This window comes from Cryptomeria japonica, chromosome 4 (assembly GCF_030272615.1).
Source record: "Cryptomeria japonica chromosome 4, Sugi_1.0, whole genome shotgun sequence".
Classification (NCBI taxonomy): domain Eukaryota; kingdom Viridiplantae; phylum Streptophyta; class Pinopsida; order Cupressales; family Cupressaceae; genus Cryptomeria; species Cryptomeria japonica.
The window spans coordinates 779,288,475-779,360,563 of record NC_081408.1 but is presented as its reverse complement, the minus strand read 5'-3'; the positions used below and the strand labels follow the sequence as shown (position 1 = coordinate 779,360,563).

At 37.7% G+C, this 72,089-nt stretch overlaps 1 protein-coding gene across 4 annotated transcripts; it reads right to left on the bottom strand.

Annotated features, from left to right (window-relative positions):
• Positions 1-17,198: 17,198 nt before the first annotated feature.
• On the bottom strand, positions 17,199-60,469 carry LOC131031989 (deoxyhypusine hydroxylase). 4 transcript variants are annotated; one of them, XM_057962866.2, is made up of 8 exons: positions 60,066-60,468; positions 59,578-59,711; positions 55,056-55,291; positions 54,931-54,956; positions 54,818-54,852; positions 20,648-20,774; positions 17,730-17,848; positions 17,282-17,615 (listed from the first exon to the last, which is right to left on the bottom strand). In XM_057962866.2, exons 1-8 carry the CDS (start codon positions 60,232-60,234, stop codon positions 17,583-17,585), a joined length of 879 nt encoding a protein of 292 aa, XP_057818849.1. In that variant the 5' UTR covers positions 60,235-60,468; the 3' UTR covers positions 17,282-17,582. The 4 variants fall into 4 exon arrangements, with proteins under 4 accessions (XP_057818851.1, XP_057818850.1, XP_057818849.1 ...); XM_057962868.2 differs by lacking the exon at positions 20,648-20,774 and having other exon boundaries at positions 17,199-17,615; positions 60,066-60,469; XM_057962865.2 differs by having other exon boundaries at positions 54,818-54,956; positions 60,066-60,466.
• Between the last annotated feature and the right edge of the window lie 11,620 nt (positions 60,470-72,089).

Here is a 72,089-nt window from a genome sequence, read left to right as displayed (position 1 = left end):
AAATCCCTCCTTGCTTTGAAATATAGTATTGATCCTTCTTTTACTCCTTGAAGTCTTCAATTCCTCACATCACCACGATGCAATAAAAACTTTGAATGTATTGTGCTCCTCTTGTGTTGGATGTGAAACCTAAATCCTCCCCATGAACACATGAGTATATCTTCCTTTCATCTCTTGTAATATGACGCTCATCTTCTATGTTGTGTAGACTTGATTGTTGTAGATCTTATTTCCATGTAGTAGTTGCAATGCTCTATCCTGATGCTCAGTTTGACATTTGTGGTGTCCCCCATCATTCATGTGAAACATGTATCCTGATTTACCGCCTACATATAGTCGAATCTTGATGATAACCTCACTTGAAATATGTATGTGAAGTCCTTTATCCAAGGCATGCCTTCATACATCCTAAATGTGTGAATCTTTACTTTATATGAAAACCCTGGAAAGAACACACTCTAAATTAAGAGAAATTAGGTGTTGACAACAACATCAATAGTTTACGAAACAAAATTACAACACCCCCCCCCCTTTAAATCTAGAAATGAATATCAAAGATTTAAATTTCATTTAGGCCCTTCCAAGTTCTGCCTTCTACGGCCTAGTCTCAACTCTACAAGTCTAACCTTTATGTTTCTTGAGGTCTGATGTAATTTTACATCTCATGTTTGCAACAAGGTGGGATTTAGACTTAGATCTAGACAACATTTTGAGTGCATCCCTAGTGTTGTCTTGTACAAACATTTGAGAAGAGCATAATTCAAGTGGTAAGGAGCACAAACTCAGTCATGAGCCCATAGAAAGGGAGGTCTTGCATAATAAGGTCGGATTTTGAAGGTCTTGATGCACAAAATATTCCAAGTTGTATTTGTTTACATCACCCTTGCCCTTGAGTGCATCCTAGGTATCTAGGTGCACAAGAATGCATGGGCGCAATTAAGTGACGTGTTTGCACAAGTTCAATGAATGTAGTGGATTTTGAAGGGTGGCATTCACAACTTCGTGCATATAATCAAGTACTTACGTAAATTTACTAGCTTCTCCCTTGATTTTTTATCTGAAATTCACACTTAAAGGATAGAAATTACCTTGCTCGGGTCTACAAATGATACTTTAGGTCTGCAAATGATGTTGATATCTACTCCTTAGGTCTAGGTTTTATTTGCCTCTGATTGAATTGAATTGTTTGTTGTCAAATCATGACTTATCTCCTTTATTATATAGGTATCCTAGGCTAGGGTCACACCTACTTGTAGTACCCCTCCTTGATCAAACTCTTTTTGTATGTTTTGATTGACTTCAGTGGAACATTATTTTATATTAATTCAGATTTTATGCGATGTTATTTCATGCTTTATCTGGATTTGTGGTGTATGATTTTATGCAATATCTCAGTGCTTATGATTAATGTTATTTTATGGATCATTACCATGGACTGACACTCTTACCTTATATGTGTGATGCGTTATTTGTGTGTTGCGTGTTTGCGTGTGTATGGGATGCGAGGAGATGATCTTCCTTCACTCACTCCGGTTCCGGTGAGACAGGGAACGTCATGATTCTCCTTCATTAGTGTGTGTGTCATGTCTGTATATATATATATATATATGCACGTGTGGTTCTTTGGTGCGGGACATTGCAGGTACAAGTACCGGGTAGGTATGGGGTATCGACTCCACCTGGTTTCACAGGTCTGAGTGTGCTTTATATGTCCGATGGGAGTGGAGGAGATAGTTGTTGGACCCTAACTTGACCCGCAGTTACACTCATGTTAGTGTTGTCAATCGGTTGTCTTTTCCGTCTCACTGGTATGCGAGTCATAGTGCTTTGGTTTGATCATTTGTGAGTCGTCATTTGATCATTCTTCATTTTGTGTGCTTTCGTTCATCTGAATGGTTATTTAATTGAATGGATGATGTTATCTTATGTTGGCTTGATTAGTTAATTATTATGCTCTGAGATTATTGATTTAATTAAATTAATGATTTGGTAGATTAAATGGTTAAATGGCTTATTTCATTGTGTAGAGTTGCATTAATATATGTTGTGGAAGGAAATAAATAATTGCCTAGCCATTTAAATGATAAATGATTATGTTGAAAGAAAGTATTTTGGAAAATAGAAAATAAAATAAAAAGCTTTTCTTTTTATCTTTCCATTTGACTTTTTCATTTTAATTGTTGGAAAAGAATTGTTTTTGGAAAAGAAGAAAATCTAATTGCTTTTTACTTTTTAAATAAATTAATCTGATTGGTGGAGAACACTTTTTCAACCTAGAAAGTTTAGGTTGAAATTATTTTCCCATATATTCTTGGAAATTCACGGGAATGAGGGAGGGCAGAAATTTTGGAGAGAAATTTGGTAAATCATTCTGGAAGGAGGAGCTGGAATTCGATTTGGTTTGCAAGGATTGAGATTCGCCATCATTTTGCTTGCTAGTTTGCTTCAAGGTTGGATGATCTCTTCTTGTTCTAAATTTAATTTTGATTTTTTTCAGTTGCTTCCTGTGTGTTGAAAAGATGCAAATCGCCTTGTAAATTCTTGTGGAATGATTGGAATGGAAGAAGAAATGTTTGTTATTGTTGATTTTGTGAAGCTTATATCATATGTTTGCTTATAGGAAAGAAATGGATCATTTCTCTATTTGCTGGTTGTTATTTGTTCTGGAAATCAACTTCTTGGTTTACCTCTTCTATTTGGAATACAATGAATTGGATTTAGTTTGTTGTGTGCTTCCTATTATCTTATTGCCCAAGATTTGGGGTTCTTGTGTGATTGTATTTCACCATTTACCGTATTGGTAAATATCCATTTGGAATTTGGATCTTGGCATTGTGTGTGTGTGTGTCCGTGAAATGATCAGAGAATGAATCGTTTTCATGTTGAAACATTTTTGTGGCATATTGGTTTTTGAATGCTTTAGAAGCATGTATTTATTTGTGCGTAGACCTTACCTTACCCCGTGGCAGGCTAGTCCCACCATGTGGGTCGGTAGTGTCTGCTACCCGCAAGTAGCAGTACCGTTACTGATTGGTAGCAATGCTACCGGTCGGTAGCGGTTACTACCAACAGTAGTAGTACTATCGGTCGGCAGTACCGCTACCGGTTGGTAGCAGTGCTACTGATCGATAGCATTGCTACCGGCAGGTAGTGTTTGTTGCCTCGACAGCAGCACTACCGCGGGTTGGCCTTGACCCCCGCTTGATCTTGTACCCTTACCGGTACAAACCAATATGTGTTATGAATTTAATTTTCTATTAAATGGAATATTTTTAAGGTGGTTTTTATCTTAAATAAAATAGTGATTTTTATTATGTGGTTTAATAAAGTTATCTATGGAAATCAAGGGATGAATTAGTAATTCAAATTGGTTAATTTGGATATATTATGGAAATGAATTAAATGTCTATTAGGAATTCATGTTTTATTCGGTTGAATATTTGACGTGAATTTTATCCTTGATGGAATATTGATTTTGAAATTGAATAGATGTGAATGGTAAAAGAGTGTTTTATTTAATTTTCAATCAATGATGTTGCAAGTGCTTATGATGCTGATATTCTCAAATATTGTCTGAGTGTGGACTTAGTGAAATTAGCTTTCTTTGCATGAGTTATATTGTGTTATTTCTGGTCTGTGGGTCAGTCGTCCTGTGGTGGCATAATTGGCACCTTTGACCAAGTGATATATGATGGCTTCATTGTCTTAACCATGTAGTGTCTTGCCTTATGGTTAACCAAGAGTCAGTATGTCCTTGTTTTGACCACTTGTTTTTGGATAGTGGTGTTATGATTGTCTGCTTCGTCATAGGGTCCTCGTGGAGTGACCATGTTTGTTTAGTGTCCTTGGAGAGAGTGGCTTTCGAAAGAGGGTTGCACCCAAAGAGGTTGGCAGGATGACCCTTCGAAAGTAAGATAATAAGTGATAATCTATTTAATTGATTAGGTTGGTAGTTCTCAAACATTAATAAAGATATTGTACCTCGTGCATAAGTGAGTGCTTGTACTGAGGCTGATAATGTAGTGAGAAGGCCTGGAATGGCAAACCGACCACCTTGTCTTCACAAATGGCTGGTAGGGTCTGCATGAGGCTTAGTTGGAGTCGGAGGTTCAGGAAAGGTTACTAGGACAGTGAGTCAGGACCTATGGAGGTCGACCATGGTAACCATCGTAAGCTATGTGATGACACTCTCTCTTTAGGTTCACTTGTGTTTTGTGAGGTCGATTCACTTGTGTTTTGTGAGATCGATTCACTTGTGTTTGTGATGTCGGTCCACTTGTGTTTTGTGATGTTGAGTCACCTGAATTATTGTGGAGTCATTTTGGTGTTGTCATGGAGTTGTATTGTTTTGTCGACCATGTCATGCTTTTGCTTGCTTGAGGGTCCTCAACTATCTCCTAGCACAGTGGGGTGATTCCATTTTGGGAATTACATGGTCGGGTGGTAGTGCCACTTCCCATTGGATGTTATTGTTCGTACCTTCATGCGAGGATTGGCTTCGCAGGTGTTTCTGTGGTTCGTGGCTCATGCTTATCTCATGTTTGGAGATTATTGTTATTTGGAGACCTATGTGGTCACTGTATCATGATCTTTTGTAACCTGGTTATTGGTTAAGTTGTATCTTTATATGTATATTGAGAAGCCATGTATTGGAAAAGCAATGTAATCCTAAGATTGGGATGTTATTTATCAGTTTCCTTTATGTTGTGTGTACATGCTTATTGAAGAGAAATTATATTGTATCATTTCAATCTTTCAATGGTGTAATCTGATATTGCATATGGCTTCTTGTGATCATTGAGTTAATGATGGATTATTGGATTAACCTTAATTGTGGAATTTATCTTTTGGTTTTTATTCTTCGTTGGTAACCCTTAAGGAATTCTGGTGTAAGTCTTCCGCTTGTGTGATCGTGCATGTTGTGTTTTATGCACCTTTTATGTTTTTACTTTTAAAAAAATGAGTTTCACTCTTCTTGTGGGTATTCCTTCAGGATTCCTGGTGGGGCATTACATACTCACCACTTAGCTGACATTGCATCATATTAAAAACATTTTCAAATTTTGGATTGGATGTCTACTAAGCCAACTTAGGATTTGCTTACCTCTAGGTGGGTTTTAAGTGGTTCAATGCACAAATTTTGGATGAGCTCATTCAATAGGTGGTTGTGCACAAGCTTGAATTCATAATCCCTTATTAAGCCAGCTAGCATCAATAATACTTGTTTTGCCCTTTCACTTTCCAATTATCCCCTAAATTATGGTTGACCTAGACCTGAGCTAGATTTTTAAGTTAATATGCACAAAGGAGAGTGGGTTTAGAGCCCTCCCATGCACAAAATATGGAGCTCATTTCATGTACAGGTTTGTACAAATTCAAGGTTGGCCAGAAATGGATTTACCCCATGAATAGGTATAAATACAAGTCAATCATCCCCTTTTCAACGCCACTTCAAACCAGATTTGTGATCACTCTACTCTGCATTTAGGTCTAGTGCGAATTAGGATTAGGTCAAATCTAAGTTTGCATGTTTGCAAGTCTAATCATCATATTTATAGGTCTAATATTCTCATTGAAGTCCAATTTCTGAGTTTTAGGACTAACCTTTCCATGTTTTAGGTTTGATTTTTTTTTTTTGCAAGTCTAATTAGGTTTGACCTTATTTGGGCACATTTCAACCCTGGCCTTGCACAACGAGTTCTAAGGGCAACCATGCACAAATTGATACCTTAGAGCACATTCAAGGGTCCTATTTGCAACGGATTTCAAGTGGAGCCTTGCACGTGTTGGTTTTGAGTAAGTTTAGGTAGCTTGAAAGTACAAATTAGGGGACGACATTTAAGGCCTATCTTGCACAAAGTCTGAGCTGAGCACATTTAAAAGATAACTTTGCACAAAAATAAACTCACTAGAGCGCACTTTAGGATGAGCCTTACACTAAAAGACCTTGATGTTTCATTAAGCTCTATTGATGCCCTATCTCCCATGGGCGAAAATCAACCTCCTACATGCACAACGAAATTGGAGTATGCTTGTGCATAACTTTATGCATGCTCCAAGGGGGTTACTTTTTGCATAACAAATTTTGTGATCTTTACCGCTTGAGCGCATCTAAGGTGGAGACCTGCATTTATATCCACTTAGGAGCGGATTTGAACATGCGGTTTGCACAAATCCTTGAGCACATATCCTGAGGTTGATTGTACAATGTCAAAGTCAGCTAGGGTTTGATTCTTAAATGTATACAAATACAAGGTTGCTCAAGCCCCTTCCAACTCAATTAAGACCTCAGTTTGTTATGTTCTGATTCCAACCATCAATCAAACCTAATTTGATTGCTTGAGGTCTAACTCCTCATCCTTGCTGAGCATAAATGAGGTCAAGGCTTGCATAGCGCATATAAGGGAGGCCTTTGCACAAAATCAAACATAAATATGCCCCCTTAACCAAACACTTGACCAACTTCAAACCTGGGCACATATGAAAGAGAGGCTTGAAGAGCGCATTTCAAGCTCATCTTTGTATAATATGAGGAGCCAATATTAACGCTATGCAAGCAATGGCAGGATTCAAGGGGTGTTTTTCAAACCTTTGCTTTGAGCACATTCAACATCCTACTTTGCACAACTTGATGGAGCAGATTTTAGCATGCCTTTGTACAACTACAAGGAGAGTGCACATCAAGTAGGTGCTTGCATTAACTTTGCAGGATTGAAGGGGTTGAGTCTTCACTTAGCCAAATTTTGTATTTTTTAACCCCTTAGATCTTGCATGAAGTAGACTTGAAATTCAAGACCCTAAGGTGGTAGGCTTGCAATTCCTAACGAAATTACAAGCAGATTCACTAATGGGATGGGGTTTGGGATAGACTAGCCTAGTCTATGCTCCCGGATCCTTCCCTGGGATCTCCCGATGTTCTCTCCACACCCTAGGGTCTCTAGGACTTCCCTTGCTTGAGAAATCCCCTGACCTTGCCCAATCCACCCACCAATGAGTTGCTATGCTGCTCCTAAGGTCTCATCTACTCATGAGACTCAAAATCCCTTACTATGGCTAATAAGGGCTAAGGCTTGTTCCACACCTTCCAAGGTCTTAGCAAGGTTAAATCAGGTCTTAAACCATGTTTTACATCCCTCCATGTGCCCCCAAGAAGTTGCTACCTTCATCCTTTCTACCGATTTCACTGTTTTGTGTTTTTGCTTACAAAACAAGGCTATAAGGATTAGGACCAATTAGGCCTCCTACCCGGTCCTTTAGGGCTTTCTCTCACAAACGATGCATACACAAACCAAACTCCAAAAATAGACTACCATTCAATTGATAAGGGCTCAAGGATTTTCTAGGTTTTGGGCCTCCAAGTGGCCGTACAGTGCCTTGGGCGAATTTTGGGGTTTTTAAGGGTTTTGTGAGGGTTTTGTGGTCTGCCTGGGTCACAGTGAGTGTTTTGTGTTTTAGCCACCTTGTCTGGATTGGTGGAGGCTCCTCCTTCACACCAATGATGCTTCAAACACTCCTCTACACCTCCTCCAAAGGGTGTACTTTCCTCTATCCAACCTTGCTCTCCAAGACCTCTACAACTTAACCTCTCCTAGTCGGGCACTGTTCAGTCTCGCCTAGGATTGGGTCTTTGCTTGGCCTTCCTGCATTTTTAAGGGCCCTGCTTGTTTTGCAGTATGGTACGAGGTCTGCACTCTCATTCCCCATGGTTTCATGGTGGTTCCACAACGGGGAATGGAGTTATGCAGCCATTTACACAATCCTGTCCAAAACTGGACAGTAAGAAGACAATTTACAAACTATTTACAAACACACTCAATCTGCAAATAAACACCTAAACTAATTTCTTGAAATGAAATTATTTACACCATGAAAGAAATTCCACATAGTTTTGGACATATCTCAATCCATTAACTTGCTTGGTTGCTTCATTCAAACTGACTGGTAACAGTTTTGCAGTCTCAGTCTGGTCTTTTTGCTAGGGTCGTACAATGTCTGACATCCAACCCATTAATTTAGGGTTTGCAAATACTTATACTACCCATACCTCGGTCGGTGTGCCAAATTTAGGGTTGTCCACGCCAAACTAAGGATTTTGACCTCCTAGTGAAAAAGTTGCTTAACAACTTTTAAAAGTTGTCATGCAACTTTTGCAACTTTTGAGCAACTTTCTCAATGTTGTTTTTCATGATTCCTGAACCCACATTGGGCCAACCTAAGGACACCACCATGTTATAAAGGACCCCTAAACACCACAAAGAGACACATACCCTCCATTTTCAAGAAAATCACAATCTTGACTTATGACCCCTAAGATCTCCACTAGGACCCTACCTAGGACCTATGAGCACATGGCTAATTATTTTATGTACAATGGCTTCATAAGAAGCATGACACCAACAAAACAAGGAGGGAGAGCTTGAAAGGGTGCTCCTGCACCATACTCCCCCTCTGCACATAACTAAGAAAAAGAAGAAGAAATGAGAGTCGGGTCTATTCCAAGTGTCTTGAACTTGCTCTCCTCCACCCATGTAGCTTCAGATACTGGTTGATCTGCCCATTTTACTAAGTGCTCCATGTAGACCTGGTGTCTAGTAGACTTCTTCACCCTTGATTCCAAGATCTCCTCTGCTTTAGGCTTCTTCACTTGAGGTAAGGTATTTACATCCAAGTCTTGTAATACCTTAGCTTGGTTCTCAGTCTGCCCTGCTATCTCTCCCTTGTACATTACCAGATCAGCAACATTAAAGACTGGTGAAATGGCTAAGTCTGAAGGTAAATCAACCTTATAGGCATTCTCACCATATTTTGCCAGAATTTGACAAGGTCCTACTCTCTTCATCTGCAGTTTGGTAGGCTTACCACTTTGCATCCTAGCTTTGCTCAAATGTACCATCACATAGTCACCCACCTTGAACTGAACTTCTCTCCTTCTCTCATCCACTTTGGCCTTCAGTTTTTGAGTGGATTCAAGGATGGCCTTCTTAACTTGCTCTTGAACTTCCTTGATGGTTGAGTGAAGTCCTCTGCTTGCCCGCTCTTCATCTCCAAAGTACTAAGGTCTCTCAACTCACATACTCCCCTTGGGTGTCTGCCATACACAACCTCAAAAGGGCTTCTACCAGTGGTCCTATTCACATTGTCATTATATGCATACTCTGCTTGAGGAATGATTAGGTCCCATGTCTGACCATATTCCTTAGTTAGACACCTCAACAAATTGCCTAACACCATGTTGATGACTTCAGTTTGACCATCTGTTTGTGGATGGTAAGCTGAGCTAAATGACAAGTTAGTTCCTAGTCTCCTCCATAATGTTTGCCAAAAATGACCCATGAACTTGTTGTCCCTGTCCGAAACAATGCTTAAAGGGAGTCCATGAATCCTAACAATCTCTTTGAAGAAGAGATGTGCAACATAGCTAGCATCATGTGTAGTCTTACATGGTATGAAATGACTCATCTTGGAAAACCTATCTACTACTACATAGATGCTATCCATACCTATTTTAGTCTTGGGAAGTCCTACTACAAAGTCCATGCTTATACATTCCCAAGGTCTGTTAGGGATTGGTAATGGTTGATAAAGACCAGCATTGCTTGATCCTCCTTTTTCTCTTTGACACGCTCCACATTGCTCTACATACCTCTTTACATCTCTTGGCAACTTTGGCCAATAGTAGTACCTCTGTACTAAATCCAAGGTTTTGTTGACTCCAAAGTGTCCACTTAAACTGCCATTATGTTTTTCTTGGATGAGGTTCTCGCTCATGGATCCTCTAGGTACACACAACTGGTTACCCTTGAACAAGAGACCATTTTGGAGAGTGTAATTTGCATACTCACCATGGAAATGGTTCTCAAACTCTTTGCAAACCTTGTAAGCTAATGAGAAGTCTTCATCTCCTTCATAGAGGTCTTTGAAACCTTCTATGCCTATGCTCTGCAACTGTAACTCTTGAACTGTCAACAACTTCCTGCTTAAGGCATCTGCCACCTTATTAAGTTGCCCCTTCTTATGCTTGATGGTGAAGGTGAAGGATTGGAGGTATTACATCCATTTCAGATGTCTATTGCTGAGCTTCTCTTGAGTGTTAATGTAACTCAATGCCTGGTTGTCTGTGAACACTACAAATTCCTTTGGGAGTAGGTAATGCCTCCATTTCTTTAGTGACTGCACTAATGCATACAACTCTAGGTCATAGGTTGAGTACTTCTTCTTTGCTTCATTAAGCTTCTCACTGAAAAATGCCACAGGTCTTCCCTCTTGACTCAACACACCACCTACTGCAATTCCACTTGCATCACACTCCAAAGTGAATAGCTTATCAAACGTAGGTAGGAGAAGGATAGGTTTTGTGGCTACTTTCTGTTTCAACAATTGAAATGCTTTGTCAGCCTGCTCAGTCCATTTAAACTTAGTTTTAAGGCCTCCTTTGATGGTTTCAAGGATTGGTGCACATATGCCACTGAAGTTCCTCACAAACTTCCTATAAAATTGAGCTAATCCATGGAAACTTCTAACCTCAGTCCCTGTTTTAGGTGCAGGCCAATTCAAGATTGCTTCCACCTTGCTTGGATCCATCTTCAAGGTTCCCTTAGACACCACAAATCCTAAGTAGACCAGCTCTTGCTTCATGACGTCACACTTCTCTAGGTTGATGGATAGCTTCTCCTCATGCAAGCTCTCTAAGACTAACCTCAAATGCTCAAGGTGCTCCTCTTTGGTTTTGCTATAGATGAGAATGTCATCTAGGTACACCACCACAAATTTGCCTGTGAAATCTTTGAACACTTCATTCATCAACCTCATGAAGGTGCTTGGAGCATTGGTGAGTCCAAATGGCATCACAAGCCATTCATACAATCCTTCTGTGGTTTTAAAAGTAGTCTTCCACTCATTACCCTCCTTAATTCTTATCTGGTGATAACCACTTTTAAGGTCTAGCTTGGTGAAATACACAGCCCCTCCTAAACAGTCCATTAGATCATCTATCCTAGGAATAGGAAACCTATACCTTATGGTAATCCTATTGATTGCTCTTGAGTCAGTGCAAAGTCTCCACTTACCTCCTTTTTTTTATGCTAGCACTACCGGGACTGCACATGGGCTGATGCTCTTCTTAATCAGTCCTTGGTCCAATAACTCCTGCACTTGCCTTGCTACCTCCTTATTCTAATCAGGCGTAAGCTTATATGCAGCCTTGTTAGGTAAGGATGCACCGGGAACAAAGTCTATTTGATGGCTTATTGACCTTCTTGGTGGGAGTGTTGCAGGTGCTCCATCACTCACTATGTCCTTATACTCTTGTAACATGTGCTTCACCTCCTTGGGTATCTCTCCCTGCAACTTGTCTTCTCCCTCCTTTGGCTTCACAAAGATGGCACACTTCACTATCTCCTCCTCATGTAGCAAGTTTAAAAAATCTTTACCAGTAGCCAATAAAACACTATGTGTTCTTGAAGTTCCCTCTTCACTCTCTGTCAAAGACTGAATCTTGAAAGTCTTGTTGTCCTTCTTAAAGGAAATGGAGTTCTCCTCTCCATCATAGATCAACTTCCTATCAAATTGCTAGGGTCTTCCTAGCAATAAGTGACATGCATCCATAGGCAACACATCACAAAGGATCTTATCCTTGTATCCTCCAATAGAAAACTCTACCCAAGTCTGCTCATTGACTAGCACACTCTACTCATGATTCAACCATGTCACCTTGTATGGGTTAGTGTGGGGTATCCTTGTGAGGTTCAACTTCTCGATTGCCTCTTCTGATATGATATTGTCAGTTGAGCGTGAATCAACTATCACCTTGCAAACTTTACCAAGAATCTTGCACCTCACCCTAAACAATGCTCTCCTATGCTTGGGTTCATTCTTCTCTAGTTGTCTTATCAAGACCCTATTGAACATCAGATTTTCTCCAATCTCTGATTCAATATGGTCCACCTCAAGTGTCTTGCTGCTTGAAGAGTCTTCATGTGCATATGCAACCCTCTTTCCACTATTTGATGATGTAGGCTTGTCAGGGCATCTATATGTTGGGTGTCCCAATTGTCCACAATCGTAACACTTCATTGTTGCAAAATACGAGTTACCTCTGCCGGTACCTCTACCCCTATTTGGACCACCTTGTGCACCTCTTCCTCTAGAATGTCCTCCTCTGAGATTGGCTTCACTGCCATGCTCAATCAACTTGGTTTCTCCTTGGTTCCTTGGCTCATTTGCCTTGCTTTGGTAACCACCTCGGTGATTCACTTGATCTCTACCTCTGCCTCTACCCCTGTTACTGGAGTCTCCTTTCCTTTTGTTCCTCTCTTCTACCTTGGTAGCAAGCTGATGACATTTTTGGACAGTAGTAGGAGTCCATAGGCTTATCTCCTCTTGAATGTTCCACTTTAGGCCGCTTAGATGCCTAGCCACCTTAATAGATTCATCTTCTTGGACTTTGGATCTAAGACATAGCTTTTGAAACTCCTCTATGTAGGAGGTCACATCAAGATCCTTCTGCTTCAATCCTTGTCTCTTTTTATGAAGTTGGACTTCATAATCCTCTGGTAAGTAGTTCTCCTTAATCTTACTCACCATAGTTTTCCAATTTGTAATAGGTAGCTTTCCCATACTAACTCTTTCTTCTTGCAGGTACTTCCACCATGTCAAAGCTGCTCCCCTTAATCTTGATTTGGCAACTTTAACCTTTTGAGCCTCTGTCACTCCCTCACACTCAAAGTGGTTTTCCATGCCCTCAATCCATTCCATAACAATGTCTATGTCCATTCGTCCACTGAAATGTGGCAATCCTTCAAAGGCTTTGGTGTTCAAGGCCTTAATAGCCTTCACAAAAGGTTCTTCATTGAACAAGGGATCCGGTTCAGGGATAATGTCATCTATGTCTATAGTCTTCTTGCCTTTACCCTTGGTGTCTTCATCCCAAGGTCCTTGTGTCCTCTGATCCACCACTTCCTACAGTTTATCCCTTATCTCGCTCATAGCTTCTTTAAGGAGTCTATTCTTCTCCTTTTGTTCTTCCACCTCTCTAGCCAGCTCTGCATTAGTAACCATTCTGCTCTCCCCTACTGATTCACCAGTATATAGAGACATACACAGTCCTCCAAGTCTTTTTCTTGGCTCTGATACCAATCTGATGGGATGGGGTTTGGGATAGACTAGCCTAGTCTATGCTCCTGGATCCTTCCCTGGGATCTCCCGGTGTTCTCTCCACACCCTGGGGTCTCTAGGACTTCCCTTGCTTGAGAAATCCCCTGACCTTGTCCAATCCACCCACCAATGAGTTGCTATGTTGCTCCTAAGGTATCATCTACTCATGAGACTCAAAATCCCTTACTATGGCTAATAAGGGCTAAGGCTTGTTCCACACCTTCCAAGGTCTTAGCAAGGTTAAATCAGGTCTTAAACCATGTTTTACATCCCTCCATGTGCCCCCAAGAAGTTGCTACCTTCATCCTTTCTACCGATTTCACTGTTTTGTGTTTTTGCTTACAAAACAAGGCTACAAGGATTAGGACCAATTAGGCCTCCTACCCGGTCCTTTAGGGCTTTCTCTCACAAACGATGCATACACAACCCAAACTCCAAAAATAGACTACCATTCAATTGGCAAGGGCTCAAGGATTTTCTAGGTTTTGGGCCTCCAAATGGCCGTACAGTGCCTTGGGCGAATTTTGGGGTTTTTAAGGGTTTTGTGAGGGTTTTGTGGTCTGCCTGGGTCACAGTGAGTGTTTTGTGTTTTAGCCACCTTGTCTGGATTGGTGGAGGCTCCTCCTTCACACCAATGATGCTTCAAACACTCCTCTACACCTCCTCCAAAGGGTGTACTTTCCTCTATCCAACCTTGCTCTCCAAGACCTCTAGCCAGGCACTATTCAGTCTCGCCTAGGATTGGGTCTTTGCTTGGCCTTCCTCCATTTTTAAGGGCCCTACTTGTTTTGCAGTATGGTACGAGGTCTGCACTCTCATTCCCCATGGTTTCATGGTGGTTCCACAAGGGGGAATGGAGTTATGCAGCCATTTACACAATCTTGTCCAAAACTGGACAATAAGAAGACAATTTACAAACTATTTACAAACACACTCAATCTACAAATAAACACCTAAACTAATTGCTTGAAATGAAAGTATTTACACCATGAAAGACATTCCACACAGTTTTTGACGTATCTCAATCCATTAACTTGCTTGGTTGCTTCATTCAAACTGACTGGTAATAGTTTTACAATCTCAGTCTGGTCTTTTTGCTAGGGTCGTACAATGTCTGATATCCAACCCATTAATTTAGGGTTTGCAAATACTTATACTACCCATACCTCGATCGATGTGCCAAATTTAGGGTTGTCCATGCCAAACTAAGGATTTTGACCTCCTGGTGAAAAAGTTGTCATGCAACTTTTGAGCAACTTTCTCGATGTTGCTTTTCATGACTCCTGAACCCACATTGGGCCAACCTAAGGACACCACCATGTTATAAAGGACCCCTAAACACTACAAAGACACACATACCCTCCATTTTCAAGAAAATCACAATCTTGACTTATGACCCCTAAGATCTCCACTAGGACCCTACCTAGGACCTATGAGCACATGGCTCATTATTTTATGTACAATGGCTTCATAAGAAGCATGACACCAAGAAAACAAGATGGAGGGAGAGCTTGAAAGGGTGCTCCTACACCATTCACCATTATATAATCATAGACTCCCAATGACATCTTTCTCTCCAAGCCACCTAACAACACTCGACAACATTAGCAACTTGACTACCTTGGCAAGGTTGACAACACAACCTCAACCTTGACTTGACAAAACCTATCTCATCTCACAATCAAAAGCTAACAACCCATAGACTTACCTGCAAGCTAAGACATCCTAAAAAACACCAAAGCTTAAGAAAAAAGTGGGGGTCCCCATTTGCAATAGGGTGATGTGTGAAAACCTCACAACAAGTTCCACAAATTTTGAGAAACATCTCATCAAAGTTTGGCTGAGTTGGAGTTCAAAAAAGGACCATGCCTAGTGTAAATTTGCCAACCTAGACATGTTTGCACTAATAATTTAGGCCCACAACATACAAAAGGAAAATTATGCAGCGTTGCAACTGTTCATTGAACAAAATTGAGACGTATTGCAACTTTTGACATAGAGATCAAAAAAAATCAAGTACAAAGAAAACTTTGGTTAAATCAATATATTGTTGTCACTAAGTTTTCTTTAGATATGTGTCCCAAATCAGATGGTGCTTTTGAGAAGTTATCTAACGTGGATTATGCTAGTGTTGTCAATAGTCTAATGTATGCTTGTACTAGACCAAATATTACTCAAGCAATGGAAATTTTAAGCATGTTTATGTCTGAACTTGGTAATGAACATTGTACTTGTGTTAAGAGAACTTTTAGATATTTGTGAAGGGCTTACAATCACTATTTGTCTTATCATGGTATTGATAATATAGATAAGGTATTGAACATATAAGGCTTTGTGGATGTAGATTAAGCAAATGACAAATAGTCAAAGGCCTGCTAGTTGCGTTTTCTCTGTTTAGCAAGGCAATGACTCGAATCAATAAGAGAACCCATCATTGCTTTTTCCACTACTAAATTATGATATATGATTGCTACACATATCTCGGAAGAAGCAACTTGGTTACAAGGACCTTATACTAGTATTAGTTCTAAGTTAAGGATGGTAAAAATTGGTTGTGATAGTCAATGTTATTTGTTTGACCAAGATTCTCATTTATTTTGCTTGTACTAAGCATGTTGATGTTCAATATCACTGTGTGAGATGATAGAGATTGGGAAGATTTTTTTATAAGGCTAACACTATGAAAAATGATACAAATTACCTCATGAAACCAACAACAATTGATAAATTCTCTTGATGCAGTCTTGTACTTAATTCAATTTATGTTTCCTATGAATGTGTTTACAATGTATAATATCAAATGAGAAAATATTAAGATCGAGTTGTTATTAACCTTGCAAAATCTATTTATATTTTATGTCCAACACTCTTGGTATGCATACACAAGCACTTAAAATGTGACTAAAGAAATAATTTGTAATTTAGATTCCCTTTAAATGTTGATATCGGTTGCCATTTGCATTCATAAGGAGTTGAAGCACTGTGTTGGTAGTTACTTTGACTTCAGACTTAATAATATCTCTCAAATCTAGGTGCTAGGATTGGGAACTGGAAAATCTTGTCATATCAAATAGGACCCACATGAGTATCAACTCCAAAATGAAGTGTTCCACTTGAAGACGAGTCATCAAGAAGTTGTAAGTCTAAGATACCATTATGATTGTATTTTATATTTGAAGATTCAGTGATCAAGCTCATGTGAAGTCATTGATCATTATTACTATTCTCAAAAAATGGTCTCCAAAGTGGGCACAAGATTTTGCGTAATGCAATAGTTTTGGTTAAATCATTTATGTTTTGCTTCTCTTTGTATATATTGAAGTGAAAATAGTAGTTTGCTATCATATTTTGCATGTACACGAGTGGTGTATCTTGTTCGTTGTTGAATAATACATAATTGCTTGCTTTCTTTGGTTGAAATTTATCAAAAATATCCATCCACGTAAAATTCATGTTGTGTTTCAGCCACATGATTCACTGATTTTATTATTGGTTTTATGTTTCCAAACATAATATTTTATGACAATCCAATGTTAAAAAATAATTTTCAATTCTACACACTTTGAAAAGATTTTTTTTAAATAATTCCACCTTATTTCTCAAAAATCATGATAACCTTACCCATTACTACCATCCACACAATACATTTTCACAATAGATAAAATTCACAAAAAAATATTAATATTTTTCTATTATGCAACATCTTCTCATACAATCTCAAGCTTATGACACTTAGTCACTAGCTCTCACAAGCTCTCTTATTACAACATCCATGTTATTATATTTGTCACAAAGTTGAGAAATGGCCCTGCCACTATGATTAAAAAATTGAAAAAGAGCCAATATTAAAGGGACCTCATCGATAAGCTAGCCATGTGAGAATCACGTGAATCAACATATAAAGTGAAGGATTGGCCACTTTATAAGCATATTAAACCTTATCCAAAAAATATCTGTTTGTTATACCTCATTAATAAGTGAAGGATGTACAAAACTCTCTCTAGGTAAATGTGGAATTCAACAATGAAAGCATTGCCAACCCAAGATACTCCAAATTAATAGTCAACCATTTGGTATAAGCTTCGATTACAAGCCAAAGACACAAATATTAACTTATGTACCTTGAGAGTAAATCAAATACTTGCAATTTGATGGTTTCTGACCAGTAACAATGTTATATAATACAATAGTTTTTATTTATCATCTAAGAAAAGCATTTCAAACCCACATTAGTTATATAATCGATTATAAATACTCATAGAAAATTGCTGCAATTCAGTCTTAACAACTTTTTCTAAAGGATAATTGCTAAGCGAACAGCTCAATTTTAAGCATGCTGAAAATTAGCAATAACAGCTAAAGACCAAATATTGAATTAGTTTATACTTTATTAAATAAAGAAAATAAGTTAGTGATAGTCTGCTATGATGTTAATGCACCTGTGGTGACTCCAGGAACAAGAACTGCAAAAAGAAATCATCATTAGTCATTACAGATTTCAACTTGTGGCCCAACGGAAATAATGGAGGATAAAATATAACTGCATAATTAGCAGGCACATGAATCTAAAGATTTACCTCAAATGATTTGCCAGATTGCTCAAACTCGAGCATGCTAAGTGCCACTTCACAGCTTTGTGACACGATAGGTTCGGGATCTTTTTCATACTCTTTAAGTAACATAATGCTTTCGTTATCTGCATGTTAAGTACCAGAGATACAAAGACCAGTAAGAAAGAAATTATCTCACGAGAAGACTTCTGCAAGTTGAGTATCAATGCTTCAGAGTCCAGACTACTACGCTTGAATTTAACTTATAATGTAGTTATCTAAATTATTGAAAGAATTATCTATATAATGATTAGAACAGGCATAGTTACACGAACGAAAAAGTAACATACATGAAGACAATAACTGACATGAAAAATTAATGATAATAAAAGACAGTTCTGCTACAATTTTTACCTAAGTTGGTCGTGAGTGTGATTCAAGCAAGAGAAATGAATTTTCAATCCAGGAATACACCTTTCAGCACACTAATTCTTTACACGATATGATAGGTAACTAAGAAAAACGATGACGGATTATATGTCCCGAAAAAACTAGAAAACCAATGCAATGAATTTTTACACCATTCTGCAATAGTAGCAATACCATTGACAGAGATAAAGTACCACCAATCTGGAAATGTGCTTCATATCAAACACTGGGATAGCAGAAATATTTCTATAGATTTTCTGCTTTGCCCCCCTCATGTCAGAAATCAAGCTGCTTTCGAGCATAAATCAATATTGTGAAAAGCTACTGATAAATTATGAAGGCCCATAAAGGCGCCAAGTAAATATTTGGAGTACTTAAGAAGCAATCTAATAAGGTATTTTTCCATTTAAAGAATGTACATGGATTTAAGCATAGGTCTATGATATTTTCCAAGACATGTTCAGAATTAGTCAAAAGACCTTAATAGTATATATATGGAAGAAATTCATGCAAGCATATATGCTGGTCACGAATGCCCCTTTGTGTGGAATTAACCAGGTATGACAACACCTTACAACCTTAGGCGGATATGTGTCATGATTCTGTGTTGATAAATGTAACATACACCCCTGATTTGTTTTAAAAATATATTCAACTGAAAGTAAATGCAATGCAGATTCTTTTCCACTTTCTGATCACCTACATCCTATTATGAGCAAGGTGAGAGCATGCGGTGTTCTAGATTACAAACCTAAAATGCTGATTCTGGTACGGATCCTAGTTTGTGTTCATGGATCTGATGCATGGATTCGGCTAAAAAAAATTGGGATTAGATTTGTTTTGGGTATATGAACATGAAATAAAATTAGATAGCATCATATAAACAACAAAACCTCCATAAACTTGAATGTCATCATGATAAATACTCATTATTCAAACTTCAATCATTCTAACAAATTCTCCCTATATGTATATTTGCACTTACAAGGACAAATTTAAGACATGAGGACTGTTCTTCTGCACTTTTGCATAAGTATAATTTAATCAGTCAAAATGCTATTGAAATAGATAAGCCTCGTGTTGGTGAGTTAAATATATCCACACTAATTATGGATCTCTTATTCAACGGTTGTCCAGCAAATTTTTAAAGTTGTAATAATTTTATTTTATTTGTTATGTAAGGATTTATTAAGGGCTTGTTCATCTATAATGAGTAAGGTCCAGATTCTTGTTTACAATTTGTTGTTAAAACCAAAGATGAAAAACTCTTACTTGGCAATAACTCTTTTGGCCCAAAAATTTTGAAAACTTGGAACTCGACAAAAAATCAAGTAAAATTCAGCAAAAACTCAAAAAAATTTATCAAACATTTCAAAATATATAATTCTTAAAATATTTTTGAAAAACACACATATATACTGAATTTGTAGAACATATCACTGATTCCCATCATATATAAATCAAAGTTTGAGTTAAATACATATCATATACCAAAAAATAAGTGCAACCTCTAAATGAATTTGAGTTCAATACATATCATAGAGGATTTGCATTCCTTGAATCTCCTTTCTGTAGAATTAAAGTTCTCCACTTCACATCTTCCATAAAATAAATACTTTGTTCAGTAGCTGGCATTGGCATGTGCACACAAAGCCTTTCAAATTTTCAGCTCATCTCATACACATTGATGAACTTTGTTAGCCTTCACAACATACCTTCAGCTTCAAGAACATGGTTCAGGAAGCATGAGCCTTCCACATGAAACTAACACGTCATGCAAAAACATCATACTGAATTTTTCCTCCCACATACACCCAAAGGATTCACATTCTTCCCACAAAGATGCCACGTCCCTTGAAGGCACCTATTTTTAACTTGTTGCAGATAGGTACACAATTACACTGATTGATTTGCAACTGGCGATGTGCAAGGTTATGTAATCAATTGCATGATAGTATTCAGTATAAGAATACCCAGCAAATCATTAGTACAGATTTATTTGATTTTTCTTCTGATTTTTTGCAATTTTTTTCAATAAATGCGCCCCGATTTTTTCAAAAATAATTGCCCAAGAGATTTTTGCAGAATAAATTATGGCCCTAAATGACTCGCAATAAATTAGGAGTTAAAATGATTTTTTGTAGATTTTTTCATCTATGGTTAAAACTTTAAGATGTGCCCTCAAGGTATGCAAAAGTACTAAAACACAGTCTCGATATGCAAGTACGAAATTAGTGTTATTACAACAATGTTAAACTGTGTCCATGAAAATATTGGCCACTTTCCCAAGAAAGCTATACGAGTCAGCTTTACCTTATAAAACAAAACATACATACACACCGTTCATTTGAATGGGATTAAAAATACAGCTATTCTCTTGCTTTAATGTGTTCAAATACCATATGCCATATTTTAGAAACAATAGATCCTTGCAGGGACATTTGATCATGTGATTGAACCAGATAACACAAAACTAAAAGCAATCAGAACCAGTAGATGGATATGAAAGAACAAACCAGCTATGGAACCAAGTGCTTCAGCAGCTTCGTGCCGAACCATGGGATGCTCATTAAGATCTTTTAAGATTTCTGTGAGTGCAGTAGAAGCAACTTTATCTTGTAATTGTCCTAATACATAGGCTACCTGGAAAATGAATATCACACAGCTAGTGTCAAAGAAAGCTCTTTATTGTCCCACTGTTTGCACATATTACCAAGAAAATACTACATTTTGTAGGCATAAAAAGAGAGACCCTTTCTACCAATACTGGACCACTACTATATTGGAAAGATATACCCAAGAAAAAGACAGACCCTTGGTATATCAGTAACATGACATGATCATCATATTCCAGCAAATACTGTTGAATCTTATAAGGATTCCATTTATTTAATAATGCCATGTAACTTTTATACCATACGATATGAAAGATTAAAAATACCAACATGAAATAGTAAATGTAAGTTCTTCATTTATTTATATAGAACAGACAAAATATTTAACACTTTAACAAGTCGGTGGGAATCAAACATATATTCAGTCGCATAGGGAAAGAGTAAAGAAAAGAAATCGGTTTTTAAAAGTAGGGCCTCTACTTGGCTTATTCCTGGTTCTAGTTTGTGTTCTTCTACCTCTTCCTCTTGTCTTTTTCTTCTGCCTATTTGCATTGGAAGAGAGTAAATAAAAAGGAAATAAGTTATTAAATATAGCCCCTCTACGTGCCTTTATCCTAGTTCTATTTTATGTGTTCTTCTATCTCTGCTTCTTGTCTTGGTCCTCTCCAGGAAGCTAATGATGGGAAAATACAAAGAGAGAAGTGAAAATGGATTATTAAAAAAAAATTTAAAAATAAAAAATAGATAAAAACAATTAAGAAAACCTCATAACTTTACCACTTGCTGCACTTATGATAACATTTCACCACATGCTAGAAGGATGTTGGTAAAGACTACTAAATTTGGCTTCGCTCCTGTCAAGGTGTTTGCTTAAATCTTCAAGCTTCTATAGCACACAACCCTATTAAAGTAATTTTTGTTATATTTAATGGTCATATTGTAATATTAGAAACTTTCCATTTTTCACTTCATGATTGTTTCTAGTTTAGAAACATCGTTTTGTAAATTCTTATTTATGGAGTCTTTTATCTCCATTGTAAATATATTCAATTAACATTCTTGGTATCAGAGAAGAAAAAAGATCTTTTGATGAATTTTTAAAATTTGTGCCTTTCACCTGGGAATTTTTCCAAAAAAAAATTTAATCATTTTTTTAATTAAAAAAGCGTGGTTTTCTCTCTGCAAGTTCGTGATTTTTTGGAAAATCGATGGATCTTTTGGCAGATCGCAAAGGATTCTTGCTGCAAGGTCGAGCGTTGGTGGGTAATGGTTTGTCAGATATTCTAAGAATTGCACAAAGGTTTTTCTATATTTTCCGCGCGTGGATGGTAGTTTATCTCTAAAAATCATGCGTTTTTTCTGCAGCATTCATGGCAAATTTCAGAGATCACGTCGTTTTTTCTCTGATCGCAGTGTTTTTCCTGATGTTTTGACTATAGAAAAGGTTATTTTAGATGCGCAATGGCTCCCTGTACTCTACGCACGCAGGTGTTTTTCTTCTGCAACAAGGGTTTATGCTCACGTTGGGACTCCATTTCCTACAACAAGATTTGTTCAGGTCTGCGTTTGATTTATTTGCCGCAACGGGACGTGTGTGGCAGCCGTTTTTCTGATTGTGTGTTTTCCTGCAAATCTAGTTTTTTATTCTGTGTGGGAGGGGCTTTTGTTTGCACAAATTCTACATTCCTGCAGCTAGGGTTTTGTTGTTTGTGAGTTTTGACTGTTCCTTTTCAAGGCTTCTCTTGTTTCTGAGTCCCTTATCTAGGGTGTATTCCACATGAGAGTTTTTCTTCCCACACAATGGATGAGTTTTGCACGATTTTATTACTCAAATCATGGGTGATTTTCTACAGCTAGGGTTTCAGCCTCTACAGATTCTTTTCGTTTCTTATCATGGGTTTTCTAGGCATGACTGGTGTCTGTTGTGCACCCAAAGTTTTCAAACTTTTTGAACAGCTTAGAGCTTGCACAATTTTTCCCAAAATCATGGGTTTTCGTTTTTAAAGCGATTTTTTCACACAAAAATCGTGGGTTCTTTCTTTGCTGGAGGGTTTTCTGATTTTGTTCCAAAAAAAATCATGAAGGGTGCTGTTGTTTTTGGGTTTTTACTATTTTTTCCACAAAAACGAAGGTGTATGATTTCAGTCTACATGACACAGCCTCTAGGTTTCAAGGTTTCAGGCAAAGGCTCTTTGTGACCTAAATCAAGCCCCCAAGGCATGGTACATCAAGATTGATCAATATTTGGTTGCACATGGCTTCCAAAGAAGTCCTTCGGACCCCAACTTGTATGTCAAACGTGTTGGTAATGATCGAATACTTCTTGTCATCTATGTGGATGATATCATCTTTACTAGTAGTGGAACACAATTGCTTGAGCAAATCAAACTGAATTTTTGTCAAGCGTTTGATATGACAGATTTGGGACTTCTGCATTATTGTCTCGATGTAGAGGTTTGGCAAACAGGTGGCACCATTTTCATTTCTTAGTCGAATTATGCTGAGAGTTTGCTGGATAAGTTTAGGATGACAGATTGCAAACCTTCATCTACACCCAAAGTTGGAAAACTCGGACTCGGCAGCCCACAAATTGGATTCCAACTTGGGCTCGCAAAAGGACTCGGCAAAAAAAACCTTAGTTTTACAAAAAAACAAAAAGAAATTAATGCATTTAGAGAACATAAGAACCGTAATTGAAATATTACATGTCATATGATCTATAAACACTCAATATTTGAAATTTCATCATTCATACTCAGTTTCAAACTTTTAAATGTATAACAGCAGCATAAGTTTATAAATGTTTACAAAATTACATATAATGATATGTCCAAATGTGAAAAACAACAATGAACAAACTAAAGAGAAGACTACATCTTTCTTCCCAGCTCTAGTGAAAACCAAGGGAGATATAGAACTAGAGGGTCTAGTTCAAGGAGTTCGATGTGGCTTCTCCAGCTCGCCAAAATTAGGTTGAGGGTAGCACCACTTGCTGTGGCCTGAGGGTAGCACCACTTGATGGGGTCTGAGGGTGAGAGAGAGGTAAAGAGATAGGTCTAGATCTTGGGGGAGAGAGGAGAGAGTGAGATAGAGAGTGGTAGAGAGGGGATAGAGGAAGAGTGATAGGGAGATAGATGGTCTAAAATTCAGGGTAGATAAAGTGAGTGAGATAGAGAGAGCGAGAGAATGCTAATAGGAGCCTACTGATTATTGAAATTTGACTAAGTTTGAAAATTTAAAAGATCTTCTAAAACCTAGAATTTTCATTATACCTCCTAAAGATCTGAAACCACTCTCAAACATCCTGCCAATATATACATGAAATATAACTTAAAGTATAAGAAAGGAACTTATACTTAAATGTTATATTTCATGTATATATTTTAATGAAGAGAATGAGATTTGTTGGCATGATTGGCATAACTGATGCAGATGAAGAATGATGATTGAACCGATAAAAGACTGTTTGTGATGACATTGTGATGAAGAGATTGAGATTGCATGATTGGATGACTTTGATCAGTTATTTGTGTTGTCATTGATGGCAACTGATGTTTACTATGTTGTATTTTGTCATCTAAATCTTTTTGGTCTACCGGAAATACCTTATTGGTATTGAAGACAGTGAACTGGGAATTAGGACCTTAACCGGTAAACGAGGAAATATTTTGATTAGATCTGCGATTGGTGATGATTGAAGTGTTGCAGTTTGGAATGTGAGTTTGTATCATTGTAATATGTATCTGACCGGAACTGCATCATGCTTTGGTTATCAGCAATCATGTTTATGATTTCTGTTGTATTTTTGCTAGGGTTGAAGGACCGGTAAAGAATTCTCTTAACCAGTAATGATTTTTGGTTTGGCGGTGATCTACATCAAGTTCAAATGTCAGAGGTGACGTGGCACAAACCGCGTGAAGTGTTTGAATGATGTTTTGGCGCATTTGAAGATGGAATTTCTTGGGAAACAGCGAAGCGCTTAGAAGAGTGTTCTAAGGGTTTGACTTTGTATCAAATCGAGATGCGATGATCATTCAATGGTTGTAATTGATTGTAATGATCCATATGATGATCAATGATGATCTGTAATGAGTTGTAAAGATCTGTGACGATCTATGTTGTAAGTCTTAGGGTTTTGTAACCGACTAAGTTGTAAAGGTTATTTATGTCGATACAATTGATGTTTGTTGTGTTGGTGGTTTTTAGAAGAGTGTGAAGTCGAACCAGAGTATGACATCTACAAGAGTGTAGCAGATTTGGAGCAAGAATTGGATCTGATCAAGTAAGCAGGTTAAGTGCTATACCCAGATCTTCATTGTTGTTATCCTAACAGTTACAGCAACAAAATCCCTTAATCGGGTAGGTCCTAACAAGCCTTACATTGTAAATCCCTTAACAAGGTAGCTCAACATCTGAGTGTTAAATCCTCTTGCGAGGTTGATCCTAACAGGTCGAAGCTCCTAACAGGGCTCATCATCTAAATCCCTTAACTGGGTGACTCCTCACATGGTCTACTCCTAATAGGGCATCTTTGTAAGCTTCTAACCAGGCTAGGCTCCTAACAAGGCGCATTCCGAAAGAGTGCACAATTTTTGTGGGTACTAATTCTCACTGTGGCTTTTCCCTATTTGGGTTTCCACGTGAAAAACATGGTGTTCATATGGTGAATGGTTTTACGTGTTGTTTTACTTTCAGTTTATGCATGTTGATGAACACTTAATGAGCAATTCTAATAAACCGGTTTAACAATTGGTTATTAGTGATTACCGGTAATGGTAAAGAGTTTATTACTGGTTTATGATTGATTTGGTGAAGTTTTGCAAGTTCAAGTTTTAAGTTTGAAATTGTTGTTAATACCGATTCACCCCCCTCTCAATATTAACCAGATCCTCTAAGATTAACAATTATAAGAAAGGAACTTATACTTAAATGTTATATTTCATGTATATATTCTGATAAAGAGAGTGAAATTGACTTGGAAAAAAAAATAAGATAATTTTTTGACGTGTTCTTACCTATTTTGCTAGGCATGTATTTGTGCATCGCAAGTCTTTAAGTCGGACTCACGAGTCCCGACTTAGGACTCACGCGAATCCTTCTGAAAAACTCGCGAGTCTTTTGTTAAGACTCGCCAGGACTCGGCTCACAAGTCCTTGGTGAGTTGACTCGGCCCACCAATGGACTCGCGAGTCCCACAAGTCTTCCATCTATGTCTACACCTATGGAGAAAGGGTTGAAACTATCAACCAAATCAGATTCACCTATGATGAATGAATCAGCTTTCAAGCAACTAGTTGACAGTCTCATCTATCTTACAAATACTAGACCTAATCTTAGTTATGCTGTGAGCTACATATCTCGTTTCATGACAACCCTTAAAGCTGAACATTGGGTTGCAGTGAAGCATGTACTACAATATGTGAAAGGGACACCTAACTTTTGCATTCTATATAGCAGAAGCAAAGATCCTTGGCTGATTGGTTTTACAAACTCAGATTGGGCATGTTATGTTGATTGCAAGAAGTCTTCTTTTGGGTATGTCTTCAATCTTCGTACTGGTGCAGTCACATGGACTAGTAAGAAGTAGCAGGTGGTAGCTCTTTCCTCAACAAAAGCAGAGTATCAAAGAATTGTTAAAGCAATATGTGAGGTAGTATGGCTACGGAGGATGTTTTCTAACATAAAAATGTCTCAAGTAGAGACTTCACCCTTGTTTGGTGACAATCAAGAGGTGTTAAAACTTGCCAAGAATCCAATCTTCCACAAGTGCACCAAACATGTAGAGCTTCATTATCATTTCATCTGACAGCGTGTTGAAGATGGAACTGTGGCTTGCAATGTGTTCTAACTATGGACTAGACTGCAAACATTCTCACTAAGTCTCTGAGCTCGGACAAGTTTGTAGAATTTAGGGGGCAACTTGGTGTACTTAGTAGAATGACCATTAAGGGAGGGTATTAAAGTAATTAATGTTATATTTAATGGTCATATTGTAATATTAGAAACGTTATATTTTTCACTTGATGATTGTTTCTATTTTAAAAACAACAATTTGTAATTTCTTATTTATGGAGCCTTTCATCTCCATTGTAAATGTATTCAATTACCATTTCAATCCCTATGATTGCAGTCCATGAGATCATAATTTATCTAAGTTGCCAGTCCCAATGTGGGGACAAGTACGAGTACAAGTTCAAGGTTTGGCATTTTTTTCCAAATGTAAGTACAAGTTCATATATATATATATGAAATACTAGTAACAATCCCTACTACTATTATGCACTCATACATGGAAGCATAAGTAATTAAAATTTAAAACCAAAACTGAAAAATTGTTAACGATGTTCTGTTAAAGTGTGTTGGGTGACAAGAAGAGGAAGTTTAAAAGGTTGATGACAATTCCAATCAGGGCTACAAAGTCATGAGTTCGTTCAAAACTTACAATAATTGTATCCTTATTATAGAACCTTAATGAATATTTCATAGAAGACTATGCATCTCAAAATACACAAGAAAATTAAGTTCTAAGAATGAATTCAAAGAAATAATGGATGGTTATGAATAGTGAAATCAATAAAAAATAAATGAGCATTGTTCATATGAATAATTGAATATACTGAAATATAAAAGGTGATTGAGAAAATGGTGTCGCGCAGAGGTTTCATGCATTGTAGGACATATGGTTTCATCAGCAAGCATATCCAAGTTTCAACCATTTTGCAAGTCTGGGAGCAGACTTACATCGAAAAGAAAGACACGAAGTAGAGTCGCAGTCTGTTCCCCCATTTGTCAAAGGGGTAAAACAAATTCCTCTAGGAAAAAGAACTCCCTCAGGAGCTGCCGGAAAATTGGATAACAGAGGTTTTTATGAAACAAAAAAGGACTTTCAGCCCTAGGGACCAACATGTAACCAGAGGAGCAACAATAATAGGTTTGGGAGGAATCAGAAGTCACAATACGCAAGCAAAAGGCAAACATCAAAATCACTCCACACCTAGGGTTCCAAGTTCAAAAGCTTTGATGAATCCTGCATGAATCAGGCAAATCAGAAGCTCTTTCCTAGAAGCCAGAGGCTTCTTCATCAAATGGATGGGTCGTGGTTTAGGCAAAAACCAAATCATTGACTGGTGGAAAGAGTGTTGGGGAGATCGGATCATTATTGGGGCTATGCTCAACAAATTCTTCATTATAGAATGAGAGTTGGAGGAGTTGAAAACAAAAATCATCAAAGGAGAGCCTATGTTTTTGGAAGCACGAGGCTTTTGCATCAAAGAATGGGAGCCCAATTTTAACCCTATCAATCGTAAGATAGATCAAGCTCCTCAATGGGTTAGGCTTTATAACTTGCCTATTAAATACTGGAGTAAAGAGACTTTGAAGGTTATCACTCAGGAAATTGGCAACCTGATCAAAATAGATGAGGCTATCTATTTCAGGGAGGACTGTAATATCCCTTATATTTTTTAGTATTTACATTTATTTATTTATTCATGAATATTACTATTAACCGTTATTCACAATAATTATTAAATAAATATTGATTTGCATTTATAATCACAATCAATAATTATCGTTAACTAATATTCACAATTATTATTAAATAGACCCAATAAATATTAATTTGCAATCAATAATAATTAATATTAATTTGTAATAGACACAATAAATATTAATTTACAATCAATAATTATTACAGCTATCGATGCATATACATAAGTATATACAGCGATTCCTATATCTTGAAATATATACAACAATTCCTGTGCAGCAATAAGGTTAAGGCAAGGGTAGTGTAGCGATACGAATCAGAGGTATACCTATATTATTGCATGTGTTATTACACTCAAACAGCAACCGGTTCTTAGTAAAAAGGCACGGATAATTTCATTAAGATAACAAACAACGGGTTAGTCAGCAAGAGACAATGGTTATAATAAAAAGAGACTTTACTTTTAGAAGGGGACGTGGCTATGAGGACATGACTCTCCAATACCAATGGAGAGATATATATTGCAGATCGGCACTCAAAAGATAGCAAGGATATAAAAAATATATAAAACAAATAATACGAATAAAATCAGATCGGAACTGAGATTAAGTTACAGGCAGTAACATTCTTGTTTGGGTGGTATGCATGGGGATGTGCTTATTATGTATGCTTAATATATGAAGCCTGACAATGTTTTTTGTGGAGAATTTAATAGTAATATTAATACATGAATATTAATATAAAATATTAATAGTAATATTTATAGACTGCAATACGTATGACCGTCATATATAATATCATACATAGTGGCAGACCAGATCTGATGCATGTCAGATCTGTCTGCCTTTACAGTCATTAGATAGACTAATAATTAGTGCCTAGGCAATGGTAGTGTTAATAATTTATATGATAGGTAATATTATTTGATTCATTTATTTATGTATATATATATATATATAGATATAATGTTTGATCAGACAAATAACAATATTAGATTGTAAAATCAGTAAAACAATGGAATTACTTTAAAATATTCCTGCCATTACTATCAGTAACTAAGGAGAGGTGATGTACTTGTTTCTAAGAGGGGCAGTCTAAATCCAGTCAATAGGTTGTTTCCCAAGAGAGAGTGGGGATCAGCGACCCGAGAACCTTGAGGACAGGGTCCAAAATGGGGTAAGGGCTTGGATCTGTAAACTTTGAGGGAAGCCTATTGAAATTGGTATCAAAGCGCTTGGCAACATAGCCATTCTCTTCCTCTTAGACTGGAGTAATGCAAGGGTTAAAGGCCATAATTCTTGAGGTTAATCATCTTAAATTAATTAATGAAAAATTTACTTATCAATCAATCAAATCAATAGAATATGGAATGACACAAATTTGATTATTTTTGCAGCCAGTTTATTATTTTAATTAATCTAAGTCATATTGAAATAAGATTAATCATGATTAAATAGGGGACATTACAAGGACAGATCCTTTGCACAATTCTACGTGGAGCTAGGCTCAGAGGATGAAATATGGGAGGAGTTGGAATTCCTTACTGAAGGAGGATCATGGAAGCAGAAGGTAGTCTTAGAACATGCTAGAAACCTTTGGAAGGAAAATCCTACACCCAAGTCAAGAATCAATGAATAGGTTGGTTCAATAGTGAAAAAGGGTGGAGAGAATGTCTCAGAGGAGGTGGTAATAGAGCCATCGAAGAATTTTGGAGAAACGGAAAAGGAGTCGCCAATAAGAGTTTCAAAAAATGAGCTGGAGGAGGACCCTAGCAGCCAACAAACAAGTATGGGTGCTACCTCAGAAGGCACTTCATTAAAACCAACGACAAAAAACCCTAGTTGAACTCCCACCATTGATCGGAGCTGCCCCTTACCAGATGGGCCCTTAGCCTTTGACCCCCTCCAATTCTTGAATGACAAGACAAAGGAGACAAAAGACCAGGAAGGGGAGGGGGAGAAGCAAGACCAGAACCTTCAATCTAGTTCATTTCAAGAGGGCTTATAAAATGAAGAGGAAAATTTAGATCTGGATTCAAACAAAGGGGCTTTAGAATTTGTAGCAGACCTCTTTGGAACCCCTAATTTGCAGCGCTTTCTCAGAAAGAGAAAGATGAAGATGGGGAGTTTATGGAAGTTGATGATGGTCTTGATCTGGATGAGAAGGCAGAGCTGAAAGTTGAGAAAACTAATTCGCCTCCCCCTTCTCCGAGAGAAGTCAGTCCTAAAGAGAAAGCCACCGATCAGAAATTGGGTAACACTCAGAAGAAAGCCAGAAGAGTTGTCCGAGACTATGGAGACAACATGACGCTTGGAAGGAAAACCAATCAGGAGAAGCATAAGTCAAATGGAGATGTAGAGGGTCAAGTGAAGATCACAAGATTACTGAGATCAAGGAAGGGCAGTCCCCTTCCCTGGGGGCCATGAGGCTCATATCATGGAATGTTAGGGGCATAACAAGCAGTAGTTGGCCAAGCGCCAATTGCATAGGGCAGAGGTAGAGATTATTATGTTACAAGAGACCAAACTGAATAATGAAGACAGTGAGAGGTATATAAAAAAATTAAAGATGTGGCAAGGTCATTGGATTCCTTCAGATGGTGCATCCAGAAGACTGATGATACTATAGAGATCCCAAGCTATTGTGGCTGATAAGTTGGCTGCTGGAAGGCAGTGGCTTAGTTGCAAAAATCACAGTGTTTCCTCCACTCTTCAATTTATACTAACAAATGTATATGGTCCGACCTCATGCATCAGCAAGCATGAGACATGGTTGGAGTTAGATAACTTTATGGTTGCATGACCCCATGATTTTCACATTATTGGAGGCGATTTTAACACTATCTTATACAGCTCTAACAAAAGGGGAGTAGGCAGAAAATTATAATCTCAAATGGACTTTGAGAAGTGGGTGGAGAGGAGTACATTGATGGACATTCATTCTTCCAATGGGCAGTATACAAGGACTAACAGGCGTCGTGGCTTTAGCACTATTGTGGAAAAATTGGACCATTTCTTTTCGAAGGGAGATTTGGCTGATTTCCCTTTTGGGATGGAGAACAGCATTTTGCCTTGGTCAAGGTCAGATCACTTCCCTATTCAACTCACCATTTCAGGAGATAAGTGGCCTCATAGATGCACTTTCAAATTCAAAAATATGTGGATTGAACATCAGGACTTCTTTAAATTCATAGACAAATGGTGGAAGGGATGTAATATTGTTGGGTCAAAAATGTTTCAGGTTGCAGCAAAGCTCAAAATGATAAAGCAGCACCTTAAGGAATGGAATAAGGTCCACTTAAAAAAATATATTCGAGGCTAAGGCACTCATTGAAACAGAAATGGAGAAATTGAACAATGAAGTAATTATCGCAGGTATGAATGAGGATAGATTTCTTATAGAAAAAAGACTTTTAGGGCAATACAAAGTCCTGTTGGCTGGGGAAGAGACATTTTGGAGGCAAAAGTCGAGAGAAGTCTAGGTCAAAGATGGTGATAACAATACTAAATTCTTTCACAACAGCACCAACGAGCGGAGAAATGTCAATAGAATCACTAAGATCACCAAGAGTAATGGTTCTGTTGTAGAAGATATGGAGGTAATAAAGGCTCGTGCAGTTAATTATTTTGAAGAACTCTAAACAACTGGAATGGATTGATTTGCAAGCCCAAAGGAAGATTTTGGAGAACATCACTCCCATTGTATCAGAGGAACAAAACAGAATGTTAACGTCGAATTTCACCATGGAGGAGATCAGGGCTGCACTCTTTCGGCTACACCTTGACAAGGCCTCCTTTTTTCAAAAGTGTTGGAGTATTGTGGGCAAAGATGTTCATGAAGCAATTGAAGAATCAAGGGATTCAGGCAGGATCCTAAGGGAAGTAGGAAACACCTTCTTTGCCTTAATCCAAAAAAAAAATATAGTGTCCACGATGGATGACTACAGACCCATATCTCTTTGCAATACTCTTTACAAGATCCTTGCCAAGGTGGTGGCAAATAGACTCAATAAGATTCTTCCAGACATTATTTTAGAGGAGCAAATGGGATTCATCCCTGGGAGATCTATCCATGATGGGGTAATCATTGCCCAAGAAGTCATCCATTCAGTTGATTGAAGATTTTTGTTCAAAGTTATGGATGCTTTTGGCTTTCCTAGAGGGTCGTTGGATTGGATTTTTGGTTGGATTTCCAGCCCCCATTTTTCAGTATTAGTTAATGGCTCTCCTGAAGGCTTTTTTGGAGTGTCCAAGGACATCTGACAAGGGGATCCCATGTCCCCCTTCCTCTTCATTATTATGGTTGAGGCATTGGGTAGGTGTATGTATTCAGAAAGACACGGGCAGCATCGAAGGTGTGAAGGTGACCAGTGGTTTACCCCCAATCTTCCATCAACATTTTGCTGATGATACTATACTCTTTGGGGCTGCAAAAAGACAAGAGGCAAGGGCTTCCAAGGAGCTAATCAGTGGCTTCCAGTCAAGAGGTAGGGGTAAACAAATCTGAAATTATCTTTTTTCCTCCTAATGCAAGGAAAGAAGAGAAAATTCTAAGAGTAATAGGTTTCAAAAGGGGATCCCTTCCATGCTCTTATTTGGGGATCACCTTGGAGAAAGGTATCAAATCAAATAAGTTGTGGTATAACCTTTGTGAGAAGATCTCCACCAAAGCTACCTCTTCGAAGGGGTGATGGCTGTCTTGGGCTGGCTGTATAACGATGCTCAAGGGGTCCTATTGGCCAATCCCATATATTCACTGTCATGCCTTTCCCTCTCCTCCAGTGCTAAACAGAAGATGGACTACTCCCTTCACAAATTTTTTTGGCAAGGTAATGAGGAGAAACACGAGATTGCTTTAATGGCTTACGATAAAGTATGCAGAAACAAAGATCCAAGTGGTGCTGGGATTAGACAACTGAAATTTCAAAACATTGTGTTGGGGGGCCAAACTTGTATGGAGAATGTATAAGGAGACCCATTTAAAATGGGCAAGAATCTGAGGCATAAATACCTTGGGGATGAGGTCGAGTCCAGCATTCTTCTCAACTCAGGTACTCCTCATGGATCTAGGATTTGGAACTTTATGCAAGAATGCAGATCTCTCGTATCTGATTAAATCACTTGGGATATCCATGATGGCAGATCTTCCCTCTTTTTGGAAGACTTTTGGAGTCATCATGCTTGCTTAGACAGAGTTGTGGAAGCTCTGGTCACCGAGGGATTCCTTGTCCAGTATTGGGGCAACTTCGTAATTGATTATCTTAAGGTAGAAATCAAAGACAGGAAAAGATCTTGGTCCTAGAAAAACTTGGATTGTTTGGGACTGCCTTGTAGGGATGTTGAAGAGCTCAAAGAGGCCCTCAAAAACAAATTAATTGTGGTCCATCAAGATCAGCACACTATCATGTGGAACGCTTCAAAATCAGAACAGTAATATGCAAAGGTTTGTTATAGAGTCCTTGAAAGAGAACAGGGATATGGAGAAGCAGAGATCCCTACTAGTTTATGTTGGTATGAATATTGCTTCCCCAAGGCCAGAACTTCTACTTGGGCTGCCCTACAAAAGAAAGTGCTGACAGCTGAAAGGTTTAGAAAGATGGGCTTCAAAGGACCATCCAAATGTGTCTTATGTGATAGCAGCGAAGAGACGGTTAATCATCTATTTCTCAAGTGCCCATTTGCCCAATAGTGTTGGATGTGGCTCTATGCGAAGCTCGGGTGGAAATGTGCTCTCCCGAGTAACATTCTGAGTTTGTTTAAATCATGACCATTATTCAATAAAATATCTGCCTTCTCGTGTCTCTGGATCATTGGCCCCTCAATTCTGATGTCGGAGATTTGGAAGGCGCGGGATCTAAGACTATTTCAGGCTACAAAAATGAATATGGAGTCCTTTTTGAATTGAGTTGAAGCTTTAATGTTTGAAAAAGCAAATAGAAGGACAAGGGAGCAAATATCCAATTACTTCCCATTTGGGGATTCGGATGCTAAAATGAAAAATAATTGGTTTGGTTTACAAAACCCTTCGATCATTGGTCCTAGTGGCTCCGACATTAAGCAGCTAAAGGATGAAGCCAAATGGTCTGCTCCTCAATTGGGCTGGCTGAAACTGAATTTCGATAGTGCTTCTAAGCTAGCTTACCGGGTTCGCCCCCTCAAACCCCTGGTCCTGGTCCGGTCTGGTTCAGGTCCTGGGTTTGGGTCTGGTCCGGTTGTGGTTCGGACAGGGTCCATTTTCCACAAGCCGGGTTCGAGCCAGGTCGAACCCAAGCGGCTGACCAACCCAAAAAGACATTTTATGTGCAAAATTAAATTTTTATTTGAAATCCGCCAATGAAAAAGTGAAAAATAAACCCTAAAAGTGACTTCTAAAACATAAACTTGGTTCATTTCTCCTCATTTGTGTTGCAAAAAAAAGTTTTTTCCTAGCAGATTGAAGAAAGGGTGAACAAAATTTGGCTTCCAAGATCAAATAGGAGTTGAAGACTGATTTTTGAAGCTTCAACAAGTGTTGCAGCATCATTTCCACACATTGGCAAGCTCCTATTGGCTGCAAGAGGTAGGTTTTTGAACATTTTTTTTCAACTATTTTTGTTTCACAAATTGTCAAACATGAAATATTAATTGGTTTTCATTATTTTGTTTTTGTTTTTGATTTTGAATATGTTCATATTATTTCTTGCCATAGGAACTAGAATGGCATCTACCTCTTCCTCCATTGGCAATGAACAATCAAAACAAAGAAATGATCCAAATTCTCCCCTATGGAAGTATGTTGACATTATAAGACCACTTCAAGGAGGTGGGGGATTTCGTTGGAGATGCCAAGGATGTGGTATGGAACGTAATAGTTCATATTATCGGGTGGTAGGCCATTTGTGTGGAATAAAAGGAAGAGGCATCAAAAAATGTCCTTGAAAAGATGGTAAACTTATACCAGATGAGACGGTGATGAAATATATTAGAGAGCATGAAGAGGCAGAAGAGAGAGAAGCCCGCAGATTGAATCAAACCACACCAAAGAAAACAAGGGGAATGCAAGCCCCATCTAATCCCGATGTTGTAGTAGAAAACCACCCCTTCTTTTCCACAGTTGAACCTCAAAGTGAAGCACCCTTGACAAGCAAAAGAACAAAGGGGCCTTTAGAAACTGCATTTCAAAATGAGAGCCGAGACATTGCTGACCAAGATGTAGCAAGGTGCATATATGCAAATGGGTTGGCTTTCAATGTTGTTTGCTCCCCATATTGGAAGCAAATGTTGAAAAGTGTTAATAAAGCTCCAAGAGGGTATAAGGGCCCAGGTTATGAGAAGGTACGTGGAACATTATTGGAGAGAGAGGTGAAGGGGGTTGAAGATGCATTGAAACCCATAAGGGATTCATGGGCTGAGACAGGGGTATCAATTGTTTCAAATGGGTGGAAAGATTCTAAAAATCATCCCTTGATCAATGTCATAGCGGTGTCCCCTAAAGGGGTGATGTTTTTGAAAGCTATGGATTGTGAGGGCCAAGTAAAAGATGGCCAATTTATTGCAGATATTCTCATCTCCCCCATTGAGTCTGTGGGACCCCGCAATGTTGTCCAAGTCATAACAAACAATGCAAAAAATTGTAGAGCTGCTGGTTTGTTAGTTGAGCAACGCTATGATCACATCTTTTGGACATCTTGTGCAGTACATTCACTCAATCTTATGCTACAAAGGATTGGGACTAAAATAAAATGGATCAGAGATGTGTACGCAGAGGCTGAGGACATCCAGATGTTCATCACAAACCACCACATGTCTCAAGGGATTTTTAGATCCTTTTCGAATTTGGAGCTATTGAAGGTAAGTGAAATAGTAATTTAATTTTACATTTTCTGGTTTTTTTAATTTTCAATGTTCATAATATCATTGTGTAAGCTATATTGTGTATTCTTCTTTATCATTTTGGCATTTATTTGTGTTATAGGTTGCTGAGACCCGTTTTGCATCAAACACAATCGTCTTAAGACGACTTGTGAAAGTTAGAGTGGCACTATGCAATATGGTGATCAGCACCAATTGGACTGTATGGAAGCAGAGTAGCAGTGAGAGGACAACAAAAATTAGGGACCGAATATTGAATGAGAAATGGTGGGATCTTGAGACATATCTCCTTAGTATCACTTAGCCCACTATGAGCATGATTCGCTATACCGACATGGATATGCCTTGCATTGGTGAGATTTATGATGTCATTGACTCAATGCTTGAAAAAATTAAGTGCACTATAAATGCAAGAGAGAAAGACTCCAATGAGAAATTCTTCAAAGAAGTGGAAGCAATTGTTGTTGAAAGGTGGAATAAGATGACCACTCATTTGCATCTTCTTGCCTATGCCTTGACACCAAAGTATTATAGCAATCAATTTCTTGATAAACCAGGAAGGATTCCACCATGGAGAGATCTAGAAGTATCTGATGGGTACAAAGCAACATTTCTTAGACTATATCCCCATGATGATTTGCGAGATACTGTTACGAATGAATTCATAGAATTTGTAAATGGGAATGGTCTAAGTGTTGATGCTCTTCGCCATAGATCCAAGAAGGATGCTCATAGTTGGTGGTACTTCCATGGCACATGCTTCCAACACCTACAACCCCTCGCTGTCAAAGTTTTATCACAAGTAAGTTTAATTAATTAAAATTTATCACAAATTTATTTATAGTTGCTAGTAATTTTTAATTTTAATTTTATAAATGTATAACTTTAATTGTTTACTTTGTCTTCATAGGTTGCTAGTTCATCTGCTTTAGAAAGAAATTGGAGCACATACTCTTTCATCCACTCAATAAAGCGCAATAGGTTGCTATCAAAAAGAGAAGAGAATTTAGCATATGTGCAGTCCAACCTATGTCTTCTTTTACACAAACAATGTGACTACACCCAAGGGGAAACGAAGATGTGGGATATAGAGCCAGAGCATACTGATTTGGATGCTCCCGCTTCTCAGCTTCTTGCATTAACACTTGATGACTTGGATACCGAACAAACTTATAGTGCAAGTGCAAGTGGCATTGGCACATCTAATGTCAATGTTAATGATGAGGAGGATGAGGATGAGGAGGAAGATGATGAATTAGAAATTTAGAGAGTCCATTTGATGATTAAACTTTAAATTGTTGAAAGTTGAAACAATGATACTTGAATATTTTGTCATTTTGATATTAAACTTGATGTATATGATGCTATTATGGTATGATCATGATGCTACGATTACAAGTTTATGTTTGTTTTGTTGTTTATATGATGCTATGTGACATGCTAATCTTAATTCATGCTTATTGGATGCTCAAATATTAAAATATATATATATATATATATATAAATAAAAAATTTACATGTTTTTGTACTAAACCTCTTTTCAAAATTTTGCCATACCGGCGTACCGGTTCTTCAAACCAGAACCGACAACCTAGCTTCTAAGGGGAATCCTTGCAGATCCAGTGTTGGGTGTTTGATCAGGGATTGGCAAGGATTTGTTGTCAGAAAATTAGCCCTTCCTCTCCCTTAAGGTACAAACAATGTTGCAGAATTTAGGGCTTTGATCCTGGGTATTCGTAAATGCTGTGAACTCAAGCTCCCGATCATTGAAAAAGAAGGGGATTCAGCAATTGTCACAAATGCTATAAGGAAATGCTTCAGGCTCTGTTGGAGGAGGCTCTTAGCATCATTAATACCTTTGAGATATTCTCTGTCAATCATATCTATAGGGAGGCAAACACAGATGCAGATGAGCTATCCAATATGGCTGCAAACGGGGTGGAAATTAGTTAATTGGATATTGTCAAGGAATCTTTGTTCGTGGTGGAACTGTGGATGCCTGTCTATGAATCAGTTTCCACTGGAGGTTTTCATAGCTCTGATGGTCTAGGTTCCGTTCAACTGAAGAGGCTTCTCTTGTTCTAAATATCCCCATTATACATGTGTTTGACAGGGTGGTTGATACAGAAACAGAAAACATTGATCTACTGAAACTTTTGGGGAGTTGGAAGATGTCAGAGAATACTTTCCAGAAATGCTTCAGATACAGGATGATATTGTGGATCCAATGCTAGAATGACAGTTAAATCCCACACAGAATCGAGTAGATTAGAAAAGTAGGCTTTTCTCTAAATCCAATCTTAGCAACATAATCAGCTGTTATACATGATGATCCTGAGCATGAACTTATCAAGTTTGAAATTAGTGAGCAAGATTTAGACTTAAATTTGTCTCCTAACAGCTTTTTGCCAGAGAAATGGATTAGCTCTCCTGTTTCTACAAGAACACTCTTTGGAAGGTTTTTGATTGGATGGAAGTGAAATCTTTTATGACCCAGCTTCTGTGTTTTCACACGAAAGTTACAAAGGACTTTCAAGATGCAGATTGAACTTGCTAATTTTGGAAGGACACGCATTAAATGAGCAATCAGTAAATGAGTGTAAAGGTTTGCCTTTAAATGCACAAAGGTATTTGCTGCTTTCATTGTGGGCTTTGTAATGCTGCAGGTCAAGGTCTTTCCTTTGCTGGCTCTTCAGGGATGGTTTTGTCCCGAGCAGGATTTGAGCGAAATTGGTGGTGCCCTAGTTTGTTTGTAACTCTGGCAATACCTCAGAACACGGGTGATGATTTCAAAATGAGATTTTGTGGGATCTGGTTTTGCCTTTTGATTAGGGCTTTGCACTGTAATGGCAGTGCCCTAGCAGCTATTCACTTCTTTGGGTTGGGGGTTCAGAATGCATCCTATCATGATGCTTCCAAAAACTAATATTGTAAACATTTTGATTATCAATTAAACATTTCACTTACATATAAGAAAAAAAAAAATGAATGGTTGCAGAATCTTTAATGAGTCTACTTATTAATCCACTAACATAAGTTTCAACAATATGTTTTAAACCTAAGTTGCTGGTCCTGGTATGAGTTTACAGTCTAGGTATGCTGGTATGACATCATTTTTTTTCCCTAGGTACAAGCGTGTGTGTGTGTGTGTGTGTATGTGTGTACATGATGAAATTACAATCAATATTCAATAACCTTCATATTGCTCTTCATCGAGAGCATCAAAGTCAACATCTGGTTCAATTTCATTTGAACCACAATGCCACTTCCACTAGCTATGTCATATGTACAAGATACCTCATCTAAAGGAATTTTGGCAAGTCATGCAACAATAATGTTGAAGTCAACATGCTCAAGATTTAGAACTCAATTCCTCATCACCTCTCCTTATTGTAATCAAGTTTTTTATGTGACAAGAGTGCAAGTTGAAGTGCACAAAGACCAAATCCTCAACTTTTTGCGCTTACTGTTTTAGGCATACTTGACAGGAAGTCCTTTTACACCAAAGAGTCCAAGTGTGTATTGGGAATGGCAGAACTTTTGTATTTGGGTCACATAATCAGCAAAGAGGGAGTTCGCATGGATCCTGATAAGGTTCATGCCATTGTTGATTGGCCTACGCCTGAGACCCTGACTCAACTCAAGGGATTTGTTGGTTTATGTGCCTTCTACCGTCGATTTGTAAATGGTTTTTCACGGCATGCCGCACCACTCACTGATTTGACCAAGAAGGGTGCATTTGTTTGGACACCTCTTGCACAGGAGTGTTTTGAGAAGTTCAAGTAATTGATGACTACATGTCTAGTTCTTGCTTTACCCGATTTCACCAAACCTTTTGAGATTCATTGTGACGCATGTGAAGAGGGTATTGGTGCAGTAATTATGCAGGATCGTCATCCTATAGCTTATGAGAGCAAGAAGCTTCGGGGTTCGGAGAGGAGCTATAGTATTTATGATAAGGAAATTGTAATGTCCCCACTTTGAAATAAAATTTAATAATAAATGATAATAATAAAATTAAAATATTTAAAATTCAATTAAAATATAAAATAATATAATTAAATATAATTAAATATGATTAATTAAAAAAATTAATTAAGTTAATGAAAAGTCAAAAGACATGAAAGGAAAAGTTGTGACTCCCTCAACAATGAGATATAAAACGGAGAAGAGAACCTCATTTGAGAGGGGGAATAATTTGAAAATGGGAAGTGCAGATCTGATTATGAGAGGTTGTGTCCCTTTCAAAGGGCAGAAATAATGAAGCGTTGCACTCTTTCAAAGGGTGCTAATGGTGAAAGGGCGTGTCTCTTGCCAAAGGGTATACATGATGAAGTGGTGTGACCTCTCCCTCACATTGAGAGATATAAAGGAAAGGAATCAAAGCATCCAATAAGATCACCATGGATTGATAAGATCAGAACTATTATTATGTTACAAGCAGTAACATCTTTGTTCTTAATAATATGCATGGGGATGAGCTGAGTTGTTCATTCACATTTTGACATAAAGCAGTTATATATACTTATGGATAGAAAGCCGAAAGAACACCACCATCATTGCCCAGTTGGGTGGTTCTATATGCACAGAGTCAGTAAACCAGATCGCATGAATACATGGACTAGTGTCAGGGATGACAGTATATACATAGCATAGTGACAAAGAACTACAACACAAACCACGACAGTACAGTTGCCATTACAAAATCAGTCATGGACACAAATTGCATACTCATATCAATGAATGACACCTTCAGAACTGCTGGTATCATTAACTCTATCAGTCATAACATATCCTCAATTGTCAAAATCCGGAAAGCTGATCAAGATAAGTTTCATTATTTGAATTAATCTCAGAATTTTATCGTAAAATATATCTAATTCTGATAAAATTGTATTTAATAATATATTACTATTCTAATTTGAGGTTAGAATGGATGCCTCGGGTTTAAATTAAGGGAATCCCAAGTGGGGACATTACAGAAATGTTGGCCATCATGCATGCAATGGCCAAGTTCAGGGAATATTTAGTTGGCAGCAAGTTGTGTCAAAAGTGATCATAATAGTTTGAAGCATTTTCTTGGACAGCGGGATCTAAATGAGCATCAACAGAAGTGGGTCAGCAAGTTACAGTCTTATGATTTTGACATCTCCTATGTCAAAGGGACTCAGAACATTGTTGTTGATGCTTTGTCTCACCGCCCCAAATTGAGCTCCATGGCAGCTATGTCCGAAGATTGGAAACACTTGATTATAGCAGAGTATGCCAAGAATCTATGGGCATCTAGTATTATTGATGGAACAATACAGGACAGCAGGTACTCTCTTGTGGATGACCTCATCATTTACAAAGAGAGGATATTTTTAGTCCCAGGTTCTGAGCTGAAGTGCATAGTATTGAGGACTTTCCATGATTCAACTATGGCTGGACATCCTGAGTACTTTAAGACCTATAGGCAGGTACGGGAGAGATTATCTTGGAAGGGTCTCAAGTCTAATGTTCTTCAGTACGTCAAAGAGTGTTCTGTTTGCCAGCAGAACAAGCAAGAGCACAACTTTCCTGCAAGGTTACTTCAGCCACTTCCTATTCCTGACAGGAAGTGGGAATGCGTGTCTATGGACTTTATTACGGGCTTGCCAAAAGCCCAAGGGAGAGACAGCATCTATGTGGTGGTTGATCGGTTGACTAAGTATGCACATTTTTTTCCGATCGCGGCTACTTATTCCGCTGGTCAGGTGGCTGATCTTTTCTTTCGTGAGATATTTAGATTGCACAGTTTACCTCAGAGTATTGTCAATGATAGGGACAGCAGGTTCATGGGTCACTTCTGGCAGGAGTTTGTAATGTCCCCATTTTAGCAGACTTGGATTTTGTGGGATTAGCCTATTATCCTAACCCTCGTAGGCTAATGTGTTGGATAGAGGGTCTTTTGAGGATTGGTATCATCTCCAGTGTTCAGAGTGCTTCAGTTTGGTCTTCGCTTGGCATCATTCGGACATCATTTGCTCTACTTCCTATTTTTAGTAAGTCTTGGGATGTAAGAGATGGACCCCTGCTATTTTTAGTAAAGGGGGTATGGTCATATGCAGTCTCCTCATGTTAGCTCCCAGTTCAGACGATGTTTGAAAATACAAAGTATTCATGGAGACATTAATGTTTAATTGGCTCAATTAAACATTAATTATTTGGAGATTATATTATTAAGTTATAAAATGACTTTATATTATAAAGCACTTAAATGAGGGTCTATTTATCATGATAAGGGGGCCAAGTTTATTAATAATTTATGAGCACATAACCCAAGGTTTAATTACATTATTGATGCCAATGAAATATTATAACATTTTAATGTTAATTAAGAGCTTTTTGAAGAAGCTCAAACTTCTTGAGGAAATATAAGTGTGCAAAAGGAATTGAACTTCATTATGTGATTGGAGTTTTTGATTGAAGTTTCTCTGGAGCATTGAAATGTAGAATACCAAGGGTTTCTGCAGGATTCAAGGCTTGTCGGCATTGGAGAGCGTGGCTTCTTCATTGTAACAGCATATAGAGGGTGTGCAATATCATCTGATTATGCTTGTGAGAGTTGGCTTCATTCAGAAGTCAATATTGAGCTAATTGGAGGGTTTATTTCAGAGTTTGTTTGCAAATTGAAAGAGACTACAGTGCGCATGAACAGTGCGCTACAGTAGTTCGAGTTCTATAGAAGGGGATTTAGAAAGGTGAACAGCTATATATATTTGACAAGGGATCTGCATATGAGGAGAATCAAACCAATATATCAAGGCAGCCATTGAAATTCCAGGTTTTCTATCTATGGTCATTGTATTAGAAAATCATTACTTCATTGCATCATTTTCTATTATGATTATATCATGAAATACTTGGAGGTTGCATATGTTTAATGGAGATATAATTTGCATATTCCACATTTATGGTAACATTCAACATTGATCAGCCACTTAGCTTTCATGCCAATTGTTTGCTTAAATGCCTAATGGCTGTAGGTATACAATGGGATGCATGACAAGTGTTTGTCTTAATGTCAACTAGCTGTACTAGTTAATTTCAGTCATTACATATGTGTGGAAAGGTCTAAAATAGCTAATATATCATTTCTATAACAACCTTGCATTGTTAGAAGCTTTCCATAACTTCATTTGCAGCCTACAAACCCAAAGAAGATAAATAAAAAATTCATAACAGTGGCTTCAAACATTGTATGCCAAGTGTTTGACAATATTTCTTGGGGTTCAAATAAGCGAAACAGGGTCAGATTAGCCAAGGGATATTGCAGAGTTATTCAGACTTTGCGGGACAGAGCTCACTCTGAGTACCAGTTACCACCCCCGACTGATGGACAGACCGAGATTGTCAACAAATGGGTGGAGGGATATCTGCGGAACTACATCTCAGGGCAGCAGAAGGCTTGGGTGAAATGGTTACATTATTGTTATAATTCCACTCACCACATGACTATTCAAATGACACCTTTCAAAGCTTTGTATAGATATGATGCTCCTAGTTTTCTGGATTTATTGATGAGAGATTGCAGAGTACCGAGTGTTGGGAATCTGCTACAAGAGAACCAAGATATTATGAGAGCACTTCGTGATAATATTCAGAAGGCTCAGAATCAGCAAAAGCAATATGTTGATCAAAGGAGGGTTGAGCGATCTTTTGAGATTGGGGATATGGTGTATTTGATGCTACAGCCCTATAGGCAGTCCTCTCTTAGGAAGGACTAAGAGAAACTCAAGCCACGTTACTATGGTCCTTTCAGGATTTCCAAGCGAGTTGGCCAGGTGGCTTATGAGTTAGATTACAGGCTGATAGTAAAGTTCATAATGTGTTCCATGTGTCACGCCTTACGCAGGCATTGGGACAACAGATAGTTCCTTCTGCAGTTTTACCACCCCTAGATGATGAGGGGAAGTTAGTGCTAGTACCTGAGGCCATTCTGGAGTTCAGAGAGCGTCATTTGCGAAGAAGTGTCATTAGGGAATTTTTTATTAAATGGAAGGATTTGCCGATAGAGGATGCTACTTGGGAGTGTGATAGCATTTTACAAAAATTATGGATTTGCTCATAACGAACGAATAATATCATCCAGCATTGAGTTTGCTTGAGGACAAGCAAATTTTGGGAGGGCGGACTGTAATGTCCCCATCCTAGTCAGGGACATTGGTTTGACGAGTTAGCCTATTTTTGGACCCTTGTAGGCTAGCAGGGTATGGATAAGGGGGTCAGTAATGTAGTATCTTGAGGAGTAGTTTGTCTATTTGTTCTAGTTCAGTGTTGAGATCAGTTCTGGTCTTTGTTTCATCAGTTTCTGACATTATATGAGGATTTCCTAATTTTTAGGGAAAAACTACTAAAAATAGACATGGTCATATTTTCATTGGCGTGGTGAACTGTGGCCCCAGCTTCTGACAGATTCAGTTTCCGAGCAATAATGAGAAAGATATGAATTTTTAAGTGGTTCCACAGGCAATTAATATTTTAATGAAATATTAATATAAAATCACAAAGTGCATCACTTAAATTTATTTAAGTGAAAAATTAATATCTCCTAAGCTAAGCATTGCTTTTAGGGTTAAGTTGGGAACCTGTTGATGTGTTTTTCATGCACATGCGAACACAGAATAAAATACCTAAAAAGTACCTTATCCTCTCTTGAACAAAGTTCCTAACTGCTGAAGATCTCGCCCGAAGGATCAGTTGAAGTAACTCCAAGGTTCTTGTATGTTGGTTCTCTATTCGTGGATAAGCTCTCTGTGGTATGATGTGATTTTGCTGGAATCACAAGGGGACTTACACTTGACGACCTAAATGTCTGATTTGCTAGAATCACAGGTCCTATTAACTAATTGGAAGACAAACAAATGGCAAAAGATGCAAGGTTCAGGAAGTCTACTCTACTACCTAGAATGCGAGAAGATGGATGAACGACTAGGTGGAGTCCTACTGGGCTGGGTCTCACCATCAAGTTGAACAATTCAACACCAACTCAATGCGATCTTCTGGGGGATGCTTCAAATATATTCAAATCGGACACCTTCAGATACTGATCATCATTCAAGTTAATGCATGAACAATAGACATGTAACGACTTGAGATTAAGCTCATTTTATGCCAGTTGACCACGCAGGGCGCACTTACAATCAGTAAGAGGCTAGTGGTATGGATTAGACGGATTCCACACAGGTGCATTCAACGACTTTTTTCATTCAATTTAATTATCTATCATCTAAAATGAAGATTCAACAAGAGACCATGCATATTGCAATGAAATGACATATTTCACCATATCTTCAATGAAAAAGAAGTCTTTACAATTAAGGCAACAATGTCTTGTCTTCTCTTCCTAGTCTACTCTAATTGCTATTCTACTACCTATTCACCGACTATCAACTATTTTCTCCCTATTGTCTATTAGCTAACCATTAGCCTTTACAAATGAGGAGCCAGGGCTTATATAGTGCCCTCAATACAATTCAATGGCTCAGATCAATTTGAGATCAATGGCCGAGATTTTACAATGAAAACCTTAATTAGAGTTTGTTACAACCAACTCAATTCTGGCCAATGAATTAATTGCATTATTTGGACACATGTCTTCTCTGGAATATTCGACCAATGGATAACCGAGGTAGGTACATCGAAGTTAGTGCCATCTTTGATGAGTCAAGTACATTGAATCTGGACATGCTGAGGTGGACCAATCCAATTGGAGGGATGATGACTGGGACGCCACCTTGTCTGACACTTGCAACTTGGTAGATATTCAATTTGATGATGTTGAGAAGCTGACTTTAATTAACTTTTCTGACACCGTCTGCTTCTTCAACGAACCCTTGCTTTAACCTCCTTTGTCTTTGATGTGCAGGATGGATGGTGTACCTTTCCTTCAAATGCTGGACTGGAAGAGGTCGTCCTTGATGATGTTGGACTGGAAGTGGTCGTCCTTGATGATGCTGGGTTGGAAGTGGTCGTCCTTGATGATGCTAGACTGGAGAAGGTCGTCCTTGACTTGGTCTCCTTTCATCTGCAAAACAAACCAAAAGATGATTAAGGACATATAATAAATTCATTTCAACATAGTATTTTACACCTTAAATCATCAACAAGAAGATGTTAAAATGAAACTTGCTCAATATTCTCCCCAGGGACAGGCCCTATAAGAATTTCGCCCTGGACCCTCTGGAAGGGTCAGGAGCGAAATCTGCATTCCTGGCTCAAATTGTTCTCACTTTGCAACCGTACTTGCTTAGATACATGCCCAAGGATGCCCTCATTCTCAACCAACACCAATCTTGATGCAAATTTGGGGCAAAAGAGAGGTTTTTAAGAATTTCGCTCTGGACCCTTTGGAAGGGTCAGGAGCGAAATTCACCTTTTAGGTCAAAATCTATCATGTTTCCTCTCCAAAATACCTTCCAAGGCGAGCACACACTAGTTTGCCTCCCTCCAGATCCCAGGGATCCACACCTTGACCTCTATCATGAGCAATTGGAGTGAAATTGGGAATTTCGCTCTGGACCCTCTGGAAGGGTCGAGAGCGAAATTCACCTTTTAGGTCACAACTCTTCATTTTCTTCACTTCAATTCATCTTGTAGAGCAAAGTAACATCATTTCAACCTCAACTACGCCTTAGGACTCCTAATCTTGACTTGACACAAGGAGGAAATAGGTAGATGAAGAATTTTGCTCTGGACCCTTTGGAAGGGTCAGGAGCGAAATTCACCTTTTAGCTCAAAATTCACACTTTTGAAAGTCAAACCTCTTTCCAAGGCATTCCAAATAGCTTCTCTCACCCTAGTCTAGGCCTGACTTAGCACAAAATTTGGAGGATAAGATGGTTTTTAGGATTTTTGCTCTGGACCCTTTGGAAGGGTCAGGAGCAAAAATCTTATTTTAGGCTTATTTCCTCATCTTTTCAACTCCAATCCACCTCCAAGATCAAGGACACATCGCCTCACTCCTATCTAGGCCATAAAAACCAAAAACTTGACTTGATTTGCAAGGAAAAAAGGGTGATCCTAGGAATTTCGCTCTGGACCCTTTGGAAGGGTCAGGAGCGAAATTCTCATTTTGGCTTCAAAATTTGCATTCTTGGTGACTAAAATCCACTCTAAGGCAATCCAAATGACTTCTCTCACCCTTGTCCAGGTTTGACTTTGCTCAAATTTTGGAAGAAAAGATGGTTTTTAGGATTTTCGCTCTGGACCCTTTGGAAGGGTCAGGAGCGAAAATCACTTTTTAGGGTCAATTCCTTCACATTTGATAATCACTGATAAGTCAAAGTTATTTCTAAGGACCTCTCCCATCAAAACTCACCTTAGTCAGCACTAGGCTTGGCACAAAATTGGGAAAAAAGGTGGTTTTGAGAAAATTCGCTATGGACCCTTTGGAAGGGTCAGGAGCGAAATTCTCATTTTGAGCTCATTTCTTCATTCTTTCAACCTCAATCAACTTCAAAAGGCAAGGACACACCTTCTCACTCCCATCCACACCATAAAAACCAAAAGTTTGATTTGATCCAAGGAGAAAATGATGGATTTGAAGAATTCGCTCTGGACCCTTTGGAAGGGTTAGTTCCGAAATTCTTGTTTTTGCTTAATTCCTTCCAATTCATTGATTACTAGCAACTCAAAGTCATTCTTGAGGACATCTCCAATCTCAACTTACTCCGATCCACACTTGACTTAGCATAAACTTGAGATAAAAGAGAGTCTTGGAGAATTTCGCTTTGGACCCTTTAGAAGGGTCAGGAGCAAATTTCTTCCTCTAGCCCAAAATCATCATTTTTGGAGACAACAATCAATTCAAAGGCAATCTCAAGGGCATCCCTCACCTTAGTCTAGGCATGGCTTGGCACACATTTGAAAGTAATAGGTAGATTTTAGGATTTTCGCTCTAGACCCTTTGGAAGGGTCAAGAGCGAATTTCTTGTTCTTGACTTGATCCTTCATCTTTTCACCTCCAATCTTCTCTAGAAGGTAACTAAACACCATTCTCATGCAAGGAACAAAGTCTTAAGCCCAAGCAAGGTCAAAAAGGTAGGCTTGTAAGGAATTTCGCTATGGACCCTTTGGAAGGGTTGGGAGCGAAATTTCTTTCCTTGGCTAAAACACTCATTCCTCAACTTTTTCAAACGTCCTTAAGGGTTTCAATATGCCCATTCTCTCTTTCAACATACCTTGGACATCAAAATTTGGCCAAATAAGGACAGAAATGAGGTCTAGGAGGATTCTTCAGTTTTCCAAACAATCAAATTTCAAGATTAGGACATTCCAGACAGCCAAATTTCAGGATCAGGACATTCCAGACTTAGCAAAATTTCAAGGCATTTGAAGATCAAAATGACATTCCAGACTTCATCACTCACCAACTTGACCTAGCTCGGACCTTCAAGAATGACACTCACTCACCAAGCAAGACACAGTTAGCAACAAGAGCAAAACCAGGCCCTAAAGAGGACTCTAAAAGAAACCCTAATTCCGGGGCCCCAAAGACTCAACCTTGGCTCAAGCAGAGCCTGCCATCCTAGTGATCCCCCCGGCGACACTCGAAAAGCAAAGGCTAACAGACAAAACTCTAAAAACCCTAGAAAAACAAACCCCAAAAAGCAAAAAGAGTAGGGGTCCCCATTTGCAATGGGGCGATGTGTGAATACGTCACAACAAAACCCTAAAAACAAGTTATGATTTTTAAATCCCTAATTGCCAAAAATCGTACTTTTTGGGTATTTAGGCAGCCAAGATGGAAATTAAACTAGGTTACTGGGTTCGCCTCTGGGCCCCCCTGGTACGGGTCCTAGTTCGACCGGGTTTGTGGTATGGGTTCGACCAGGGTTCGAAAAACCCAGAGTGGGTTCGACCCTGGTCGAACCCGGGCGGACCCAATCGAACCCGAGCGGTTGGGCGGCCCGTAAAGTCAAAAAATAACACAATTTTTTTTTTTTTTTCAATTCCGCTTGTAAAAAGTGAAATTTATAACCTAAAATTGACTTCTAAAACATTTTATTGACTCATTTCACCTCATTTGTGTTGCAAACAAAAGTTTTATGAGAGCAGGTAGAAGAAAGGGTGAACAAAATTTGGCTTCCAAGATCAAAGAGGAGGAGTTGAAGACTGATTTTTGAAGCTTCAACAAGTGTTGCAGCATCATTTCCATACATTTTGAAGCTTCCATTGGCTGCAAGAGGTAGGTTTTTAAACTTTTTTTTCCAATTATTTTTGTTTCACAAATAGTCAAACATGAAACTTGAATTTTTTTTCATTATTTAGTTTTTGTTTTTGAATATGTTTATATTATTTCTTGCCATAGGAACTAAAATGGCATCTACATCTTCCTCCATTGGCAATGAACAAATAATTGCAAAACAAAGAAATGATCCAAATTCTCCCTTATGGCAATATGTGGACATTATAAAACAACTTCCGGGAGGTGGGGGATTCCGTTGGAAATGCCATGGATGTGATATTGAACGTAATAGTTCATATTATCGGGTGGTAGGCCATTTGTGTGAAATAAAAGGAAGAGGCATCAAAAAATGCCCTGGAAAAAATGGTAAACCTATACCGGATGAGACAGTGATGAAATATATTAGGGAGCATGAGGCGGCAGAAGAGAGGGAAGCTTGTAGATTGGACCAAACCGCATCAAAGAAAACAAGGGGAATGCAAGGCCCTTCTAATCCCAGTATTGTAGTAGAAGACCACCCCTTCTTTGCCACAAATGAACCTCAAAGTGAACCACCATTGACACGTAAAAGAACAAAGGGGCCTTTAGAAACCGCATTCCAAAATGAGAGTAGAGACAATGCTGACCAAGATATAGTAAGGTGCATTTATGCAAATGGGTTGGTTGTCATTCAATGTTGTTCACTCCCCATATTGGAAGCAAATGATAAAAAGTGTTAATGAGGCATCAAGAGGGTATAAGGGCCCCAGTTATGAGAAGGTACGTGGAACATTATTGGAGAAAGAGGTGAAGAGGGTTGAAGATGCATTGAAACCCATAAGGGATTCATGGGTTGAGACAGGTGTAACAATTGTTTCAGATGGGTGGAAAGATGCTAAAAACCGTCCCTTGATCAATATCATAGCGGTGTCCCCTAAAGGGGCAATGTTTTTGAGCGCTGTGGATTGTGAGGGCCAAATAAAAGATGGCCAATTTATTGCAGAAATTCTCATCTCTGCCATTGAGTCTGTGGGACCCCGCAATGTTGTCCAAGTCATAACGGACAATGCAAAAAATTGTAGAGCTGCTGGTTTGTTGGTTGAGCAACGCTATGATCACATCTTTTGGACACCTTGTGCGGTACATTCACTCAATCTTATGCTACAAAGGATTGGGCAAAAAATAAAATGGATCAGAGATGTGTATGCAGAGGCTGAGGACATCTAGATGTTCATCACAAACCACCACATGTCTCAAGGGATTTTTAGAACCTATTCGAATTTGGAGCTATTGAAGGTAAATGAAATAGTAATTTAATTTTACATTTCCTGATTATTTTGAATTTTCAATGTTCATAATATCATTGTGTAAGCTATATTGTGTATTCTTCTTTAAAGTTTGGCTTTATTTTTTAATCATTTGGCATTAATTTGTGTTATAGGTTGCTGAGACCCGTTTTGCATCAAACACAATCGTCTTAAGATGACTTGTGAAAGTTAGAGTGGCACTATGCAATATGGTGATCAGCACCAATTGGACTGTATGGAAGCAAAGTAGCACTGAGAGGGCAGAAAAAATTAGGGATAGAATATTGAATGAGAAATGGTGGGATCTTGTTACATATCTCCTAAGAATCACTGAGCCCATCATGAGCATGATTTGCTATACAGACATGGATAGGCCTTGCATAGGTGAGATTTATGATGGCATTGACTAAATGCTTGAAAAAATAAAGGTCACTATAAATGAAAAAGAGAATGATCCTCAGGAGAAATTCTTCAAAGAACTGGAAGTAATTATTGTAGAGAGGTGGAATAAGATGACCACTCCTTTGCACCTTCTTGCCTATGCCTTGACACCTAAGTACTATAGCAATCAGTTTCTTGATAAACCAGGAAGGATTCCACCATGGAGAGATCTAGAAGTATCTGATGGGTACAAGGCAGCATTTCTTAGACTGTATCCCGATGATGATTTGCGAGATGTTGTTACATATGAGTTCATAGAATTTGCAAATGGGAATGGTCTAAGTGTTGATGCACTTCGTCATAGATCCAAGAAGGATGGTCATAGCTGGTGGTACTTCCATGGCACATGCTTCCAACACCTTCAACCCCTCACTATAAATTTTTTATCGCAAGTTTAATTAATTAAAATTTTTAATTTACAAGTTTTAGTTTATTTATAGTTTACTTTGTCTTCATAGGTTGTTAGTTCATTTGCTTCAAAAAGAAATTGGAGCACATACTCTTTCATCCACTCAGCAAAGCGCAATAGGCTGCTATCAAAAAGAGCGAAAAATTTAGTATATGTGCATTCCAACCTATGTCTTCTTTCACACAAACAACATGACTACACACAAGGGGAAACAAAGATGTGGGATATAGAGCCAGAGCATACTGATTTGGATGCTCCAGCTTCTCAACTTCTTGCATTGACACTTGATGACTCGGAAATTGAGCCAACTAATAGTGCAAGTGCAAGTGGCATTGGCTCATCTAATGTCAATGTCAATGAGGAGGAGGAGGAGGAGGAGGATGAATTAGATGATCCATTTGATGATTAAACTTTAAGTTTATATTGTTGAAAGTTGAAACAATGATACTTGAATATTTTGTCATTTTGATATTAAACTTGATGTATATGATGCTATTATCAATTATGGTATGATCATGATGCTATGATTACAAGTTTATGTTTGTTTTGTTGTTTATATGATGCTATGTGACATGCAAATTTTAATTCATGCTTATAGGCTTCACAAATATCAAAATATATATATATATATATATATATAATTTACATGTTTTTGTACTAACGAACCCAAACCCCTTTTCAAAATTTTGCCGTATCGGGTTCTTCGAACTCGAACCGGAAACTTAGAAATTAAACCTCGTTCATTGATATTGAGCATTTGACATTTCTTTTGAGCACTTGGCTATGGCGGCTAGGGTTTGGACCTGTTTTGGAGAGCATGCATTCTTCAGAATTCAGTAGCTTTGACATTGTGAAAGATCAATCGAATTGTTGCAACTTGGTTGGCTTCATTCAGAAGTCAAATTGAATTGAATTGGGGCAGATTTGGCTTCTTACAAGGCAGATTTGTTGTAGGTTTCCTATGTACTGTTTTGTTGTTAATTCTTCTGTTGTTTGGAGGCTTCTTTTCCCAAACACACAGCTTGCTCATTATTGACGCCATCTTCCACTATTTGGGTGTCTTAGTATTAAATAAGAGCATATCTGAATTGTTTCAAAATAAAAATCAGAACTTTGTAAGTTGCTGATTGAATTCTTTTAATTCAATAAATTGGCTAAGGACCTAGTATGCTTCTAAATTCTCCAGTTTATTGTTTCAGTTGATTAAATTCATGAATTATTTCAATATGTGTTGCAAATTAAAGAAACCCCCCCCTTCTGCAACTTCTGTCTATTTCTGAAAGACCATCTTAATAATCAAAATTACAAAGAAGATATACAAATTAAAACAGGTTGAAGAGTTGAACCAGCAAGGGTTCATCACAGGGGCCCTGGGTGAACCCAAAGCAGACCCAGCCCATACAAATAGGGGGGAGTTCCAGGAGAACCCAGTAACATAGTAATTTATCTATGCATTTTGTCAGATTTTTCAAAATCACGGTCCATGTAGTCACAGATTACATTTTGTTAATGTAATTGTTCAAACACTTTCAGTTGCAGTTCATTAGATGGAAAATTTATTGAAGAATAATTTCACAAATGCTGGATTGAGTGAAAAATTACTGTCCATGACATCACAATTAACTGAAGCATTTTCTCACAAAATTGCATTGATTGGTTTGACTATTTGTTGACTACTTTGTTAAATATTTTGGAATTTCAATCCATGAGGAGATGAGAAATAATTAAAGCATTTTGTCAAATATATTAGAATCATAACGCATGAAATCACTGTTCTCTTAGGATTTTCACAAATATTTCCAATATTTTGTCAAATATATTAGAATCATAACGCATGAAATCACTGTTCTCTTAAGGATAATCCAATTTGCACTCAATGTGATCACAATTTGTTGAAGCTTTTTGTCAAACATTTCAGAATTACAATCCATGTGAGCACTATTTGTTGAAGCTTTTTATCAAACATTTCAGAATTATAATCCATGTGATCACAATTTCGCTTTACTGAAGCATCTTGTGCAGATTTTGGAATTTGTAATCCATGAGATCATGATTCACTCAAGAATTTTGCCAATGAATTCAGATATAGGAAGAAAACATAGATTTGGTGGTTCATATTAAAATTGACCAAGAGAATCCAATGAAAGAAAAAATCATATAAGAGTAAGATCTCATCTGAAGGTCTCTCTGGCTTATGTAGTTACTCCAGGTTTTGTTTTAAGCTTTGGATTGCTGCTTATGTAAAACAGCATTTCGGATCGTAATACCTCTTTAGTTCAGATGTATCTGTTTGGATCCTCGTCAAGAGTGGGGCATAGCTTTTTGTTTTGCAGAAGCATACACTACAGGTATACAATGGAATTTTGAGGCTTAAGTTTTTAGCCAGTATGACTGCCATGGTACTCCCCATGCCACCGGTTGGTTTATTGTATTTTGCAAATGAGAGCAGGCTCAGTTTGTAAACTATGTCAAGTTTTAACCTATAAAAATAACCTCCTTCTAATTTCCTTCTTCCTTTGATAGTAATGCATCCTTTTTTGACTTTCTCCAGGTAATTTCTGCAGCGGTTGAACTACAACCCGAAAATCCAGCAGAAGGTGTTCTGGGAAAAAAAATACAGGGCACCCAACAAGTTGAAATGGCCATAAAACTCTCAGCCAACTATTGTTCTCCTGCTGAAACGTCAGTTAGCTATTTGAAACTAATGATGTGTTCTCTCTGCATTTGAATTCCAGTCACTTGTACCCTATTGGTATGCAAACACAACTCGAGAACAATTATAATGTTCGATGCTTAGACTGTATGCTCCAGCAATCTGTGCCCTGGTCCCATGTAAATTTAGGAGCTTTGATACTGCATTCTCCAACTTGGTAGGTAGCTAATGTTGTTGAAGACAACACTGACCAATACAATATGAACTCACTTCACTCGTTGTCAGAATCAATCTACAAAAATGATAACTAATTTTTGAAATCAAATTAGCAAGTTGAGATGTAACTAACTGCAACTCTTGAATTATTGCCCAACGAAAATGCATTCAAGGTTATTACTTAATGTCTTTTTCTCACACTTCATCATAATCCTGGTTTTTTTGGATTCACATTTACATGTAATCACAATAAATCGTGAATAAGGACCTCATTTATTTATTAAGAAAGATAAATCATATTGATAATTGGTTAATACTATATAGTATATGACCATCACTGTTGTAAACTTATTCATTATTTGTCATTAGGGAAAAGGTTTGATCATTTTTTCTCTAAACCACAACAGACAAGTATGCTTCAGTGCAGGTATGATAAAGACAGTTAACTGAAACAATGAAATTGTAATCAAATTGTAATCTTGAATAACAAAATAACACCATGCAATTGTCAACTGACCTCATGTCGAAGCAGTGCACTTTGAGCTTGTAATGCTGCAACAATAGCATCAACGGCTTCAGCTCCTCCATGATTTCGCAGTGCAAATAATGCAGCATAGCGCTCATACATACCTTTTTCTTCATCCAAAAGCTCTTTCCTAATGCAAATACAAAATAAATCAATGATAAGACGATGAACAGAAAAGACTGAATTCCACTGCATGCATTTACTGTATTTATATGAATGAGCAACATACCTGAGTTCCTCTATGCTAGTCTCAGAAGATGCAGGCACTGCAGGATCGACAGACAGGAAAGGAGACTTGTCTTCTGTGATAATTTCTTTAGTTGCATTTTTATGCCTACTTTTCTCAATGCGTTTAAGTGCCAATTCGCATGTTTCTTGCACTTCCTGTGCTGGATCTAACTTTAAGCTATTCTGCAAGAGGGGTACATAATCATCCAGCCCAATAGCCCCAAGGGCCTCTGCTGCCTGTATTCAAAAACATTTCAAAACGTATTGCATAATGTAATTAAATAGCCTATACATTTTGAGATTATAGAAACCTAATAGATAGTTACATATCATGAAAAGAAATAGAAAACTATTATTCATTGGCAGTAAAAGAGTAAAACGTAAGTTTCAAAGGGGTATTTTCTTAATTAAGGAGTGACATGAAATATGTCAAACAAAAATGATAATTTGAACCTGTAGCGTCGTAAATTGTACGCACTTGCTAGGGTGGTACAATTTCACACCTAGTTTAGCACCCGCCTTGGCGCATTTTGCATTTTGCATTGCATTTCCCCTTTAGCACTTAATTAATTAAATTAATTAGGTCTAAGGTTCTATTTCATCATCTTCCACATCATAAAGTTGGGCCCTTTCATTAAAGTGTGCCCTTTTCATTTTATTCCTCCAATACATCATTTAATCAAAAACCCTAATTAGGTCCTATTTTGAACTTGGGGGCTTGATTTCGGGGGTCAAAACATCTCGAAATCACCTGTAACTTCGGGATTCTCTCTAAAATCATCATATCTAACGGCCCTAAAAATTTGGTGAGAAGTTGCCGGGACCATGGCGCCCGGAGTGCACACGGTCCCCAACATTTTTCCCGAAATTTCTCGAAATCACCTGTAACTTCGGGATTCTCTCTAAAATCATCATATCTAACGGCCCTAAAAATTTGGTGAGAAGTTGCCGGGACCATGGCGCCCGGAGTGCACACGGTCCCGAACATTTTTCCCGAAATTTTAGGAGCGCGATCCAATCATAAAATAAAGCTTAACCCCAAGAAATTGGCAAGAGATTCAATCTCTAGGTCGGCCAAATGTTGAAATTAAGACCTAGGGTTTCATATATAAGAGCTCTCTTTCTTCATTTGAAAGGATCCGAATTTTGGTTTCAGGGGCCTTCTATGCAGCGAAAGAGCAAATCTTTGAAGACTTCAACAACATTCAACATCCATCCATCAAGCATTCATCAATTTCATTCATCCATTTAGGGCTTTGAAAGCATTGAAGAGCAATAGGGGATCACCGACTGAAGATTGGCTTGTACCGCTCCCTTGGGGTTGGGTATGATTTCATGTTGTTTTCATGTCTTTGCATAAGCCTCATTATATCATTTGTATTCATGCTTTAGATCACTTTGCATCTTGATTTGGAGCATTTACATTATCATTTACAAGCAATTAGGATTTACTTTCTAGGTTGCTCTAGTTTGCTTACTTGCATTTTAGGATCTTGCACACACACTACTTTTACAATACAACTTGGCTATTCGTGGAGGTGGAAATCACCAAAGCAGGGGTTTGACTAAGGCAAAACCCTATATAGCCACCCACCGTACCTTTTCAGATATAAGTGCAGATTTCGGGATTCGGACGACGCCGCAAGTTGCAGATTCGGTAGAAGCAGACAGAAACTGAGCTACACACCAAATTTCAGGGCAAAAGACCAGGACAGGGGCGTGGGGCGCCCTGGTCCTGCCAGGACAGGGGCGCTGGGCGCCCTGGTCCCTCAGTCAGACAGCAAGTTTCAGCATTTCTGACAGCTTTTCAGGTTGCAAAACAACAGTTTCAGGAGCAATTTCAGGGGCAGAATCAGGACAGTGGCGCCTGCGCCCCTGTCCCGAACATTTTCACTCAGATTTTAACTCCGGGTACGCATCTGCATTCTTGTCTTGTCCTTGTGTTTACAACTTTCCATTGTTTAAACTCAATTCTGCAATCTTGTTATTAGTTCATACTTGCACTTTGGAGTTAGGAATTGAACTTGCATCATTTTATCTTTCAATTACAACAAAGGAATAGAAACCCTAATAGGTAGCCCATGGCTCTCTCTTCCACAAAAAGAAGTAGCCAATTGTGTGATACCTCTAGGCTCTTTCGTATTCCACAATGTGTGTCAAAAGGTAAGATTAGGGCATGTTAGCCTAGTCTCGCTTTTTCCCCTACACAGAACCAAAAAATAAACTTAAGCAAATACTCAACAAGGTCCTCTCCAACTGCTTAGGTCAAAGCTCAAAGATAATGATATCACATACCAAAGAAGAGTGTTGCAAGTTGTCTTCCAACTAATGATCATAGGTTAAGAAGTGAATGTATTTGGCATCTATTAGACAAAAATATTTCCAATAGATAATAATAACTCAAGAGTTGGAATCTATATGTATTGTACATAGCTGCTGAAAATTCATGAAACATTACAATAACTGAAGGTCATCTTTTTCATCTTCTTGTCTCTTCTGCAAATCAGGTTTATTTAGGTTTGTTGAGACCCATAAAATTGTTCTTGTTGAGTCTCTTTGTATTTTGATTCCTCTGTGAAGATGGTAATGTTGATGACAAGCCTGGTATATGCTCTTGAAAAATGTCAAGAGATTCAATAATTATCCCAAACAAAAGTGTTTAGAAATATGGTGTCTCAACCTTGCGATTATAACAGCCTAATATATTGAGCGTGAGGGGTTGCAAGGAGGAGGGGGTGCGGACGGGTACCCCCCTTGCGGGGTCTAGAGGGGATGCCCCAACTCCCCCAGTGGAGGATCCAAGGGCCACGCACCTTGATGGGGGTTTGAGGGCAACACCCCCAAAAGCCACATTCTATGCAAATTTTATTATTGTAAATATGAACCATTCATCACGAGGTCTTAGATCTTACAGTAGAGATTATGTTGGCTTTGTTTTCCCTAGAAGGCAACCTTATTTTATAAGGCCATTGTATTATGGCTAGGTATTGTGATGTATTATGAGAGTCTGATAGTTCTTGAGTTGCTTCTGAATCTCTGGTTCGTAAAATTCCTGTGAGAAGCTTGCTTTGCAAGTATATTGTAATCTTGTGATTTCTGAATGATATATTGGGTGGATTTTGAAGTGTGAGATTTTTCTCTTGAAGGGGTTTTCCCCATGTAAATCACTATGGTGTGGTATGAATCGTACTTATGTTTATTTCTCTTTAGTTTATGTAACCGTCATCAAGATCTTAAAAAGTGTTGCAAAACCCTCCTCTCAAGATTAGTGTAGGAAGTTAATCCACTACCTTAGCTTCCTTATAAAAATAGCATCAAGAGATGAGAATGTTTACACAACTCTCAGTGTAGGTTCTTGAAGAATATAAATAGATTCAATATTTGTCCTAATAGAAAGACCATGATTCTACAGAGCCAAAAATGTTTATACTTGCATGAAGTAGGAAAATTCTCTCAAGTTAAAGTCTCAAAAGTACTGTAATGTGTTATCAGGAGATAAGGCAGGACCAGGGAACAGGTTTTCAAAATATAAGCTACTAAAATCTCAAAATGATGGTAATGGACTATAATGAGATAAGGCAGCAGAAAGCACTGATTTTTTATTATAAGCCTTATGCGTTTATGTTACTAAGTTTATGAAACAAAAAGCAGGAGCTGAAAGCGAGGACAAACAAAAGAATTCTAGAGAGCTTAAACCTTGGGTTAATGGTTAGCATAAACACAGAATTAAAATATTGATGACTGTGCTTGCAATTAATAAAACAAGGTTATGAAGATTGTCCCAATACACCTCTGAGTTCTAACCAACACAAATTCAAACTTGTCCAAAGGCTTTTCAGGATCCATATTAGAAAATACATGCACGATTAAGCAGAACCTGTTGTCCAGTTCAGATGCTGCTACATACTCACCAATAGCATTTTGATTTGTCGAAGAGAAGCTCTGCCTCACAATTCAACAGGAGCAAAAAGATATATCCATACAAAAACACAAAAGTTAAAAAGGTTTTTGGTAGAATTCAACACGAAATCCAAAAAACATCAAATCTATTCATTAACTACCGTATACATTGGGAAATAGCATTTTTTATCTCTTTGGAAGAAAAATAGCTGTAACGTCATTGCTGGGTATTATCATGACTTCTAGATGGATAGGAAGATTCCAATTAGCAGTTGTTTATATATGTTAGGGAGATAGTGAAAAATAAAAAGTGCACAGTACGGAGTTCCGCACCCTTTTAAGGAATTTCCACTTTTGTATAGGTAACCTTCCTCTAGCATTCATTAGATAATCTTGAAGAAGTTCAGGACTCCAGCAAAATTTCAAGGGTTTGTGATATAGTGGTAATGGGGACTAGCAAGAGCATGACTCAGGTTCAAATTTCCGCTCACTGAAATAAGGTGATCCATAACTCCAGCCTGCGTGAGTCAATGGTGTACTGTAATGACTGCCAAGTATAATTGAGATGAATCTTAGAAGGAAAACGAAAATAGAGTCCCTGAAAGCAAACAATATAGCATTACCTCATGGCGAACAATAGGATGAATCGAGTAATCCAGCAAAAGATCTTTGAGAGCCGGAACTGCTTCTGCATCTTGCATTTGTCCCAGTGCAAATGCTGCCTCGTGTGCCAACAAATTCGAAGAATCTCTGGTTGCTAAAAGAGAAAAGAATCACACATGATCACAATATGCTTCTAAACAACTACAAACTAATATTTGTCATTTCATGCAATTCAGAGTTCACAATTAAAATCTGATATCCTCCAACTTCACTAAAGCGGGAACGCCTAAAATTTTGTTTTCAGGCAACTACAAACTACTGAATAAAATTTCATGCACCACAGTTCAGAGTTCACAATTAAAAGCTGATATCCGCAAACCCGACAAAAGCAGGAACGCCTGATAGTTACTGTCACGAGGAAGATTCGGAAGAACTCAAATCTAATAAAGGTCAACAGTTGGGTATTGAAGGAAAAAAGCATGGAATTAACTTCATAGAATTAACTTACCAACAATAAGTGCCTGGCGCGGAATTGAACCTTTAAGATTGCGAAGGGAAAAGAGAGCTCGGAAGCGTTCAGAAATGGGAAACGCTTGGTCGAGCAGCCGATCTGCTAACAACTGTTGAACTGAGAAAGAAGCTTCGAACGCGGGCAATGGCGATGCCTCGTCCTCCATTTCTTATTATTCTGACACCCGCCAACACGATCACAATTTTGCAAATATGAAAATATATAGCGGATACCAGTAGGGCAAAATTAGCGTGTCGTTTAATATTATTCGAAGCTATCCTGGGGATAAATTGGAAGCCATCCAAGTTATAAATATTCCTGTGGACCGATTCTCGTCAATTCGATACTGAGGAATAACTCTCTTTTGGCTAAGGAATTGTTGTCGGCTTGGTGGAAAGGAGATGGGTTTGTTTCGTAGTTATAAGTAGGGGAGAGGAGCCATTACGTGTGCGGGGATAAATGTATGATAGGTCTTAGGCGGTTAGGGGTTTACAGTGGTCTATCTAATTATCTAGTATTTGTATTTGTGGACGTGTGTCCCATCACATGTTCAATGTTGAACAAATAAATAATACCATTAAACAATCACACGAATTAATCATAAAGTGTATCTTTTGCATTCAAAATATAAATCTTTACGTTCACACATAAACATTTAAACCATTCACATTGATTCAAATAAAAGTTTTTGAGTTCTGTCAAATAAGATCACGTGCCCAATAAAGGGGTCACGATAAAAACATTAAAGTCTGCGTTAAACATTAAAACGATAACATATTAAGCCTAAATAAGCTGACTTGGAGGCAATACAAAACGACATGACAACAACCCCATGTTATGTGAGCACCCGTGGACACTAACATGCCCAATCAAATGTCACGTGATGGTCATAATTTGTCCATGTCCGCGTTGGACCACGGGACCCTTTCAACACCTTTCTGCATCCCTCGTCCCATCTGTCCAGCTCGAACCAGACTTATATGGTCACTTCGGCGTCATTACCGATCATATCACCTGCATCCATCACAACGCTTGTGTAAGGCCACTAATTGAACAACAAAAACAATCAACTCAAACATAAATGGGGAAATATGGAGATTCAAATTCAAATTCAACACAGTAGATAGAAAATTTTAAGAACTTCGATTGAAATTGAAATATTGTCACATAAATAAGCACTTGAAATCAAAGCATTTCATTCAACGAATGAAAGCAAGAAGCGAAGAGCAAGAAGACTGAGAAAGAGCACGTTGTAGAGGTGCAAGAAGCCACACAATTCAAGCAAAGAATACGTGTTTTGCAGGTATTTTTCTTGTTCACAATCCACAAACCTCTTTTAAATTTACGTATAATAGTTCAATATATTGTGTTTTTTTAACAAACTATGACTCACTTACCAAAATAATAGTGAAGAAAGTCACAGGAAGAGAAATAAAGGTAATAGTTATAAAAGGATGTCAGTCAGAGTTTTGACAAAGAATAGAAGGATGTGATTACGAAGTTTCGATCATACAGGGATACTGTTATAACAAAATCATAGCCCATACATGCCATACATTAGTCCCAGGTCACAAAGCAATATGCATGAACAAAAATGCAGTGTCCACAAAGACGACAAAATCCCAACTAATATAATTGCCAAACATAGTCAAAAGAAAGGTGGAAAATGACAGTGATACATGTAGTCCAAAGCATGCAATTGATAGTCTTTAAGTCGAAGTTAAGGACAAATAATGTGCACTATTGTCATGAACAATCATGAAACCTATATCTAATACACAAAGCAAACCACAATCAACTACAACCATTCAAACATAGAGAATATGAAAATGACAGAGCAAGGGCAATAAGTTCGTATGCAAAATTGCTTCATTCTCATCATTAATGGTAGTCCATTATGTGTGATATGAACAAAGCAATGACTAAGTAATGCTTTCATAAAGTGTATGCACAGTGGCACGTTTGTAGTCATGCACAATGAATGTCATTTTTGCCAAAGTTTTCTTTTGCTCACTATTAAACAGGGGTTCTACATTTCCTAAAAAAATAGTTTTAAGAGTGAAATGGACAAGGTTTATAACTGTTATAGCTAAGTGATAATAAATATAAGCCTAGAGCAATCATGTTTGATGGTGAGAAGCAACATCATCTACATCCCATCACAAAGGAGATAGGATTATATGAATGTGAGCTTAAAAAAGCACATCCTCTAGTAAAGCCTCAAGCATACTGAGGAACAAAAATACACAGAAATGAGATTGTATTGCTGTTGTAATGGCTCGATAATGAAGCTCAAGTTGAAGACCAAAAAAAAACTCCTAGGCAGTTATAGTAATGTCACAAAATCTTCAAAATACACCCTTGGCAATAAATATAATGTAATCATTTGCATCTTGAAGACTACGAACTATTGTGTTAAAAGACTAAAATAATCATTTCCAGGAAAAGCTCATTCAAAATCTGCAAATCATTTCTAGAAAAACTCGTTCAAACCCTCAAGGAGTGAAGATCATGGCGGCGCTCAACACAGGAGCAAAATGAAAGCATCAAATGTCAAAAGAGGAAATGAATGATTTAGGATTTCTTTTACCCTATTCCATCGATTAGCTTAGGCATTTTTTGCCTTTCTTTTATTTGTCTCTCTCCTCAACTAATTCCCCCAATTCCCCCGTGAGCCTTAGGGGTGATCGAATGTAATATTTTGCATCTCTTAATTACATTGTGTAATATTTATCAAGTGATTTATAATTTATCACTTAATAAATAATAACAACATAATTAATATTTATTAAGTGATAAATTATGAATCAATAAATATTACTTATGGAGCATAACAATATAGACTTAAATATAAATGAAATAAAGAAATATATTTATTAAAAATAATTTATAAATCACTTTATTAGATATTTTTCTTATTCACATTTATTGAGAAATCAAAGATATTATTACATTTATGAGTGAGTACATGCCTTGTTTGACTTGTTTAAGGACCATTTAATGCATTTTTAAGAGCCTTTATGATAAAGGATGAGGAGGCTTGACTTTTTTCTCAAGCACATGCCTTTTTAGAGTTGCTTAGTGACCTAAAAAGTAGGCTTTTTGAGTATGCAGGACCAAGAGGAGGTGGAGTCCTATTTTCATACACTGTTTTGGGAAAGCATAAATATCTCCAAGTTTTCATATTTGGAGTTAGTTCTTGTTGGTCATCTTTCTTGCTACTTGTAACTTTTGAGATTTCTTTTGCAGATTTGATGAGTTTGTAACTTAGTCTAAGAATTTGACAGCATTGTAACATTTTTTGTGATAGTAATAGTGCATTTGCCTACTCATATATATGGATATTGTGTGTTTGGTGAATGACATGGTTTCATGTGATGATTTTTTGTCCTTATAATTGTGTCTCTATTAGCACCTTTATGCAGGGATTTATACTTATTTGCAGGTTATAAGTTGTGTCTATGATATAATCTATCTTAATTTGTGCGAAAGAGTCTTTTTCCTCTTAGGGTTGTGATTATTTAGCCTCCTTATAAATTGTTGATGCAAAGGTTATTGGTCTTTGAGTTGTGCAAGAATATCCTTTGGTTACTGGTTATTTTGTGTATTAGTAAGTTGTCTAAATTTCAGATTATCAGTTTGGTGTATCACCTTAGGAAGTATAGTTTCATTTCATGTTTTCTTTCTTCCCTTTTCCTCTGCAAAGGTTAGTTTAGGTGAAAAATCCATAAGAACCAGCGTACTCTAAAGGCTCACTCCAAGTTTCAGGCAACCCATAGGCCTAGGAGTGTTCCCGTGTTTCTCCTTAAAGCTAATGTCTACAAATTAGCAAGGGTGCATTTTTTAGAGATAACAATTTGATCATTCATTTCATTGTTCTTTGCAAGATATATAAGCTAAACTAATCCTAGCCAACTTAGACATGTCACTATACTTGTATATAATCCTCATTAAGCATGAAGTTCAAGTTTATATATTTTAGAAGAGCACAATTTAGAGATTGAGAAATAATTTCCTATCATAATTCTACTAAAATTGAAGAGAAGATTATATCATGGAGGCATGCAGGATTAGGTCATGCAACAAAAAATATTGTCATTAATTATAGCATAAGAGTTGAGGATTCATTAATCATTTGTTGATAGTATAATTTTAATACAACTACCTAATATTTATAGATAGAAGACAACTCAACATTAATTACATGATGTATGTTGTTGTATACCTGCACCATCTTTGAATTGTAGGAATTCATTATCTCACTATTGGTGTATATCCCTTGGCTACAAACACTCCCACACTACTAATCAATGGCCATCTAATTTCCTCTTTCCTTATTGAATAATAAGTTGGACTTTTTATAAACACACTTATCCATCAAGATTAATCATATATTCTATCTCATCTTAATCAATAGCCATAAACCCATGTAAATATTTCATCAAGCATTCAACAACTATGTTTAGTGCATTGTAGTAACATAAAATTAGGAGGAATGTATTGGACAGGCAAGAGTCAAGGTGTCAGGGTTTGTGGAGGAGAGGGCGATGGTGAGTAGGCGGATGAAGGTAAGGGAGATGGGGATGCAAAGAAATTTGATGTTGATCTTGGGATGCGCTATTGGCCCTAGATCTATGGTTTTTTATTGATCTCAATGCTAGATCCTCGACCTCTTTTTTTCTTGCTTCGGCTAGGTGTGGAGGTCCAGCGGTTCCCGTTTTTCTCTATTCTTGGCTTGTTCATGGAGGCTCCTCTTCATTTTGCATTGTTGGTTGCGGTCTCTTGCAGAGTGCACATTTGTGTTTTATGTTGGAAGAGCATGAAGAGTGGGAAGAGCGAAGGGGTGAGGGTTTCAAACAAAGTGGAGTCTGCAGTCACCCCAAATTTGTTCCCTCTGCTCATGAGGGGGGACTATGTTTCTTTTTGTGCTGCTTGGTGCCCTGTGCTTTCAAGGGGGTTTTTCCCTTGGCCTTTTCCATAAGCTTTATGCATGGAGTGTCACTTAGTTATGTCTCGTTCTTTGATGAGTGCACCTAGTTACTCTGGCTTGGCCTTCTTCTCTTTGGTGGCCTTGATGGATTATGTTATGTTTGTCTCAATGGAGGACTTGTTTGGACTTTTCAACTCAATGTTGCTTCTTAGAGCTCTTTGTGTCATGCTTGGAGATCCTTCTTTTCTGGAGATATGGCTTGTAGTGGGGGGAATTTTTGGGTTTTGCCTCACGTTTTTGCTTGTCGCCCCTATGCATCTTGGTGCTCTTTTGGCGGCTTTTTGGTCTTTTAGGTTAAGGGTCCCTTCTACTAATGTGGAAGATAAGTTTGTTGTTGGTGATGTTCAGAGGGCCCTCTTTTATGTTCTAGCTTATTCTCAATTAAGGGTCTTTTTTGTTCATTCTCATGCCCACTCTCATGTGTCTTCTATTGAGGTAGAGCACATTGTCCTATGGAGATGGAGATCTTCCTTGTGGATTGGGTTGAGGGCTTGGTTCCTTTTCAACTAGTTTCCTCTCTTATTTGTCCTATCGAGGTGGATTCTCCTATTGAGGTGGAGAGTGGAGAGTGATTGGGTGGGAGAGGTTCAGTGTTGTTGCAAGGGGGTTGTTGCTACTTTGTTTAAGGGTCTTGGTTGTAGGGTTGCTAATGTGTTGTTGAGACCTATTTTCATTTGTTCTTGTCTCTTTCTCCTATTGAGGTGGAGAATTTGGAAGGAATGGTGCTTATTGTTGGTTTTGGGAGGCATTGCAAAACCCATTAAGGTGATTAGTTAGGAGGTTTTGGTCTTCCTTTGGTGCAGACGGTGTTTTATTGCTGATTATCCTATTTTGTTGTGTGGCTTGTCGGTTGTGTGACGGTCATCTATTGGTAGCATTTCTTTCTTGTTCCGGGTTTTGGGTCCCTTCAAAACCTGTGTTACGGGGTTTCAAGTCCCCTCAAAACCTATTAGACCCTAAATAAAAAAACATAAAATTAGGAAGGTGTCATGGAAATGTATGAAAGTTTAACACTTTTTGGGGAAATAACAAGGAACAAAAGTGACAGTTAAAATATAATTATAAATCCCAATGTTATCGAGGCTTCAATCTCCCTTCAATATCCATGAATTCATAATCACATAACCATATACAACTATCTTCCTTTAATAGAGATAAGGATTGGGTAAATTACAGCCTAATTGGTTGGGCCCATATGTCATGATTGAGAAGTGTAGTTTAAGAGCATAGTAGATAGCTACTCTTGAGGGTTAAGAGCTTGAGAACTTATCTACATTTTGTACTTCAACCACTTTCATGTTTAATTCAAAGAATATCTTAATTGAAAAAGATAGTAAGAGAAAAATTACCCTCTAGTGAAATCCATTTTTATGGCACCTTGGTGTAGTCACCATGCTGAAAACCTTGGAAACGCATTTGATAACCAAAAGATTTAATTAAAAAAATGAAAAACACAAAACATTAAACAATAAAAAAGATAAAAATTATCCTGTAGTAAAGACAACTCTTGGTACTGGTTAGGACAAGTACCATAGTGAGAATTTTCTCATAAACATCATGTGTAATAAACCAAACTTCCCATCTTCTAGGTCCTCTTTCAGTCTCGATCTTGTTTCAGTTCATTAGTTCACATTTTTATCCATTATATTTCATGGCTTGTTAAACACTATGGACACGTGACTACATCCTACATTGAAATAAATATTGGTTTGAATAGTGAAGTTAGGATTCCTTCCATAATAAATAAGTTTCATGCATTTTCAACCTTTATTGATAATGCAAAAATAATCCTTTAAAACAACACATTTGAAATATACATTTTTAATCCAAAACCTTATAAATCTAATTCAACCTTGATAACATATAGTTATTATATAATTTTCCTTTGTAGAAATTTTCTTTTCATTCGTCAATTATCATAAATGATATGTATCTTTCCCTAAACTAGTATTTTCCGAACCTTGGAAAGAGTTAACACCGATGTGTGTCTATTGATAGTTGTCTATCAGTTTCTTTGGTTTATATTTTCAATATGTTTTTTAACTTGTCTTTTGACCCATATTTTGCCTACTCAAGCTTACCAAAATGATTTTATATCATGGTGCACTTTGAATGGTATACATTGGGAGAAGATCTATTATTTTTCTGTGTGGATTTTTATGGCTATTCTCTCATCGAGCCCATCAAGGTCACACAACTTAAGACATATAGGTACTAGTTTCCTTATGTTTGTTGGTTATCGCATCATGTACCCAATTTTTTTAGTGTTTGGATATCCTTTTGTCTATTTTTTGCTTGTGAGTCACTTCATACATTGTATACATCATAACCTTGGTTTTATATAACTTTTTAATGTTGGAAACAATACAACAAAATGGGAGGGGGGGTGAATCAATTTGCACAAAAACTTTACTTAACTTAAACACTGGTGCAGGAGCACCTAATTTGTCGTCAAGCCTCCATGAGGCAAATTATGATTTTTTTGTGTTTTAAAGAGTGAAAGTGATAAATAAGGTATTGTAAGGAAAATTTTGATTTAATAAGGTCATTAATACCATTTAATTTTAGATTACATCCTAGTAGGGTCATGTTGTCAATATTGCTCAAAAATTGTAAAATTATCAAAAGTTGTCATTTTGTCCGAAATAGGTCTCAATGGGTCAAAATTGTTGTTTTATGGTATGTAAGGGTATTTTTGGATTATTTGTACCTATTTGGATCAATATTGAGTCATGGGAGTCATGGATCAAGTCTAGGTGCAATTTGGAGCAAAATTGTCAATATTGTCAACATTGTCACAAGCAACTTTTGTGTTTGTAGAGGTAATTAGTTGTTGGTCTTTAAAACAAATTTTAAAATTAGTTATGGGAATTGGAAAATATTTGGTAGAATTTAAATAATCCCTTCCTTGAGCCATGGAGAGGTTGGATGGAAGTGGGTGTAAAAGCAAGTAACAAAATCAATAAAAATTCATTGTATTCCCTGCAATCTCGAAGTATTCTTCGACGTGACAGTTTGATCTCTATCATTTTTCCTTGTGAAAAATATTTCATTCATATTGGTGACTCATTTTATATGAAAGATGATTTAATCCTCTCCCTTTGGGTTTTGGTTTAATTCATTTTGATTGTATTTTGAAAGAGATATCTTAATTTTTGTAAAACTGCTCAAAACCCTACCTAGGGTTGGCAGTGAGCACATAATAATGTAGAACTTCATTTTTTTGTCGTTGTAAAACTACTCCAATGGGTGAAAAATCTCTATACATATATGCTTTTTGTTTTTTATGTTTTGCAGGGTTGCATGATGAATTTGCCACGTGTTATTGAAGGACACAAAGTCTGATTTTTGTGTTTTAGATTGTGGACAATAGTGTATTGTTGGTATTTTGAAGGTGTCAAAGTGCAACGCGGGCTTGGTAAGGTTGGTGAATGAGTTGAAGGGTGTGGGGAAGTGTCCCAAATACAAACCAAGTGATGGAAACCAAAAGGTCCAATCCAAGTGACCATAATTCATGATTGTCCTAATTCTCATATTGACTGTCGCAGTTGACAACACTTTGAAATTACCGCACTTTACAATTTTAGGAGTTGATTGGGTGTTGAGTTTGATGTCAGGGGTTTAGTAGGGTGGATACCCGTCATCGTTACTTGCATTTGAAGGGCAGTGAACAAAGAATGGCCCATGTTAGTATGATTGTTCCAAGCCTACATGACTGTCACAAAAGGACTGTGTTGCAACAGTAAGACTTTCTTTGAACTTTGGGAAGTTGGAAGGGTAGAGAACCTTTTGTGTATGTTGAGAAACCCTTATAGGGGTGTATAGGGGGTATATGAGTTGAGAGTGTCTATTGTATGTTGTGAATGGAGATTGGAAGTCCCAATTAAGCATGTACTTGGATGGGTTACTAGTAGGGGGTCTTGTGGTGTTTAAGTGTTGGAAGGACTTGGATTTGGGTTCATACATGTTGGTGAGAGCTATTTGAGTATGTTCCAATTATTAGATGAGAGCTAAGAAGCATAAGTGTGTTTTTGGTGTATTGCAACCTTATGAGTACTAGTTACCTTGTGAGGGGTCATGTGAGGTTTTAGAGGGTTATCACCTAATTGGATAGGTGAGTTGGGAGAAAATATTCCTTAGTTTGTTGACCTGTGTATGCATTGCATCAAACACAAATTCAGATCTGATAATTAACAATGAAAACATAAATCAACACCACATCAATAACACACATAACACCAAGATTTTTGACATGGAAAACTTGGTTAACGGAAAAACCATGGTGGGAACCTACCCACGATGAGATGATGTCCTGTTAGAAGTATATGAAATATTACAAAGGGAAATGCACATACATTCAAGTACACTACCTAGAGCTCATTGCTCAAAACACAATAACAACAAGGACTACAACCTTGGGGAAGACTAATTGTCTTACAAAAGGATTTGGATTACATCCGAAAGATTATAAAGTGATAGAATAACATCTCCACATGCCTAGTTACAGATCCGGTTAAGCACACAATCTAATATGCTCTGCCACACTTCTACACACTTCCAAAAGATCAAAAAACTTGTTTGCACACCTCACACATTCGTAGATACCACACAGATACATCTCTTATATGATTATTACATATATTTATACAAATCATCAACCTATATTTCAAGATCAGCTAAACCCATAACACAAATAACAAAATATGACTATGCACGCTACAATAACACATGTAGACCCAAAAAATATCAGCTAAGACATAGTCTGGACCCAAATCACCACCTCAAACACGAAACACCTCCAAGAATTATGCCACGAACATTCGCAACATGCTACAATCATTCGGTCACCAAGAAAGTCACATAACACGAACATACCGGATAAAATTATCAACAACAGGCACAACAATCAATGTGGACCATCAACACAAATAGGACACGATCTAGAAACATCCATAGGCAACATGAATTACCACATCAACAACTGCAACATCACCAGTCACTAGAATCTCCATCACCATTATACTGAACCTCAAGAACACTCACATAACTAACTGTCAAACTGAAAGATTCACTTGTGGACCTCCAAATCATAAACCATCCGAATTGAGGACACACTAGAATGTCCCAAACACTATGCTGAATCTGCAAACCTAAATATTGAAACATGAAGCAATGCAAAGCAAAATCCATAACACTAATCAACACTGAATAATTGAAAAACCAACCTCAATACCAAACCTCATAACTCGATCAAATCATCATGTGGACCACAAAAACTTTTGTTGAATCAACTAGAGATACTTATCTCAAAGCGCTTTAATCCGCAAAAACTCAACTACAACACACTAGCCAAACCAATTCATTTAATCTGACTGCAACATTGGAACACACAGAGAAATATGCTGACATCAATGACATAACATTCTTCCAGCAAACATATCAACAATATCCAACAATCTCCCCCTTTGGCATTGATGGCAACATATGAATGTGAAAAACAATCAATGCAAAGAAGAAAAAAAACAACTACCAAAAATCTCCCCATACAATACAAATATTTTCTCTCTCCCCCTTAGGATAGTACACAGTTTTTCACACGATTCTCTCTCCCCCTTTGACATCAATGCTAAAGGCACATATAGAACAAATCTCTCAACAATATCCACAACTGAACATCTAAACACGATTCTCTCTCCCTTCGAACAAACTCACAAAAGTGAACATACAACACTGACTACTCCCCTTGAGTAGCACTCACCTCATCAATCTGGAGTACAAGACATCTCTATGAAATTCATCGAACTGTTGCAAATACATGCATCTTATTTCTCATGAGGAGGGGCAATCACTCCTCGCTTCTCTGTGAGATACCCAAAAGTATCTTTAGGCAAAGGCATTGTACAAATATCTACAATTTGTTCCTTGTAGACACATACTCCAATCTGACTTCCTTCTCATTCACCTTCTCTCTCAAGAAATGAAACTTGATAGATATATGTTTTATCTTGGAATGCAACACCGAATTCTTAGAAATGTTGACAGCACTTGAATTATCATAGTATATAGCAGTAAGCACATTATAAACAACTTTTATATCCTTCAACATCTCCTTCATCCAAATCACCTAAGTACAATTGCTAGGAGCAACAATGTATTCAGCTTCTGCAGTAGATAAGGAAATAATATTCTGCTTCTTATCCATGAAACCAATCTCTTGCCCAAGAAAAATGCACTACCATTACTTCTATTCTCGTCATCAACATCACCTACCCAATCAGCATCTGTAAAAGCACTCAAAGTAAAATCATCATTTTTAGGATACCACAAACCAAAATCAATTATCCCTTTCAAATATCTAAATATCCCTTTCATAGAAACAACATGTGACTCCTTAGGATCAACTTGAAATCTAGCAACAAGACACATAACATCCATAATATTCGGTCTAGTCTAAGTCAAATATAGCAACCCACCAGTCATAGACCTGTATCTAGTCTGATTTGCTTTCAGAGAATCATCATCCTTTGTCAATTTACATCTACTTACCATAGGAGTACCAACTGCCTTTACATCATCCAAATTCTTCAACAATTCCTTCACATACTTAGACTGCGTATGAAAATACCTTTACCTAATTGAGTAATTTGCAATCCCAAAAAGAATTTCATCTCACCAATCATGGACATATCAAACTCATTTTACATATCATCAGTAAACTTCTTGCACAAACTATCATTTCCTCCAAAAATAATCTCCTCAACAATTAATATTTTATCATGATCAATCTTGAAATGCATATTACTATTAGTAAACCTTTATTGAATTCAAGTTTCATCAAATACCTTTCCAATCCGGTATACCAAGCTCTTAGGGCTTGTTTCAGTCCATACAGTGTTTTTCTTCAATTTGCAAACCATATCTTTTTCATCTATCAACTGAAATCCATCTGGTTGCTCAATATAGACTTCCTCTTCCAACCCACCATTAAGAAACACTGACTTGACATCCATATGATAAACTTTGAAATCTTT

Bases quoted from the DNA above. Each gene is read 5' to 3' on its own strand.
- LOC131031989 (XM_057962865.2), bottom strand. From the start codon at position 60,234: ATGGAGGACGAGGCATCGCCATTGCCCGCGTTCGAAGCTTCTTTCTCA. The intron at 20,775-54,817 runs GTCAGTTGACAA...TTCATTTTCCAG, and splicing joins GTGCACTGCTTCGACATGAG to GTAGCCTATGTATTAGGACA. The intron at 17,616-17,729 runs GTAAATCTTTAG...TTCTTTTTGCAG, and splicing joins AATCTGGCAAATCATTTGAG to TTCTTGTTCCTGGAGTCACC.